The sequence below is a fragment of the Saccostrea cucullata genome, unplaced genomic scaffold, assembly GCF_032062105.1.
Source record: "Saccostrea cucullata isolate Sc308-1 unplaced genomic scaffold, CSIRO_AGI_Scuc_v1 ctg220, whole genome shotgun sequence".
Lineage (NCBI taxonomy): Eukaryota > Metazoa > Mollusca > Bivalvia > Ostreida > Ostreidae > Saccostrea > Saccostrea cuccullata.
The window spans coordinates 229,563-301,651 of NW_026931323.1; the positions used below are offsets into that span (position 1 = coordinate 229,563).

Sequence of the window (72,089 nt, forward strand, 5' to 3'; positions counted from 1 at the left end):
TGTAAGGGAAGTTGAAGATGGAAAAGTTGAAGTAATCTTAGTTGTTTATTTGTATGTTGATTAACGTCTCCTCTCCTCTCGAGAATTTTTTTCCCACTCAGATGGAAGTGCCAAAACTTGTTGATGGTGACCTTGAAATTTTCTCATATTACTCGGCAGTCAAGTCCATTCAGCAGTGAGGGATCATTTTCGTGCCAGCACCTACTGCGACTTGGAACCTCGGTTTATACGGTATCATCCAAAGGATTAGTCTATACGTCCAGCAGTGGGTTTCGAATGAAGAATCAGCTCCCTGGTCCGCGACTTCAGAGCAGACGCTCTAACCATTGACCCACGCTGGACACCAACTCGTTTGTCATACAATGTAGTTGTACATGTAAGCAGGCCTTTTTTGTCTATAGTCAATAACACATCCAATTATAATAAAAAGATGGTATCTACAAAACAAATGATATGAAATTACTACAAAAAGTTTTATGGTCAAGCGAAAAAAATCACAATAACCTCATAAATGGTACATAGATCTGAAAGAACATTTACTCTTCAATCAAAAACTGCAATGATAACAAGCTCAATTCAAACTCAGATCAGCTCAGGAAATGATGCTCTGTAACATCAAATCAGACATGAACATACGTGTAATTTCGTGTATGCAGAGAAAAACCTCAATTCGTAAATATAGAGTTCTCGGCACTTTTTACCTACTGCAGGAAGTGGGAATGTGATTTCCACTTTAAGGATTATTTTGTGATGAAATTTATAAATTTGAAACCATAGACTAACGTCTGATAACAGCTTTACATGAAAAGCAATATACCTAGCTTTATTAGGAAATAATATGTTGACGGTGCGACCGTTAGGGCGAGCGCAGATACTAATCCAGTTTTCATTTAGATCGGGCTCGTCAAACCGCACGTGATATTCGGCGTGTCTAAGACTCTGACGTCGCATGACGTCATATGCATGTTGCATTACCAAACTAAAGGCTGAACAGGGCTGATTTCAATCAGTTTATGACTACTTTTCTGCAATAAATAGATAAATTCATTAAATCAAGGCAAGTTTATTTTTCTTTTAACTTTTGTCGTTATTCTCGCGAGAACGTGGCTTTAGCATTTGTGTACGAAGCGATGCATTGTGGGTCAAAATTACTGCGGAAAAAATTCTATGGAATGAATGTGCAGTAGTCCGAATTTTCTCTTCACCCAGGCGTTGTCGTTAGAGCTCGCTATTACTTAAAGGGAGACATTTTACTAAACCTCTGGTATATGTCAACCTGACATATTGTAAAATATCACGTTTTTACGGCCTTTTTTTTCTTATTGATGTAGTGTATTATGTCTTTTCTATCGTGTCAGCATAGATTGAGTGTGAGTTTATTTTTGTTTATAGTACTTATATATAACATTTGATTATTCACAACAAGTGATTTATTTTACATTTTAATGGGCTTAATTGTGTAAGGACTTGTAATCAAAAAGTAGGTTTTTATCAAAGAGACAGAAACAGGTATTGGGTACATTTCCTTAAGTGACCATGATAAAGGTCTATTCAACAAAGTATGGATTGCTTGTGCAGGTTTCCACATCAATGATGCAGAAGCAAATTAAACTAATAAGTACCGAACAATTTTTTCGTCGAAGTATTTCTATCAATTGATTTTACAAGATGATCTGATAATTCACTGGACTCAAAGTTAAAAGAATGTTTGGGATAAATCTATCTTTTGACTAATAAAACTAATTAATCTGATGTTGATGTCCTCAGTATGAACTCACATATAGATGTATTTATTTCCATGTCATATGTACAACTTCCGCAATAAGCTCATTGTCAGTACAATAATGTCGTGGTTCTTCTGTGATCTTTGTGGAAGACATTATTTTAGATGACTCAAATTTTAAGGTCTGTAGTGAACTTGATACTACTTCTGCGTACAATATAAACGTTCATAACCACGACTTACAGGACGTTTTCTTCTTTTGAAGACCCCAAAAATGATACCTATTACTAATTGAATTTGGCAAGATCTTCGAACTGCTTTTGTTTGCCAGTGGACCAACAGCACTTATTTATATAGAGCGTAAATGTCCATGTCAATAACTCTTTATCTGGAAAACATCATAATGATTTAACTTTTCTATTGATGAAGGACATAGAATGCTGCTTAAGAAAAAAAAAATTCTTTTGCATGGTTAATGATTGAATATTTTTAATGAATAACATGTACGGGCAATTAGAATATTAGTTACACAGTCAGTTAGTGACCTAATACGGATTCATACAGGGTGTGAAATGGAAATCCGTATTGGACTCGGCGAAGCCTCGCCCAATACGGATTTCCATTTCACACCCTGTATGAATCCGAATTAGGTCACTAACTGACTGTGTTACACGTACGAATTTATCCCGCTGAAGACCTTTTTCAGCGCAAAAAAAAAATTGTGCATATTATGAAAATATTAGTTTTAATTCAATAACAATCAACATAAAATATCGTTACGGTAACAAGAAATTTAACTAAACTACCTACGTAAACCGTTTCTTAGCCGCCATTTTTATTTACAATAACAACGCTTCGAACGGAATCGCGTGCCCGATTTTCATATTACGCCTCGACGGAGACGTAATATGGAAACGGAGACGTAATACGGAAAATTTCAGGGCGTCATGTGATTAGCTTTTATCCAATCAGTAATCGACAAATTTGTCTGAAGCGGGATAATAATTCTTCCAGCTCTTAATAATCAACAACTTCTAATATAGTCATGCAAATGAAACGTACAATCTGATATATATTGATTCCCGAGTACGTTTTTTTATGTTAAAAAGTAGCTTGACCTTTGGTGGAAAATTGAATCCAAAGATAGATTTAGTTTTGAAAGTGGATAAAAAAACGTCTTTTCTTGGGGTCGAAAATAGCCCCTGGTCGTTGGGAATGTGTGTTTCACATGAAATTGAAGTCGCCCTCATAACTCCAACTATGAAATCTATGCACCGTGGACAAGGTGATGTTTTTAATTTTCCTCAATCTTTTCTCAGTGTGAACGTGACACATTGCATAAAAAGCAAGTTTTGTGTTCTAATTTTTAGACAAAACAAGGAAATTGTCCTAAAAAATATGCATTGTAATTCTGTCAAAACTGAATGATTAGTTTATTTAATTAAAAGCAAATGAATAAAAGGTCCAGACGACCTCTAGTTTTATGGTTGGGTAATATTGCCTGCAGTTGAAAGATGAAATTTCTAATCTTCTTCCTTTTCTTAGTCGTCAGTTGTGAAGGTAGGTTATTAAATTTTTCTCGTATTTTAACTTGTTTTATTAAGTAGTATACTCGGTTAAATAACTCTCTGGTCAGAAGAAGGTAAGTTGTACATTCACATGTCTTTCATGAGAGCCCTTCTGATCAAATATACCATGTGTGATCAAATGTATGGAGACACTTTTCAAGCTCAAAAATCCGTTTTATAATACAAAATTGGAGCAGAGAAAACAAGGAACTCCAAAGCATCAGAGGTGGGAGCAGGTGCCGAGGAGGAACGAGAATCCCCTGTCAACCGGTCTTACCCGCCTTTTGCTCCTCATGTATTTCTCATGATACCATTATTTTGAAAACCTTATATATATGATGTTCAATGGTAAGTCTATTCTTAAAGAACAATAATATAAAACTTTACAAGGAAGGTCTTACTTTTGCAAAATAAACCAGATGATGGTCATATGTAGAAGAGATCATATTTGACATATATTTTTTTTTATTGATGACATCATCGATCACAATATTCAACACAGAGGACATGTACAACAGTGAAAATCTTTTTCTTAAAATGCTTAATTTCTAGAAATATTTGTACGACTCTTCAGATTTTCAAATTCTTCATTTATACCTTCAAAAGCAATTATTCGCTCCTAAATTGACGTAACACATGTCTCTTACAGTTGAAGTAAATAAGCAATTTTGCTTGGTAAGAATTTCCTATGATTTATATATATCTAAACACTTCCATAATTTCAACGAGGTTATTTATACCGATGTTAATACAGATCTAATCAAACGACTTCTTATCTTATTTCATATCCTCGATTCAATATCTGTTCGGATGTTCGAGGGCTCGAACCTCGGATGCGACTTACTTAAGTCGATAAAAATAATTTGCAACTGTAACTTCGGAACTTTGAAGTGAAAAGCGCGGGTCTTTCGGAACCGACCTAAAAAAAATCGAGAAAAAACGAAAGACGTTGGCACAATAAAGAACCATTAAAGCTCAATGACTTTGAGTGCCTAGCAAAGGCTTGAGTATCAAGTCCTTCACCGGTCAATATCGTGAGGTCTATAAATGACTGAAAAAATCTCGTACATGTATGGGACATGGAACCCCAAGAAATCCATCAATAAATGTACACTGAACGTTAAAGCAGTATAAAGCTGCATTTTTGAAAATTTTATTTTGCTGTTAAAATGTGTTATTATGACAAATTTGTATGTAATTTAAACCTTTTTGATCAATTAGACTAAAATAAAGTATTAAATTTTTTCTGAAGAAAGACTTCTTTACAATTGGATATACAGTATTATATCAGAAATCATTATTGTACAGGGCGACAATAATGCAATTTTGATTCAACCACAGCTTATAAATACCTCTTACATCGCAAATATGAACAACGGAAGTTTATAATTATTCTTTTTTTCTGCCATTCAAAGGGGTATTTACAATTTTGCAAGAAAATCCGACATCAAAGTTGCAGCTCATACGAGGGCTGTTCAATAAATAATGTCCTGAACTATATAACATACATTACAGATGTCATATGACATTAAACTTGACTTTCTCTCATTATTGAATCTTTCATGAATTTATAACAGTTTATGTGACCACTTTTCATCACATAGTTTCATCGTGAGAAGCTGGGAAACAAGGGCTTTTCGAGACACTGCATTATAAATGAATGGTAAAGAATCAGTAAACTAGAGTGAAAATAAAAGCTTCATTATAGCTGCCGTAAAACTTGTTAAAAATCCCAAAGAAATATTCACTGAAATATATGACATTTACAGATACCAATGCCTGTTTTATAGACAGAAGAGCAGGTGGATTTCAATGATAAAAAATTATATAATGGGCATAAAAAATGGGTACCCTCGAGCTCCTTGCCAACAAAAATTATAAAAACTTATGTACTGGTTGCCAAATTTCAACAAATAATATTTGATGATGTATGATTGACTTTAAGACACATGGCAAATTTGATAGACATCATATCGGGAGTAGTTTACACTGTTTTTAAGAAATATTTGACGGTAAAAAAGCTTGGTACTCAGAGGTCACCCTATATTTTGAAAAATGAGTGAAAACGACAGCGTATACGAAATTCTTAACAATTATTTTAAAATATCAGTAATTTTAGTTATCCACGTTTGTTTTATTTTCAAACAGATATTGGAACATGAATCTATTGATTAAAACCCTCAAAACAAAATTTACCATAAGATGTACTTGATAAACACGACGAATGTCTGACAACAGCACAGGTATTCAAGAGCACAAAGACAGATTTATATGTAATTTTCTTAAAAATAAGTGGTATTGTTGTTCAAATTGGTATTCGGAGAGACAGTTTAATTTCTGGAGGAGTCTAAAAGCAATTTTTTTGCAAAAAAATCAAAAGGTTTATTAGAGGAAAGACCCTGAATCAGGAATCCACTACATTGAATTTCTTCAAGACAGCGTCCAAACCCGCATGCCCTAAAGAGTAAAGGGGTTTTCGGGATAAACAGAAAGTTAATGTTTTTTCGCATTAACAATATTCGCCAGATCTTTAACCTTTTGACTTGTTTATATTTCCAAACTTGACAAAAACAACTTTCAGAGGGAAGAAACAAGTCCGGGAAATCATTGGATCTGCCATTTTCCAGTATAATAAGGGTCATACCCAAAAATGAGTTCTAAAAACAAATAGAAATTAGATAAAAAATGTTACGGACATGTATTTTACTTGAAAGAGATTAATTAGTAAAATCATGAATACTAAATCGTTGAAAAGCGTCTCTTGCTTCTTTCTGAGCACCGAGGACATTATTTATTGAACAGCCCTCGTATTGCTTTAAACGTTTGAACTTTTATATTTCTATCCAATCGGTTAACCTTACAAAAAAGACATTAATTTTTAAATTTACTTTATAGGACAGAGAGGAGATTGTCCGTTTGGATATTTCCAAGTGAGCCGGACGGCGTGTTATCAGCATAGCGATTGCCCGCCTCGGTCTTTCTGCTGGTTCACTCCAACAAGAACATACGGAATATGCTGCCCATATTGTACGTTATAAATTATTTTATTAATTGTGTATTTATTTAGTAATTCTTTATATTCCTACGTAATATATATTTGTGTAATAAAACATTACATTTCTTTTCTTTACCAGGGTGGTAGTGACCTCGATAGACAAGAAGACTTTGATCCCTAAGGCTTGTGCTATGTAACGTACTGAGATTCAGAAAATAAAATTTTCAACTCTATTCTTCAGATGTCTTTTTATGATTGCATTAATTTATAAATTAGACTATAATTAAAAAAAAAACTTTGGCAAATATCAAATGAAACCTTTTTTAATTAAGGATTGACTTTTGCGAGAACTACTGATTTAAACAGTCGATGGCTTTCTTTGACATTTAAATCTGTGTTATGATAAAAGATAACAAAACATTATAGTGGCTAAAGAGATTCTCTTCAATGGGAATTTCCTGATTTAGTGATGAATATTCAACACAAAAGATGATTGGAAGTAGAATACACTTTAACAATATTTCAGATAGGTCTAACGGGTCCTTCATTTGTAGTGTATGTAATGTCTCCTTTATTTTCATATATATACGTTTGCTATATTTTTTTTTCTGAGCCTACGGTAAGATTTTCGTATCGTATATATTCATATTGCAAACAACGTAATTCAAATATACGTGGTCACAGAGTCGAATGAATCATATGGAGATAGCAAACATTATTCAAGACCAAAAGTCCATAAAACAATACAAAATAGAAGAAGAGCAAACACAGACCTTCAAAACATTAGAGGTGGTATGAGGTGCCATGGAGGAGTGAGCATCCCCTGCCGACCAGTCATAACTGCTGTGTGCTCCTTGTTCCTGATCGGGAAATAACAGAAAAAACCATCTTCAATTCAGTGTATAAATAATGGACTAACAATTAGCATGAAAAACGTCAGTCAGCATTTTACTCAATGATAAATTGTATTTGCTGACAAAGTCATTGTAGTGACGATAGAACTTACGAAATGATGACTGTAAACTAGACTGCTGAAATTCTTGTTTCATCAACTTGTTTGTGAATAATTTACCTCGTTTTAGAAATCTTTCATCCGTAGAGCATGCTCTTACATATCGAATTAACTGAGATATAGACGTACATGTAAGCCGACGACAGAAGCTTCTTGCAGAAGTTCAATAAGAGCCATGACTTAATTCTTGACAGTTTAGGTGGAAATGTTTGAGGGGTGGAAGGTGGTGTGTGTACTTTTTAAAACTATTTCATACATTTTCTAATTCTTTGACTAATACCTTAGTATAATATAATACACAAAATAAGGAAAGATACATTTAGATACGAAAACAAATTTGCATATCGATTAATGTATTTCAGATGAATCAATGCGGAAAACTTATTATTAGAAAAAAGGATGCAAATAAAATGTCAGTGAGATAAAATTCATGGAGATAACGAACAGTAATTTAGCCTTAAGGACAGATGACCCAAACCCTTGTCATAAAAAAGTAAAATGAACAAGTTTCATCGCATAGTTTTTAATATTTCATTTAAATATACATAATAATGCATTGGAAGTGAAAAAAAATCGTAAAGATTAATAAGGATGGTCGCAGAAAGGAAGAATTTTGAACATTACAGAAGGTAAACAATTACGTGATATTTTTGATTTTTTATTCGCATCATTTGCAACAAGAAGACTCAGAAATATATACCAATCCAGGCATCCTTGTTTATATTATCTGTCCTTAAGCCCATAAAAACGGTACAAATCAAGGACAGAAAGTTGAAATCCCAACATGTTTATTTTTCTCATTTTAGATATTTGAATAATCCTGCTTTATATGAAATACATGTACAGAAATCCCTCTTCGCATAAGTATGGCATCAAACAACATTTTAACAGATTGGTGGAAGATCTAATATCCGAAAATATGCAACATCTTTTAAATATCAACTTCAAAATTCAAACTTTGTCATTGAGACACCATATGGGGGCATCGTTGTTTATAACCATAGTTTTTGTTTTTTAAATTCATTTTAATGAGAATAATGATGAGTAATGACCAATTATTGAGCTGATTAATTATTTTACCATAATCAACAATAGCTGACTACACATATATTAGTTGACACTATAGTAAATCAGATTACATTGTAATTTTACTATATGAATTTCAGATTGTAACATTTGGGATAAGGTTCAATATTTTATATATGTAAAATACTTACATAACCTGGAATTAGTATTACTTGAATATAATTCATTTTTTTCAAAGTTCACATCATTGATGTTAAATCTATGAGAGATTTTCATCTTTAAAATCTCAAAAAAGTTTAAAATTTCATTACAAATCAAAGTATCAATTTTTTACTGTAATTAACTATAACATATCGCCTTAATACAAAGTACTGAACAAAACTATCAGAGAGCTATTTATAACATTAATGATCTCTAATCATGAAATTATATAACCGCTCAACTAATGGTCAGATGATGATCAAATTAATAAGTAAATTTACATTTAATACGTGTTTTGCTTATTAATTTCATTTGTGGAAAACTACGTATTCACCGCATCAAAATACGGATAAGGGGGTCAAAAGGTTAAAGTATAATTGGATTTGACAACACATATTTTAAATGCCGTGACAGTGCAACCTCATATGCGAAGAACAATGCTGACAGTTAAAGTAGCTGATGTTATTATTATTACATTTAATTTATCTTACCTAAAGTATGATACGAGGATTTTAAAATGAATTACATTTGAGGACTAGAGAGGGGGCTCTAAAATGTAGAAACATGTTGCATCTTTCAAAAATGTATAAGCAATGCATCTTTAAAAATAATACCTGAATATCTAATAATAAGTACAGTGTACATGTACCCTTTTATTTAGTTCTTATAATTTTGTTCTGTTTGTTTTATTGAAGATACCAAAAAATGAACATACTTTTACTTAAGGTATTGTGTAAATATCTTATTGGTATAATTTACATTTATATTTTAAACAAAACAAAACCCACCAATAACAATTGTGGAAAAAAATTAATTATATTGACCGATTGCATAGAATATCATTTCTAAAATAAACAATACGTGATCGCATGCACGAGGTTAACAGAGAGTGACTAATCAAAACAGAGACATTATTTTGTGTTTTTAGTTAAACGAAGATTTATTTATTGTCCATCAAAAGAAATGGTATATAAATGAAAAACTACACGACCAATTATGTGCATATTTCAAGATGCATAAGTACATAATCTTTTTGAGCTTTCTTGTTCTCCTAGCAGGTGTACATGTACATGGTACGTAAATTTCTTTTGTTTTTGGGATATTCATATTTGAAACAGCTTTTTTTAAAAAAAATTATCTTGACAAAGAAAATCACAATATACTGTAGGTCGAATGATCAATTTCACTATCAATATAGGACAAGAATTTGTTGAAAAAAATTAAACCTCAAGTCAGAAATTGTAGTTTACTAAACTACAAAACAGACAATTCATATATGTAAAGAAAGATTTAAGCATTTCTGGACTAGAAAGGTTTTATTTTATACGAATCTCGTACTTTTAAGCCAAAACCCTAAGTAATTCTAGATTTTGTTTTAAAAAGAATTGTATAATCCTTTTTTTTCTCAAAATTTCCAAAATATACAGGCCAGGGAGGGAAGTGTCCATTCGGACTTTATCCTTTGAGGTACACAGCTTGTCAACACACCTTCCATTGTCCAAGGGGAGCATTCTGCTGGATCACCCCAACAAGAATATATGGGATATGCTGTCCATATTGTAAGTAATACTATTCCATTTTCTTCTGAGATTTTTTTATTAGTCCTTCTTTGAACACCTATGTGATATTTGATTCAACACGATGCCTGAGAGTTCCGGTTAAAAAGGTATAGATGACTCGTTGAATGATTGAGGTGGCAGAGGATAGTTTTTCCAATCAAAACGTTTGACTGACGGTTTATTTAATATTGAGCTGCTTTTAAAATGTGCATTGAAAAATTTTTTGATTCCCTCTACATGTAATAATAGTATGATGTAGTCCTTTGAGGAATTTGAAGCTTTTAGTAATAAAACATGTACAACTTACACAATGAGCCCTAAAGATGGCACAGGGACAACCTCAAAATTTCATGTAAATCAAGCCTATTTTCACTATTTCGCCGCAGCCGCAACTGCTTCCAGGGAGGCCCATGCTCATGACTTAAGCTACCACACAAATTGCAGAATAACATTTGTACATACCAATGAACAGCAAGAGATAATGGCTCAACCACCTCGTTTTCAAGCTACAATTCATCCTATGAACCCACACCGCTTTTCTGGTGAAATACCGGTAGAGAGGGTTTTGAGCTTGGTTTCGTATTTCTAGTCCATATCCCATATACAGTAGTAGTGACACTAAAGTGTCATATTTCAATAAAACATACAAGGCCACCAATTCCCTCCAAATGCACACATAAAATATTCTAGCTATAAATTACCTGTAATATGCATTCAAACCTCAGGTTTCTCTATTTTTTTCTATTTTTTGACCGGTACTTTATTCGAAACTATCCTCTGCCACCTGAGACTGTAACACGAATGGTGGTTAACTTGTACCATAAAAATTCGTAAAAGGATAACCCTTAGTCAGCTTAAATTAATTTTGCACTATTTGATATTCATCAAATTATTTTGGTTATTGTAATAAGGATCTTTTTCATTACTAGGGTGGCAGTGAAAATGATGGGTTAGAAGATCCGGCTGTCTTGTGTTGCATAACATGCTGGGATACAGAAAATAAATTTTTACCTTCAGTTTAAAAAAGTTGTTTTGTTAATTACTGCATTTATTTTTGTATAGAATTTTTATTCAAAGGCCTTTAGTAAAAATAACAAGAAACTTATTTTGGCTAAATAAGAACCATGCTTTTGGTACTGTAAACCAGCTTTTATTCGTGTGTGAAAAATATCCTAGAGTTCCGAATCCTATTCTAATTAGCGAATATTAATTGCAGCAGACCATTTATTTTGGATTGTCCTTGAAGTGGATATTTCGTCAGTCAAAAATACCCAAAACAAAACATGAGATATGTTGCCCATATTATAAGTTATACTTAATTTTTTTTTTCTTCCGGGTTTTTATTTTAGTTCTTCCTATGTGATATTTCACTCAACACGTAGTTAGTTAGACAGACTCTCTTACTTACAGGATGAAGTCTTAACGGGAATTCTCCATTTTTTATTTCTGTTCAAAAAATGCATAGTTCCGAAAATCTTTATATCTTTCCTTACATATAAAATTCAAATTAAATTAAGTCTAACACTAAGGAATAATCAATGTAAAATGTAGGAGCAAATGATCGTGTATCTCGTGGGTCACTCTTTTCGACGAATATACATCCTAATAAAAAAAATTATCGTTCATTTATTTATACATTAAATCTTCTCTTTATATGAATTTTCCCCATTCATACCCCACGCCAATCAAGAAAAGTTTATCTGACCACTAGGAATGACCCCGCACAAATTACAATTAAAAGAATTACACAATAATGCAGACATGATAAATTTTATCATGAACAAAGTTAAATACTAATATAGGTATATAATACATATGACTGCATTCATGAGATTTGTGTTCAGAAAAGGGTAGGATATGATAGTTGTCAATGAATTTTTCCGTGGGGTTTTCCCGAACATGACACGGAGCACACAGCGGGCGGGTCTGACCGGTCGGTAGGGGATGCTCACACCCCCATGACACCTGATCCCACCTCTGATGTTTTGGAGGTCCGTGTTTATTACGCTCCTACTTTGTATTGTTTATTGGACTTTTGAGCCCGAATACTATATGTTATCTCCTCGTGTCTCATTTAATCTGCCAAGTTCAAAAGATTTTTTTTTTTTTGATAGTCATTTCAGAAAAAAATCAGATACTAATGTTTCGAATATTTCTAATGTATAGTAATTACCAGAAAAGCTTATTTAGCGAAATATGATAAAAATAAATCGATAGTATAGCCCTCTTATCTTAATGGTTCTAATCAATGTACTTTATAGGTTACTTATCAAACATCAGAATAACAGCGTTTTTATGAATTAAACAAGGAAAAAAAGCAAATAAATTCAAGTGATTTAGAATAATTTATCTGCCCTCTACATGCAAGAAAAATATGTAAACATGCAATATTACTAAGTCAACGTTCAAGACACCATTTTAAACATGCAAATCACTATTCTTGTTAGATAATGTTTAATTTTAGTTTGGGTAAGGACATTTAATGACACCAGCATATGACATAAACCATGCAAGATGCAACATGACTAAGTTGACATGTGCCTTCTTTATGTTAACATGATATCCGTACGTTAGCGATTCGGGTGTTATAGGATTTACGCATGTACTTTGAGGCTAGGCAAGGCCAAATTCATGCAATTAGAGAGTAAAATAGAGGCCAGACCAACTAAGCGGCAAAGCAACAAGTCAGGTTTGATAGTATGTCGTACTAGTATCTCCTTTTAATCCCATTTGCTGAAAGAATCAACAAAAGAAGAAAAATTGTTCCGAAAGAAAAATTTTACATGAGTTGGTCAAGATGGCATGGTAGTGAGTTGAGAATAGACTGGTTACAGTTCTTTGACAAAATTACAATAAAATTGAATTAATGTTTCAACATTAAAAGAAACATATTTTAGGGCGGGTTTGGGGTGGGTTGGTTGTTGTTATGTGTACTTTTTTAATACTTATTTTGTGAAACCCAAACTTACACCTAAGAATGTAAAATACATATTATGATAAGGAAAGATTCGTCTTTCTTCGTACAAACTATGATATGATTAATATATTCCAGATGTACCCTATTAGTTAAACAAGATTGCTTTAAAAATGCTAGCGAGATAAAATGTATGGATATAACGAACAACATTTGAGCCTTAAAGTTCATTAACCATTTCGAATCAAGAGCAGAGAAAAACACGGACTTGCAAAACATTAGAGGTGGGACTATGTACCAAGGAGGAGTAAGCATTCGACCGGTCAAAACAGACTTGTAATCCTTGTCATGATCAGGAAATACAAAAAAGAAGAAAATTAAATGTGTTGATTAGTGATAGACTATAAAATCTGAACAAAAATCGTCAGTTGGTATTTGACCCAATGATAGTTTTTGTTTGATATATAAATTTTTGTATTAACGTAGGATCTTCCTAAAAGACGTTTTCAAACCAAACTGTTAATATCTTTGTCTTATCAACTTTTTGTCAATAATTCATCTCTTTTCATAAAGTGTTTATACATAGATCATGCTCTTGCGAATCGAGTCATTTGAGATTCATACACCCGATATGACGTGATAACTGACATTCACAGTATTTTGTTTCGTTTCTAAGGGATTTATTGTACAGAGAGGCATAGGCGTCGAGATTGGCAGCGACGAGACGGACACTCCTCTCTTCGCAAAATCTTTGCATATTCCTTAAACAGTAAAGTGAATAGCATATAAATTGTACTTGTAACTATGCAAAATTTGTGTTTCTATGTGTTCTTTTAAGTACCGATCTGCATGCGACATGACGTCATACATGTAAGTCCATCCAAAATGAACCGTCATCAAACTGCGCCAACAGTTAAACAAAGATGAACCTAGAATAACTTTTTTCACAAATTGATTTGGACGACAAAACTCACAGATACACAGATACATAACAGAAACGTGAAAGTTATTGGAAACAAGAACATTGCATGAGAAGGGATCAACAAAATAAGATTCAGGGATATAGATTTCAGATTTCTTTTTGGAGAAAAAGAAGAAAATGTGAAAACGGAACAACTTCCAGAAAAGATAAACAAACAACAGGGGGTGGGTTGCTGAACCCAAACCAATAAAGAATAAAAGCTTCCCACCTAGGATCAACAGTGTGAATATACCAAGGCGAACATTTCGTGTTTGGAGGAAAATGGTGGAAGGAGAGGAAAAATTTTCCGTCGAATACTAGTGCATTGAGATTATTCCTGAATTTACTGTAAATTTTAAACGTCGTGACAGTGCAACGTCAAATGGGAAAATCAAACTAGATCTTCACACTTAAAGTACATGTAGCTGAAGTACATGCAATCACTCTTCAATTAAATATATATCTTATATGAAGGATGATAAAGGGAATTCAAAATTAAAAAAAAAATAACATTGCAGACAAGAAATTTCTAAAATGTAAATACCTGTACACGTATAAGCATTATACATTTCAAAATTGTATAAGAAATGCATCTTTCAAGTATTATAAATTATTGCTGAATTATAAGTACCTTTTATTTAAGTTCTTATATTTCTAATGCCTCTGTAAACGAAGTTTCGAGGGTATATCCTTTTCGCCCTTTCTGTCCATTTGTCTGTCTGCCTGTTCGTCTGATTGTCTGTTTGTCTGCAAAAACTTTAACCTTGCCCATAACATTTGACTGGGCGAGACTATGGCTTTCATGTTTCACAGGTGTATTCCTTATGACTAGAACTTTCTTTGACTTCTTGACCTTGGAGTTTGACACAGTTTTACATCATAATTCCAAATTTTTACTTTGGCCATAACTTTTGAAATGTTGATGCTAGGACTTTCATACTTCATAGGTATATTCTTTATGTGAAGACCTTTCATTGGATACTGACAACTTTGACCATTTGACTTTAATCTTGGAATTTGTCCTACTTTTTAAACTGTAACCTTGGCAATAACGTTTTGAAAGGTTAGGACTGGTGCTTTTTTACTTCCCATATGTAATTTGTTTGACAAGACCTTTCTTTAGAAACCAACAACCCTGACCCATTGACCTTTACCTTGGAGTTTGACCTAACTTTACGAAAAGTTAACTTTGGCCATAATTTTTGAACAGGTCGTACTAGGGTTTTAAATTTCACATTTGTATTTCTTTTGAGAAGGCCATACCTTGGGTATCAATATGTTTGATTTGCAATTGAGAAAATTTAGCCTTCTTATGTTGCCATACGGGGGCATTAGTGTTTCTCAAACACAGCTTGTTTTATGTATGTTTTATTTAATATAACAAAAACATGATCGTACTTTTATTTAAGTTTTTCTATAAATATCTCATTTTCATTATTTATGATTTAACAATAAACTTCATAAAAGTCATTTGTCTATTATGGAAAAACATTTTAAACTAATTACGTTGACCGACTGCAGAAAATATTAATTCTGAAGTAAACAATACGTGATCGCATGCAGCGGGTTATGAGGAGTGACTCAGCAGATTGTTAAAACAAGGAAATCAATTTATGTTTTGATTTAAACGAAGATTTATTTATTGTCCATCAAAAGAAATGGTATAAAATGGAACATTGCATATCCAGTAAGGTGCATATTTCAAGATGCATAAGTATATCATCCTTTTGAGCTTTCTTGTTCTCCTGGCAGGAGTAAATGTACATGGTAAGTGATTTTATATTATTTTTGCGAGATTCTATTTACATTCATCTTTACAAAAATAACAATGGCTCGAATGATTAATTTCACTATCAATAAAGGACAGAAGTTCGTTGAAAAAACGAATCCTCATGAACTTGTAGTTTAACATTAAAAAGAAAAAAACCTAAATGTTATGCAAAGAAAGATAGTTAATTGTTTCTGAACTGAGCAGTTTTTAATCATAACATGAAAACTCGTTTTTATTTTTTATGCGAATTTTCCTATTATTTCATATTGTGTTGTATAAAGAATTAATTCTTAAACATATATCATAATCTTTTTTACTCAAACTTTCCCACTCATACAGGTCAGGGAGGAGAATGTCCCTTCGGACTTTATCCTGTTAGTTACACAGCTTGTCAACACACCTTCCATTGTCCAAGGGGAGCATTTTGCTTTTTCAGTCGCCCTTGGAGGCAGCACGGTGTGTGTTGTCCCTACTGTAAGTAATACACTAGTATGCAGACATAAACGTATTTATTTAATGAAATCGGTATTTAAGTTTGAAGTATTATTTTTATAAGGTTTTGATTATTTTTTATTCTGTATATTATTGGCATTGATTTAAAATTTTAAAGATCCCAGCTTCTTAGTCTCGAGAAGACTCTAGATATTTCCTGAAATATGTTTTTGTTTTTTTCAATTTTTAGTTTGGAACAGAATGTGATTTGCATATGCCGATCATCAGGAATGACTAAACAACGAATTGTTTCATTAACTAGGAAATAAAGGTAGTCACAAGACTTCATTAGAGTGTTTATTATCTAAATTCATAATTCCTTAATTATGTCATGGTTTTGTTTGTGTAGTCTTTCCTCCCTTGCAAGAATATTTAGCTTATACGAGAAGTCACAGGTTGCCAGAAAAGGACTTGTAAAAGTTACCGTATGTTTTCTAATGGTTTGCAATAGATACCCGATGCCCCTCATGACTGTTTCAAAATGTCATCGGGTATCTATAGCGAACCAATAGAAAAACATAACGGTAACTCACTTGTACCATAGCTATAACCTGTATAGGTGGATTCTAAAGTTAGATCTAGAGTTAGTCTGCTTAATCAAGCGTGCAAAACATCGACTGAGAAATGTATAGTTAAGGTATGTCACTCGTCAGCTTTTTAGAAAAGTTTACGCAGAAGCTTTGACTTCAAAACTACTTATTAAAATTCGATTTTTATAACATATTTAAATTCAACAATGTACATTTTTTAACATTCAACGAAAAAACTGCTCAAAAATCTACAAAGAAGCAAGATTTATGAGGGACTATTTCTTTTGGTGGAAGGATATTTAGCAGAAAATTCTGCAAATCTGCACATTTATAAAATTTAATGTAATGGAAATTTAACCTCACATAATTTTACTCGGAGAATATTTTCCGTTTTGATATTGCTAAAAATATTTAATATAGGTCTTAATTTATATTTTTAAACTAAGTTTTACACCTTCTCTCAACAAACTTTTCCAAAAAAATGAAAAAATATTAAAGAAGTCAAGATCAAATTTTCACCATTTTTTGCCTGAAAATCACATATTTTGACAAATATTTCAAAATTAACATCACTGACCCCACCTTTTTCTTTCATTATTTTAAACTACTCGATACTTGTGACTGATCAACACTTAAGTCGTAAAAAGTTTGATATAAGAAAATTTTTTATTGCCTATTAAGTTTTTTAATACCCCAAATATGTTAGTTTTTAGTGCAAAAAGGTCACACAATAATTAACGCGCATTAATTTGCAAGATTTGTTTAATGATAAATATTATTCAAACTCTTTTACGTAAAATAAGATTATATTTATTGCCATGCTTACATCTGATAAAATCTAATAAGGTTTAAAGTAATTAACCAAAGAGATGAAATTTAAGTGCAAAAAGGTCAACTTAAATGTACCGTAGATCAGTAGGATGCACACTGACCCCCTATTTTCTTTGCGATTTTGAGTTACACTTTATGAGTACTTATCCAAAATATACTTCTCAAAAAATCCTTGATTTAACAAATTTCAGGAGTGACTTACCTTAAGATAAATAGTGTCAAAATATTAATGTGATTAAAATTATATCCTTATATATATAATATGTTGTCAATAAATAAACTGCACTGTATTGAAATAAAAAATAAAAGTAATAAAGATTATAGCCATTGATTTTTTGATAAATGAATTGCTCTGAGTAAATTTAGGGGATTATACTTTTATGCACGCTTGACCAAACAAGATAAACCGGTATCTCACGAAGAGACTCGCGCTTGAATGTCAGTCCGGGTATCAGCATGGAGGAAGACGGCATGGATTTTGCGCTTTCTCAAGCCCTTGATATTATTGAGGCCGAAGAATCCCTAAACGAATTGTCGCTGACCCAAACAATTGAATTGTATGAAGTCGAACCTGCTGATTTTGGTGAGTTTTCTATGCTGCGAGAATTTGAGGAATGGAGAAAAAACAGAATGCAAATTACTGGAGCGTTCATGTCTGAATTGACTCTAATAACTAACGAAACCGAAATGAATGACATAATGACAAGCTTTGTCCTTGAGGCGAGGCGTAAAGATGGTGCGCAGTACCCACCAAGATCTCTGTATCAGTTGTGCGTGGGCGTCCTGAGGTATCTTCGAGAAAATGGAAACGATCTAAACTTTTTGGATGAAAAAAAATCTCAAGTTTCAAGGATTTCGACGAGCGCTGAGTGCGAAAATGTCTGAGCTTACTGCTCAGGGAGTAGGAATTGTAAAACGACAAGCTGAACCCCTGTCCGAAAAAGACGAAAAGATTATGTGGGAAAAGAACATTTTGGGAAATTCGTCTTCAAAATCATTACTAAATTCAGTCTTTTTTTTACAACTGCAAGCTCTTTGGTTTAAGAGGCGTCGATGAACATAGGAAACTATCGATTGATCAGTTTGAGCTTCATGATGTAAGTGATGGAAATGAAAGACCGTTCATTGTTTTTAAAGGGCGCACCAGTAAAACTTACAAAGGTAAGATTATAATTTCTGCAAAAATATTTAACAAAAAGGTCTATCAGAATTATACATTTTTGTTAAGTGTGAATTAAGAGTTATGTGCATCGTTTATTTTTTAAAAAATGTTTTAAACAGGAATAGCACTAACAGACTTAGTGTCTTTTTTCTGGAAATGGGGGGGGGGGTTCTAGAATGAATATGTTATACTAGTATTTCGACAGACCATATTTATTTAATGTTTACTTGATGATTATATTTCAGGTGGTCTGAACCAGCGGAATATTTCGCCAAAAATCATCAAGCATATGTTCTGTGATGATGAGTTGTACAACGTGTATAAGGAGTATATTTGCCTCATCCTTAGTCTTGACAGTGATCCGACCGCACCCTTCTATAGACGAGCGTTAGACGGCAGGAAATTTAGCAAGCAGTGCATCGGTGTCAACCATGATGAAATCCATGTGTCAAGAAGGCGGGTTGGAAGGTAATTATACTAATCACTCCGGGAAGCGTACTTATATCAGGCGGGAATAGAGGAACAAGAAATTATGGCCCGAACGGGCCATCATTTGACAGAATCCGTTCGACAGTATAAAAGAGCATCAGATGAAATGGTAATGGAGGTATCCAACGTCTTAGATCCAAAACGCATGAATATAAAATCAGAGGAAGCAACTTCTACTATTTCTACATCTGCCTCCCCAGATCCGCCACCCTCCATGGATACAGACGCTCCTTGTCCAATTTTCACCCACTGAACCTTTAATTTCGGCGGATTTTAACTGGGGTATTACTATGAACCAGGTGTATACTAATTAATCATTTCAGTGAAAATGAAAAGCAACGTTACTGGGAGACATTTTTTGTTACTTTGAGAGAAAAACTCTCTTTTTTGTATCTGTTCTTTTTAAATAACTATTTAAAAAAACCGATTAATTTCAGAGAGAGAGAGAGAGAGAGAGAGAGAGAGAGAGAGAGAGAGAGAACTTACTTTTGTACTTGTTTTATGTGAATTGGTATCTCATTAAAGATATCTTATTTTGAGAGAACAGATGTGTGCGCAATGGTGTGTGTGTTTATTTTTGTAATTTTGTTTTGAGTTGTATTCCATAAATACAATAAACGATGAATATTCATTTTAAAAATGTTAACTTTACTAGACCGCAAGAAGGCGGAGTTAGAAATTAGTGGGATATATATTGATCACAGAAAAGTGTTGGTTTGCTCAAAATACACCATAGTTTCGAACAAATAAAATGTGGTGTATAGATGTTCAGCTATGGTACAATAAATTTAAACCTTTCCCTTTAGTCTGTTAATGCAAACTGGATAAATTTCATCTTGACTTTTGACGAACAAATCTTAAGTAATAGTTTGAACCAATGAATACTAAGAACCACTTTCATTAAATACACAGTGTATGTGGTAGCATATTTTTCAAGAAGTGCTAGTTCTGTAATATCTAACGGTCTTAAATCATCCTTATCACCGTATACAACGGGTAACGCGGGGGAGTCGCTAAAAAGTATGGGGGAGTCGTTTTCAACGTATGGGGGAGTCGATTTTCACCGCTTCGGAGTCAGAAGTGATGTGGGTCACGTCTTTTTTCGGTATATGTAAGTTCTATTTACAAAAAACAACTAGCCCACGGAAGGTAGCAATAGTTAAGCTTTCTGTTGGTCATTTGTCCGGCTAGCATATACGTCTAGTTTTCACAAACACTTCGAAACTATTCGACAGATTTCATATTTACGTTGATCGAGTGGTTAAAACATGCATAGTGTGCACAATCTACGACTTGTGTAGGGATTATAACAGATAAAACAGAAAAAGCAAACGTTAATCTTTCAAATGCAACAATTGAAATTTGGCTAGACTTAATGAAAATTAATAATTAAGACATTTTCTCTTCAGACAGTAATGGTTACGTAGGGGGGAGTCGTTTCTGGAAAAACACAACGCATAGGGGAGTCGCAAAATTGAATTGTACTTTTATTTTAAATGTCTTTTCTTTTGCTAAATGCTTCCGTACATAACTATTTTGATAACTTTATAATTTTATTAAAATGCAATATGAATAAAGATCAATATAAGCAATATGTACATGTAAAAATAAAAACATGAAGTGCATGAGTATATACCAGTACTTCATATACATAGCTACATGTCATTTGATATGGTTTCTGCACAGATGAGAAGTGGCATATTTCAAAATTATCAGCATTTTAAATTAAAAAGCGTTAGGCAGTTTTAAAATGTCTGTACGTCCGTCCGTCTGTCTGTTACGCTTTGGGCTACCCATCTCTTATCCGCAACTCCTCTTATACCACTGAGTGAAATTTAATGAAACTTTCACAGAAACTTTACTACATATTGCCATTGTGCACTGGGGGCGGCCCTAAAATTGCCAAAGTTAGCGTAAATCATAGTTTAGGCTAGAAAATGTAAAAATTGTCTACTCGGTAGACCTCATTTTTACCCTTCGAAATCTCTAGAATCCAGGAGCTTCCGGGAACTTTGCCCCTGGGTCCCCAGCCCCCTCCCCCTCCCCCCCGCCTACTTTATTCCCCCCAACTTCAATTCCTGTATCCGCCCCTGGTGACCTCCTATTTTACTTTTTGATCCGACACATATTTTGGGTTTCCCGGCCACAGCAAAACTTGAACTTTGCCATTATGGCACGGGAAGGGGGGGATATCATTAATGAGCTCATTGCTCACAGTACCTCTAGTTTTCTTGGTGAATTTTTATAGCCTAGCTCTTATTAAAATTAGAACTTCAGACCCTGCCCTTACCCATAATAACAATTCTGAAATACATTGCACGAAACAGGCACGTTTGAAAGGTCTTCCATCGTTTTCGTGCAGAATAGTTAAATCATAGTTATATTAGCAAATGTGTTAATAAAATTTGGTTGAGAAATCCTGTTGTAACATGATTCTTCTTCCAACCTTTTTTTTTTTTGCTTGTCAAAATTTTTCAGATAAGTTGTTTATAATTCATTTTTTCGTACCTATGAAAAATTGTTTTTGTAAGAAAAACTATACCTAAAAAAATTTAAAGCCTTTCTACTGTTTTCCTGAGCAGTCAAATAAATCGCTGTTGGACAGTGGAATGAGATGTTGGACCTGTCGATGAGCTATGGCGCCGCTTACTTCACAGTGTCATGAGTCATAACTTTACGGAATTGACCAAGTTTAAACTGCAGAGCGCGTGAAAAAAATTTCATCATGATAATATCATAATTACGAAAGCCCATTGCGCTCATTTTGGTACGTTAGAAAAATAGATTTTTCGCGTTATAACACGAAACTTTCGCGAATAAACGCGTAACTTTCGCGATATAACGCGAAACAGCGAATTAACGCTTAACTTTCGCGAAATAACTCGAAATTTTCGCGAATAAACGCGTAACATTTGCGATATAACGCGAAACATTTGCGTTATTTCGCGAAATAATATGCATATATAATAATGTTACTCAGGAACCTTGATCTTGACTGACAGAAAAGAACATGAATCCAACGGAGACAAATGAAAATCTACTATCCAATTTTCATAATCTCTGAGATCTTGTTCTTTATAAAATAAAATTATTTCAAATTCTCTAGAGAGTGCGTAAAAAAGACGCGGAAAGGGGTGATTTTCCCCGAAATTCATTATCTTATTTATAATAATAGGGATTGAAGTTTAACTTTTGGAAAACTCGCATAATCTTTGAATTGTTTGAACAGTGCTGAGAAAGACCATCTATGACGGTAAAGATGGATTCAATAGGAAGAAAACTTAAAATTGTAGCTTGTGATAGTCCAAGTTTAAAATAACCTTTTCCTTATCATTGATAAATAAACTTGATCACAAAATCAAAAGAAAGTTAAGACTTAAGCAAATGTCTTGGTTAAACAGCAAAAGTTCCGCGTTATATCGCAAAAGTTACGCGTTATATCGCGAAAGTTTCGCGTTATAACGCGAAAGTTACGCGTTTATTTGCGAAAGTTTCGCGTTATTTCGCGAAAGTTTCGCGTTATAACGCGAAAGTTACGCGTTATATTGCAAAAGTTACGCGTTATAACGCGAAAAATTTATTTTTTTAACCTACCAAAATGAGCTCAATGGGCTTTCGTAGCATCGTTTTTGAAAGTGGCCAACATTTTTAAAGCCAAATTACTTTCACTTCTAAATTTTTTCCTACAATTCCTTGATACCACTATACTATGGTAAAAAGTGGGGGGGCCAACCATCCTTTCAATGAACATTTTGTATAGTAAAGGTAATGTTGGGGAAAAAAGTGGGGGGGGGCAGGCCCCCTGCCCCCCTCCCCCCCCCCCCTTTGCTACGTGCCTGTAATAAACAATATAACGATTCATTAATTGATTGTTCTCGGACAAAAATGCTTTTTATCGACCCCTCAAACAAAACTTTTTGCCTTCGGCCGAACAACCTCAGGCAAACAGTTTGGTTCTTCTGTCCGAAAAAAAGCATGTTGCCCTCGAACCCTGTCTATGAATATATACATATAGCACTGACAGTGTAAACCCCAGATAATCCCAGATATTCTCATTTAAGATACATCGTTTGTACCTGAAGATTTGTTTATATGATAAATGAAAAATAAATTATTTATATGTCGACCAAATTGAAAGCATATACCAGTTTAAAATTTTTACCACCCCCCCCCCCCCCGAAAAAAGAAGTCAAGGGGCGGGAATGACGAGCCAGAGATTTCCACTTTTCTAATAAAAAAAAATGGTTGATACTATTATGAAGAAATTTTCCATATTATAAATCTTGTTGTTCTTTTATATGGAGAGGCTGTCATTGTTGAAAGTGAGAGTTCGTGATCTTTTTGAATTTTTGTGATGTGTAAGAAAATTACATACTTAGCTAGGGAAGGGTCTTGTCCCAAAGCACATGTGCTCCGAAGATATATAATCCAATTGTACATGTATTCTTAAACTAAAAACATCACCAGATTAGGTCATGCATTTAACTATATTTTTTTCATATTTTGCGACTCCCTTATGCGTTGTGTTTTTCCAGAAACGACTCCCCCCTACGTAACCATTACTTTCTGAAGAGAAAATGTCTTAATTATTAATTTTCATAAAGTCTAGCCAACTTTCAATTGTTGCATTTGAAAGATTAACGTTTGCTTTTACTGTTTTAACTGTTATAATCCCTACACAAGTCGTAGATTGTGCAAAATATGCATGTCTTAACCACTCGATCAACGTAAATATGAAATCTGTCGAATAGTTTCGAAGTGTTTGAGAAAACTAGACGTATATGCTAGCCGGACAAATGACCAACAGAAAGCTTAACTATTGCTACCTTCCGTGGGCTAGTTGTTTTTTGTACATACATCTTACATATACCGAAAAAAGACGTGACCCACATCGCTTCTGACTCCGAAGCGGTGAAAATCGACTCCCCCATACGTTGAAAACGACTCCCCCATACTTTTTAGCGACTCCCCCGCGTTACCCGTTGGATACGGTGCTTATGCCAAACGCGTCAACACTGTGAATTTTCTCTGTATAAAGTCGAGTCCTTCGCGAGGCAAGAATTGTTTCTTAATAAGTACAGCTGTATTTTATAGATATTGATATGTAATAATGAGAAACAGTATTGTAAATTAACATCTATAGGTTAGAATTGTGAAATAACATGGCATGAAACCAATAGAATATAACACTTCTTTGGTAAACATAGTATCACAGAAAATTATTTCACACAGAAGGTGTGATTTCCATGAAAATAAAAATTTCATTATGGTGAATTCATCTGATCAAGGAATCAAATTATGTACAGAAAACGTTACCTGTACATATAAGTAGAATAAACTATGGATAAAAAAGAATGAGTATGACAAAGCTGAAATGATAAAGGGAAAGGGATAAGAATATTTGTGTCTTTCAGTCGTAAGAATATTATTATCTTTATTTTATTAAAATTATGACATTAAAAAAATCAAAATGACGTTTTGCCAGTTTTAAACTTGAAAAATAAGAGATAGTGACCCGACATAATGTACATGTTTAGTGTAATCATATGCAATATTGTATCAAAGTTTTCTTGTTAACCTCGAAAATAAATATAGGGTCAAAATATTTTATTTTTATATAATTTTTTCTTCATCTCAAAATAAATTCACATTACATGTTTTAAGCTAAAAACCACAAAAGCACCCTTTATTTTGTTAGCCTAAATCGACTGATGTCCTCTGTTGTTTACCCCCACTATATAGTAGATTGTATACTTTTTAAATATTAGCTCAAAAGAGATAGGTTAACGAGTCTTGATCCACAGCATACACAATTATTAACTATAACCAATCACAAGTCTTTTTGCTTTTTAATAAGTGCAGAAATAAAAATTTCTCTTGCATTCTGTTTGCTTGTTGGTAACAACTTAAACTTAAATCCTTTAAAATGCGCTTCCGATGGAGAGTCTCTGTGAACAGAGCTCCAACCATCCCTTCTCTTTGCCCAAGAGATTAATTATCAATCGATTTCGAGGATTATTACATAATATAGGGATATATCTAAACAATTCCATCACTGTTGAAGAATCAACGGTATAAGACTTACATGTAATTGGTTTTAGAATTTGCTTACGTAATCAATTAAACACAAGGGTATCTTCTATCTTTTACATCAGCAATCAGAAGAAAATTTCAGGGGTTTTTTTTGTCACTGTAGGTATAAACAAGTGTGGTCGTTAATTTTGCAAGGGTATTGGTTTTTCAGATGTGAACAGAATACTGTTCAAGGAGTTTATTTTTTAAACTATGTCAGATCTTTACATAACTCGGTTTCTTCATAAAATTTAAAACGCTAACGTATTTTCATAGGATCACGTGCATAGAAATATGAAGCATCCCCTGTAGACCACTCATCTTCGCCGTAAGCATGTTGTAATGATCAAGTTGAGCCAAATTGAGTCACTTTGTAGTCAAATTTAGTATGAAACAAACAATTGGTATGAAACCGATCAGCCAAAATACGACCCAATGATGGAATATATTTACTAACTAGCTAGGTCATTCTAACGAATTTACAAAATGCAGATAGTAAAAAAGGCTGCTTAAATCCCTTAAGATTTAAATCATTTGCCAATAGCCTGACTAGGGTTATGGTATACAGAGCATGTTCTTCAGTATAAAATAAGTTGGAAGACTTTAAAAAATACACAGAAGATAAAGTGACCGCATTCAGAAACCTTGTACGAATAATGGTGATTTTTAGCTTAGTGATTTTCCTGATGACTATTCAACTGATATTAATTAAATTTCAACTTATCGATACATCTAAATGTCGTGTTGAATGCCAAAGAAAAAATGTTTTCTCTTCATTTAGAAATCTTTGGAATATTCTTTTTCATTGGATATCAAAACAGGTTGGTAAATAAAAGTACACAGTTATACAATCATACAATGTTATTGATGATAACAGGAACCAATTATGACAGATTGTTTTTGCAAAATGAAAGATTGTTTCATTACTATGGAATAGCAGAGTAAAAATCTTGATTAAAAAAAGAACAAGTCGAGCTATCATGCAATAAATAGAACAAGACATTTTTTCTAAGCATAACAAAATGATTTTTTCTTTCACTTTCCGATTAACGAGATGTAACTACAAATGATCCGCAAGTTGCCATAATAGATTATTTTGTAACAGATAACTGTACATTGAAAAACATTTCCATATAATTGAATGTCCTGATTCGAATTTATAGTAAGTTATTTATCACATTTGTTTACAGTTTTCTCAGGACTAAATGTTGATGAATAGCTGATTAAGATTTCCAGACAAACGCAAATGTTTCTTTCCCAAGAAACCAGCCCCGAGACAAAACAAGCGGACCCAGAGTTTCTAAGACTCCAAAAGCATGAGGTAGCTTTTCAAGAGACAATAGCATTCTTACATGCATAAAAAGAGACATTTTACAACATTTACAAATTGTAAATAAAGATTCTAACAATTGTGCAAGAATTAAGAAAAGAAGAAGATTTGTGTCAGATTAAAGAATATGTTCCTGATTCTTATATCTAACCTGTTTACAACTTGTTGTATTGCTCTAAAATTAAAATGTTTTTCGGGAGTTAAGCCTTTCTCTTTTTTTAAATTAAAACTTTCATATCTCTTACCTGTGTGTAAATATCACAGTTTTTATATAATATCAACAATTACCTTTTTTATTTTCAATCTATGAGTCAAAACAACATGATTATTACGTAAGGATTCTAGTCTTTAATCTATTGTTATTTTATACTGCTTCTTTTGTAAGATCTCAATTTTATATTACGTTTTACAAACAATATATTTACATTTGATTTTTACCCTTTATTTAACATATCAACACGTTGTATTTGTGTACACACAGGTTCTCACCTTAGCATAATATTTAATAATAAAAGTAATTTCACAGTGACATAATATATTCCTTACATATTGACTTCTGTTCGTTATCTCCATATCCTTCATAACACGATTAAGCAAAATTTAGCAGTATTGAGGCAAACGAGAAACGTAACTCCTTCCAACTCTAAATCAAAAACTTAATTATGTTTCTGTATTGCTTCGTATATAGTAACCCGACCAATTATTCATTGCTTAATTGACAAGAGTTTTGATTTATATTTGACATAAAGTTTGAGATATGCTGTTTTTTCCCCTATTTTCATAGATAAATAGTGAATGGATGGCCACCATAAACTTCTGAATTGCTTAACTAGATACGGTTTTATTCACTTGCACTTGGTAATTGGTCTAGCATTGTTACAAGGAGATTTGTAAAATTTACAATCTCTGGATCTAGGAAGGAGTTATGATGCTATATTTTATTTGCTTTAAGATTCATGATTTATAGCTAACTAGCATAAATTTTCGTTTTTTTCTGCGTTTAAGTTTGAAATTTTTTTTTAATTTATCATGTATTTCTTCCTAAATCATGGTATTTAAGATCTAATACTAACAATGCATACTGTATAAGTTTTTTTTTTCATTAAAAGGTAGGTAAATTAACTCTGCTATTATCATTAGACAAAGAAGCACAATAATGCACTTGGGTGCCGTTCAGTGTATGTCAATGATGTCAAATTTTATTTTTACTGTGCTTTAAGCATTTTGTAGTTTAAGGTTATTTTATCTTATTTGGGGAACCAAATAACAAATTGTTTAAAATGTTCAAGTGACGGACTTGTTGGTAGACATCGCATCTTCAGGGTTTATCCCTCATGCACGACTGAAGTAATACAAAATTACATATAAACCTTGAAATATTAAGATGGTTATATTGTTTGCATATGTCGGACTCAAAAATAAAGATTACAGGTGCCATTTGTGAAAACAATTTCACATAAACTCCCGTACTGTGAAAAAACTACGAACAGCCATATACTTTAATGAACATGATAGATTGTTTAAATGTTGTAGGTCCTTTTTAGGAAATTTTCACTCATAAAGAGATGTCACCGTACTCCGGTGGAGATCTTCATATTTAAACCTTTACTTGGCACGAGAGGACAATGAAGTTTTGAGACTTCTTTATGGTGAAAAGGGAGTTAGCACTGATGAACAAAGTCACTTAGAACTATAAAATATATAAAGTATATCAAAAATAGTAGAATTTTTAAGTAGATAAAAAATATTAGTTACACTTTCAGCTGGTCTTTCGGCAAAGTCAAATTTATAAAAATTTGAATTGTTTTATTCTGCTAATTATATAATAAGATTGCCGTCATAAGATCTATCAAAGCAACACTGTTCATCTCTGGTACTACACAGAACAGGCAAAAAACAGTAAAGATTAAGCACAAAGCATCTGAACAATCCAGCAAAATCACAATAAATTGAAAACAGTATCTCATGACGACCATCGTCATGACAGAATAAAACAATTCAAATTTTTATATGAATTGATTTTGTCGAAAACCCAGCTGAAAGTGTAATTAATATTTTTCACCTACTTAAATGTTAATTTTAGCAATTTGCCGCTTGTATATATGTTGAATGAATTATGAAGATTAAAAAAATGATTATTGTTATGTAAACATTTTTAATTCAAGATTTATTATGGATAGAAATTGAATTTGAACACGTGTCAAAATTTTGTTTTTCTCCAACTGTAATTTTGTCAGAATAGACAACTTTACTTCCATGTGGAAAAATCCTTATTTTATTAATGGATGAGGATTTTGTGACTTCATTGACTGGATATCCGGACTGAGTATTTTCCTGTTTAAATTTGGATTCATTCTTACACAAGGCACATGGTAAACTTCTGCACATTTCACATTGTTCCGTATTGTAACAAGATGTCAATTCTGATCCGTGAACACATTCACGTTTCAATTCGTTAGAACTCACGGGTATCGTTGAGTTTTGTGGGAGGGAGAGATAAGTATTTGGAACAACTGGCGAAGCATTTGTCTCCCCTTGTACATTCATGGCAAAATATGATGAAGATCTACTTCCAGTGCTGTCCGAAACACTGTCTGGCAAGGAAAGCGGCGATGTGTCCCTTTATGCATGAAAATACAAAACAATAATTAAAGTTAGGCATATCATAATTACTGGAGGTCCTCCTTATCATCAAGTATTCGAATTAACCGATGTATTAAATAAGATAGACATTTTTATTGCTTGACACATAATTATGATTGTTGTTAAACGTATAATGTAAGACATTTTTTTTTTAATTGACATTCTATTTTAAAAGTATTTTTCATTTCACCAAAATCAAATTTAACATAAACCTTTTTTTCATTACAAGCAGAGATTTTTTTATATCGTTATATTATTACTTTCACCATATCTTCAACTTGATGTCAGTTTGCAGGCAAATTCCTTTCATAATAAAAAAAAATCTATAGATTCATTAATAAAATTATAAAGAGGACATTGAAAAAGTCTGGTTAATCATATTCTTCAAAGGACATGTATAATAGACTTCGAATGAGTTGATGATCGGTCAAAGCGATGAAGGAGAAGACATTCTGGGAAAATGAAATGTAATCATTCGAGAAAAATGATACATCGTTTCCTCATTTAAAAAAGCAGACAACGTTTATATTATATAGGCTTATTTTTCAAAGAGACTGAATGAAATATTCCTACACAGCTTTCAACTTCATTTTTAAAAGTTAATAATTATTTTCGCATTTATGTATGTGAAATATAAGATGATAACGAACGGTATTCAAACTTTAAAGTCCACTAAACAATACAAAACTGGAGCAGAGCAAATACGGAACACAAAAACCATGCAGATACCATGGAGATATAAACATCTCCTGCACTGTAAGCGAAAGGGCTTCAAAATTATCATATTCTGATCCAGGACCATTAAACAGTGAGGGTGTAATTGATATTGCCTTCTGTGGCATGCGACCTCCGTTATAAATATCTTTGATGAAATACCTAATGTCTTCTTACAGATTATTTGAATTCTGCTTTATTATTTACCATTTGTTTATCTTGAGGAACTCTCGTTAGTTTAGTTATCCTGTGACACACTGACTGTCGATTTGTTTATTTTGAGGAATTGAGGAATTCTCGTGTTTAGCTATCCTGTGACACACTGACTGTCGATTTGTTTATTTTGAGGAACTCTCGTTTGTTGAGTTATCCTGTGACACACTGACTGTCGATTTGTTTATTTTGAGGAATTGAGGAACTCTCGTTTGTTAAGTTATCCTGTGACACACTGACTGTCGATTTGTTTATTTTGAGGAACTCTCGTTTGTTAAGTTATCCTGTGACACATTGACTGACGGTTTATTTACCTTAATTAAGGAACCCTCGTTTGTTTAGTTATCCAATGACTTACTGACGGTCTGTTTACCTTGAGGAACTCTCGTTTGTATAGTAATCCTGTGATACACTGACAGAGAGGTTAATATAAGACTGTGTTGCCTCTAACATCGACTCTAGCTTTGTGCGGAGGTTGGTAAAAGTCGGGCGGCAGTCAGGATTTGGATGCCATGCTGACAGCATCATTTGGTATCTGTAAACAAATTACTCTAAAATAAGTTTCTTTAAAAACAAAGAAAAATTGTAACTGAAAAATCAAATTCAAAAATAAAGATAAAAGAAAATCACATGCTTGACACCTTCTAGCTCTTCTAAAACCATGCTGACAGATTACAAATTGGTTCTAGATCATAATTGGTTAATGTTTTGACGAAACTATTTTTGGAAGGATTGGTGGTAAGTAAAAGTAAGATTTGTAATAATAAAATAATTCTATGATATTTATAATAACCTTTTTTCTATTATTTCTAAACATTTTAATCTTTAATTACATGTCAGTGGAACAATTTTCTGGCCTGTCCATGCGGTAACCATCTTTTAGAAGGCGGAATAAATCTTCATTGGGAATTCCCGGATACGGACTACCACCCAGTGTTACGATTTCCCACAAAACGATCCCAAACGACCAGCTAAATTAAAGAGGAGGTAATTTAAGTTATAATAAAATATATAAATTATGTCTAACTATAATTTGCATTCATTTCACGAATACATGCACAGCTATATGTAAAAAAAATGATTTTCAGTACAAGTAAAAACCGTTTTAAGAATTGATAAATTTAAATCTACACAATATATTATTTTATATTCCAAATAATGCATTACAATTGATATTATCATATCATCTTTGAGCTTTAAAATGCATTTGTCTTTCTTTAAGTTGCTTACAACTCAGACAACATTTATAAAAAGGGCTCTGGACTAGTTTTACACTTGTCTGACAAGCTTGTTACGTTAATCAATCATATCATGGCATAGAATTCTTAAGGTCTTACATGTCGGATTTTATTGTAAAGACTTGATCGAAAATGGATTCAATGGCCATCCATTTGTAGGGGAGTTTACGGGATGAAGTAGGCTGATACATGTTAGTTTCATATATGTCACGTGTCAGTCCGAAATCCGAGATTTTCAGTCTACGGTTGTCCACCATTAGAATGTTTCTGGCAGCTAAATCTCTGTGGATAAACTTCTTCTGGGATAGGTATTCCTATAACAAATAATGATGATCTAGCGATATGTTTTCTTTTGGAAACAATAATATGATGTCTTATATATATGACATGTTTACTAAACCAAAATAAAGATTCTTTGCGAATTAGTATTTTAGACAAACTCCATAATCGTCTTGGTTTTAAGGAAAAGAAATTTTATCACGATTTCCACTATCATTTCATTGAATTAATTTCATCTATACTTGATGAGAGATTGATTCCAGAAAACAATAATGGATTTGTTCTCCGATAACATATAAAATCAAATTTTCGAAATTATTTAGGAAAGTGTGTGAAAAGTGAGTTTGTTTTATTCTCAGCTTTCAAGTACTTACCATCCCTATGGCGATCTGCCGAGCATAGGACAGAAGTGTCGCCTCTTGAATACAGCATTCCGATTCTGTTGATACTTTGAAATGTAAAAAGGTAAATTCAATATACTCTTCTTGAATTTAGCTGGTAGATGTATGAATCCATTGACAGTTACATGTAATGACTGATTTATAAACACAAAAAACCATGAGATAGTTAATTCTGCTCAATATAATATATAACTATGATTTTGCTGCTAATAATTAATCTTTTCTCTTAATAAAGTGAAAGCATTTACGACATTAAATACAGCTTAGAAAATTTCTATTCTCCCCATATTTTACAGATATTTGGAAATAAGGATATCAAACAAAACTTTTTTTTCTGATACAGATGCCATAATGATTAAATATTTATGTCACAAGCCATCTTTGCATCAAAATTTATGTGTAAAATGTTTACCGTTACTTTCAGAATTTGAAGAAAGCACCTCCAATCCTCCAGGATCAGCAGAAACTTGAACATAAACAATGATAAAATGAAAGGATTTAACGCTGATAGATATCTAATAAGATCTATAAAATATTGAAATGAAACGCTAAGACTTATCTAAACAGATCTGTGTCGGTTTCATCCGATAGTTGGTTTACATATCTTTATAAAAAAATCAGATTTACAACGGTTTTGTAAAATTTCAGTCATCAAACAAAATTAACAAGAGTACACGTGTCACCATTAACATGATTATATCAGTTTTATATTACACCCACATTCATGAAAAATGGTCTAGTTTGAAATAAATTTCTATCTTTTGATATGACGAATGTGCATTGCATTGTTTATACATTATGTATTATCTACTACACATCTAGATCATTTTCTGAAGGAAATATTTAAACAAAATAATCTAGAAAAAAGAGAGAAAAACATTCTTTTTAGGTTGTAGTAAATGTAACTGATGTCCCTCAAATGTTCAGAAAAATAGTAGAACACTGATGGCAATGAAAGATTGTTGTAAAAAGTCATGGCAATGCTGCGGAAACTAGCACATAGAATACATTGCCACTTTAATACCGTAATAGGTCCAACAACTCTTGTTTTTGCTAATGTGATTTTTTTTTGTCATATGAAAGAGTTGTTCAACATTACCTTGGTGTATTTTGCTAAACTTTCTATATATTGCTGACAATATCCAGAAGTACTGTTATTCATTGTACTGTTACATCGACTCCTATTGTGTCGAATTGCTAAAAGGTTTAATTTAATACATGCACATGCATTTTATTTTCTATGCTTTTAAAAGCTGAAATTTACATGTACATGCACTCCTAGTGTGCAGCACTTACGTGTACGTGCAATTTGCACCAAGAATTCTTTTGTGTGCATTTGTCAATAGGATTAAAATTACCCATGGGAAAATCTTATTTTATCTATTTCTTAATTGAATATCTTCAAAATCAATAAAACATACCCCTCTGCAAAATTGGAGAACATAAAAACAATTTTTTGATGTGTGCACATGTGCATTTGATTGGAATGGAGCTAGAAAATTCTATTTACAATAATCCTTCTTAAAACGGGAACCTTTAAAATATAGGAGATGGAATCGGGTGCCATTTAGTTGTTAACATCTCCTTTAGCAGGTTAAAACTCTTTCAGCTTTTTGAACTGACCAGTTGATTTAGTAACTCTTAAATATTTTAGCAAAGACATGTTTACTAGACCGTTCTTCAATGATACTATAAAATTGTTGCTGTTTTTGAGGTCAATACAATGATTTAGCCATCTGAGAAGTACAATACTCACCGAGCCTGAAGGGCGAGGTGAATTTTGTCCTTTGAAGATGGCTAAATCATTGTATTGACCGAAAAAACAGCAATAATTGTTTTATTTTATGATTCACTGATAAAATGACACAGCTTATTACTTGTTTGCATTTAATTAAGTCCCAGCCAAATACAAGAGAGAAGCAGACTTAAAATGTAAATAAACCTTAACAGTCATATCAATTTGAAATGTTTTTATCAATTTTAGTTACCATGAAAAAAATATATAATGTCAGTCTTTTTCATAGGATAGATTTTGAAAGGAAGGAGTATTATCAGGGAAAACTGACTGCCAAAAAGTAAAAATTGTTGTTCAGTAAAAGTGTTGGAGGGGGGGGGGGGTCCCTGCATCCCGTCTTACCACCCTCACCCGAAAATATATATTCGTTATGTTTTTTTCACATGAAAAAAAAGTCATAGTCGTTTAAATAGCTTTCCAAAATAATTTGTATCAATTTGGAATTTCCCGATCTATTTTTAGATCAATGTAGAGGAAATAAATCCTTGTATTCACCTGGAACGTCACGTGCAGGTCAATACAATGTAGTATTTTTCTAAAATAGTTTGATCTCAGCCAATCAGGGAGATGGAAATTATTCAATCATATAATAATGATAATTAAATCACATATTTTGTCCACCTTGCACACCATATTTCCACTAAATGAGAATAAAGACTCAAGCCATTTTGTTCAACATATATAATTATGAATGTAGAAATACATCAGGAATATCTGCAGAGATCTAGTCATGTTTCGTCCCACTAAAGTACCAATCTAGTGAATATAAAGCCTCACAAAACATTGTGATATATTGTGATCTATGATATATAAGTTTAGAACCTTACAAAAATCGGCGCTTTTTGATCTATCACAGCCCGGGCTGATACCACTGTCTGATCTCCTTCTCATTGTTTGACCCATTTTCATCATCTGAAATCAACAAATAACTTGCCATTCATACAAATGTTATAAAAAAAATAACATAAGTTAATAAACATTTTTTCTTCGTAGTTAGGTATTGTTTTCCATCAGATATTGGTGATATAATTTGCACAAAATTTATGGAAATAACGAACAGTATTTAAGCCGGAGAGTCCATTTTACAATACAAAGTTGGAGCATAGGAATCACGGACTTCCAAAACATCAGAGGTGGGATCAGGTGGCATTAAGGAGTAAGCATCACCCTCCGGCCCGCCACACCCGCCGTGTGGTCCTTGTCGGGAAGTAACGGAAAAAGTCCCTTGACAATTCAGTGTTTATAAAAATGGTATGAAAATTGTCAGTCAGCACTTGACTTGATGATAAATTGTATTTGCCTACAAGATCATTGTATCGACCATAGAACTTAGATGACTTTAAACGAGACTGCTGATATTCGTGTTTGAGCAACTTGTTTGTCAATAATTTACATCGTTTAACATAATAATATAAGGATCAACTTCCGGGCTCGAAAAAGAAATACATGTACTAATAAATAATGTGATATATTTTACTTTACAAAAGTTTCTTATTCTAAATCATTTAGAAATAAGTTGGTTTATTGAACAATACAGACAGGAAAAGCTCAATAAGACAAGTTACTGACCTGATGCCTGCAGTTAAGGAGATATTGTCGTAGATCACCCAGGGGACAGAAGTCCATCAACAGACAGAGGGAGGACGGCTTTGTACAGAAGCCCAGCATCCCCACTATGTTAGGATGGTTTCCCAGCTGTTTCATGGCTTCAATCTCCGTCATTAGGCTCTTCTCTTCTGTTTTATCTGCAAACTCTGTTGAACAAGGAGGTTAATTTAAAAAAGGGCTTCTTCAATCACCAATAATGATATCGATGATATTTTTTTTTTGCACTCAAAGGGCAGGAAATAGCTTTTATGATAAATCTACTGAGTCTCAAATACTTAGTATATAAAAGAAAAGCGATTTGAGTTTTTCTTTCGACATTTTTCAAACAACTTATTAAAATAAGACATCGACCTTTTCTAATCTCTGAAAATTCAAAGAAAGAGAAAGCCCGATTAAAATGTTTCAAGTTTGTGAACAATAAATAAGAATGTAATCAAAAGTTTCTGGGAAAAAATCAGTGTAGGTATTTGCCCTTACCAAAACAATTTTGTGATAACAGTCTTACAGCAATCGAAATGAAAAGTTTTATAAATGCAGTCAAAAATGTTATATTATATTTATTTATTCACAAATCAAGGGCCCTCTGGGGGCATATACAATTAAGAAACAAACAATATAATCATGATTATAACAATGCAAAATTGACTTGACCTCACTTGTAAAAGTTTTCAGATTTGAAATACTGGTATAGTTCACAGTGTACATGTAAGCATTACATATAATATAATAATAATAATAATGCAATATGATAAAAGAAAAAAATACCAAGCTCCTTTATTATACTTCAATGACCAGGATAATAGCAAACAAGTACATGTAATCATATCATTACAAAAATTATATATATTTTGTTGGCCTGGTAGCATAAGGTACCAAGGGACGATTGCTATTGAGCAGTCTGGAAAAAATGAAAAACCAGGTTGCTTGGTCTTGTACCCCAAGCAACCAAGACAGCTTGTAAAATAAAAGTTGCTAATATTTGCTGTAAATGACCTACCTTTCAGCATTTTCACAGCCACGGTGCATCTTTTTCCGTCCTCCTGTATATATTCCCCTTTATGGACCTTACCAAACGCTCCCTCACCAATGATTTCCAAAAGATGGAGGTTTTCGAAGCATATCTCCATGTGATCTGACAGGAGGGGATCTTCACAGGAGGACTGCGATGTGGCCACGTATAGAGGATTGTAGGCCTGCAATAAAAGATTGAGAGAAGTGACAAGCATTGATGTTTTTAAGAACTCAATAAAACTTCATAAACTTCATGACAAGGAGCCCACGGCGGGTGTGAACAGTCGACAGAGGAGCCTCTCTCCTCCATAACTCTTGATCCTAGCTATGCTGTTTGAAGGTCCGTGTTTTCTCTGCTCTTATTTCGTATTGTTTAATGGATATCTGAGCTAGAATACAGTTTGTTATCTCAATATATTTCAGGTATGTTTGGACAAAAAATGGATGTTTAATCCCACAATTAAACTACATAAGAGACCCGTGGGATTCCGGGTTAGATTAGGTCCTCAGTACCCCTTGCTTGTCGTAAAAGGCGACTAAATGGGGCGGTCTTTCGGATGAGACCGTATAAACCGAGGCCCCGTGTCACAGCAGTTGTGGCACGATAAAGATCCCTCCCTGCTCAAAGGCCGTAAGTGCCGAGCATAGGCCAAAATTTGCAGCTCTTCACCGGCAATGGTGACATCTCCATATCGGTGAAATATTCTGGAGAGGGACGTTAAACAGTAAACAATCAATCAATCAATAAACTACATAAGATGTTAATATTGTCTACAATAGATGTATTCTGATGTCAATAGACGACAGTTTGGGGTACATGATTAGACTGCTAGTGCCAAGAATTCGTTTTGGTTTTCAAGGGATATCAAAATCCATGCTTAAAAATCATAAAGTCATCTACAGAGGAAAAAATGACCAAATAGTTTTTAAGAATTTTTTTTAGTCCCTCAATTAATTCCCTTGTTGACTGTTTGGCCTGCCTTTAGTCTTTGTACTCATAATCTTATTTCATGTACTATTTTCTGAGATAGGCTTACATCTTCTTGTACAAATAGCTTGCCTTAGGAGACATTGTTTGATGGGCTCCTACTTTATGTAATTTTTATCATATGAAAGGACTTTTGAGCTTAAAAACTCCTCGTTTTTTCCATACTTTAGCTTTACTTAATTGGATAAAATTTTGACTCAATGAAATTTCACTGGTGTTCCTTAATTTGAGAAAATGAACATGTCGAGCAAGTAAGTAGTTTAAGATTTTTTTGCAGTCCTTAGCTCTCTTGAATACAAAGAAAGGCATTTTTTTCATTTTGGATTTTGTTATTGATTTTTATTGAGGGCTATAAATTGTGTAGCTAAGTAGCGTCATTATTGCTAAATTTTATCAAATCATCTCTGTTATGATGCTTTTTGCATGTTATTAGTCTTTTGATTTAGGTAAAGCTTTGGGGGAAATATAGCCATCATGTCAAAATATTTTTCATGCATTTCGTCAAATCTCAGAGTTTATGTTGTTATGAAATGTTGAGCAATGTTTTTATTGTCAGACTTGCTTTTTGCAGATGTTGTGTAACTCAAAGCATCGATGTATTTTGTTTGATCTTTTGAATCAACTTGCAATTCCGATTTATGAAATAATATAAACACTATATTTCGTCAATTTCTATTTTATTCAAGACAAGAAAACCATATCTCCCTTTTGACTCTTCAGTAATAAAATATATTTTCTTACATTCTCGTATTTTAAACTACTTGGTAGAGACATTTTAAAAAGTTTTCAGCTTGGTGGAGGAGTATGCTTTCCTGAAAAAGTAACGTTTGCGGAGAAAGCGAAAAAAAGGCTGTTTTGGTAATGTTTTTTTAAACTGTTAAAAATAAAATTAGCTGATTCTATAATTACTTTTAATACGCGGCATTTCTCATTGTGCGATACGTATAAGCTGAATTTGCCTACACAAAATTACTTAAAATGTGTGTTGTCATATCCGTAGGGTTAAAGGCCTGGAATTTCATTCCTTCATATCAATATTTTACAAGTTCATTGATCATGTTGATTTCAATCTTGATATTGTTTTGTTTTTTAACTTCTGTGCAATGGTCTCTTTGTTGATCGATGTCAGTATTTCGGGCATGCACACATTGACTTGCTCGTAGGGACAAAATGCCGTGCGTAACTCCTTTTTTATATGAGATTCAATAAATCGGACAGTATGTGGACAGCACAGTTTCTCTTGGGAATGTAAATTCGTTATATGCGCAAATATTGCTTCCCAATGAGATATCCCTATAAAACTGTTAAGTAAGTATACAGCAATAATTGACGCAAGTATGCATAACATGCAAGATTCAAATGTCGTTTTTCTACAGGTTCAATTTCCGTAATTTTATACACAGATTTGATATGTTTATTCTTATCCAGTACTTTCATCACATACTAATGGTAATTTGGATGAAAGATATGGAGATATCGAATAGTATTCAATCTCAAATTCCATATAACAATGCAAAATAGGAGCAGAGCAAACACGAACCTCCGAAACATCAGAGGTGGGATCAGGTGCAATGGAGGAGTGAGCATCCCCTGCTGACCGGTCACACCCGCCTTGTGCTCCTTGTTATGATCGGGAATTAACAGAAAAATCCGTCGTCAATTCAGTGAATAAATAATGGATAAAAAAATTAGTATGAAAAATGTCAGCATTTGTCTCAATGATAAATTGTATTTGCTGACAAGGTCATTGTATCGACCATAGAATTTACGAAATTATGATTTTAAACGAGACTGTTGATATTCTTGTTTCATTAACTTGCTTGTCAATAACTTACCTCGTTTTAGGATCAAACTAAATAATGAAATTAGTGCTTTACATGAGAGAAAGTATTCTATATTTTAAGGGGGTGTTCTGTATTCCATCACTTTTTATTAAACGTGAGATTGAATATTTCAAGGGAGTGAATTCTACCTCATCATTGTTTTTTTTTACCTGAGAGTGAGTATATTCAAGGCTTGTACTTTTCATAATGTACATCGTCGCTAATTTTTTTAATAAGCCTAAGGGAATTTTACATGGGTTTTCTGTACCTCACCATTTTTTATTCACGTGTGAGTAAATGTTAAGTTACTGTTCTGCACCTCGTCGCTGGTTTTCCTTTCCGTTTCCTGTTCCTCTCTGGACCTTTTCCTTTTGATAATACAGACAAGTATAAAGGCCAGCAGGACTCCCACAACCACCACCACCACAGCTATCACAGACTCGTTCTTCTCCTCTGGAATTTTTAAAAGACAGCCACTTAATGTCAATTTATTTTTAATGAGGATGTTTATAAGACAGTAATTGTTAAAGATATTTGAAGTCATTTTTTTAAAATTACTTTGCCTTTACCTGTTTTTTATAATTTTTTCATGTCCTTAAGAAAGAATTTTTTTCAGATACAAAGCATAATTTTTTAATACGGAGAATATTTCGATGTTAGCGATTACATTTGAAATATATTTCATTTCTGTTTCTTCACACTTGGAAGATTAATTTACCCTGTTGATAGATGGCTTGAAAATGACAAGTAATATAACATATATAGCTAACTGGTTAATATACATACTATATACAATCTGATAAACATAAAATTAACATTATATATGAAAATCACAAATGCAAATTATCAATATTTCTATGCCCCCGTAAGCGAAGTTTCGGGGGTATATAGTTTTGTCGGATCCGTCCGTCTAGCTGTCTGTCTGTCTGTATCTCTGGCTGTCTGTCTAGCTGTCTCTCTGTCTCTTTTCTGTTTGTCCGCAAAAACTTTAACCTTGCCCATAACTTTTGATTTAGTTGAGCTATGACATTCATACTTCACATGTGTATTCCCTGTGAAAAAACCTTTCTTTAATACTACTAATTATGACCTTTTGATGTTAACCTTGGAGTTTGACCCACTTTTACCCAAAATTTTTGAACTTTTATTTTGGCCATATCTTTTGAACAGTAGATACCAGGATATTTATACTTAATATATATATTTTTTGTGGAAAGACCTTTCACTGGATACCAACAACTTTGACCTTTTTACTTTGACCTTGAAGATTTTTGTACTTATGAAAAACTTTAACCTTGGCTATTACTATTGAATGGTAAAAGCTAGAGTTTTCATACTTCACATATCTAATCCATCGAGAGGACACTTTATTGGATACTAACAACCTTGACCCTTTGACCGTGACATTGGAGTTTGACCTACTTTAAAAAAACAACCTTGACCATAATTTTTGAAGGGTCAGGACTAGGGCTTTATTATTTTTAAACGGTAAATACTAGGAATTTCATATTTCAAATATCTATTCTTTTTGGCAAGACCTTTCATTTGAATCAACAATTTTGACCTTTAGACCTTGACCTTGGAGATTTCCGTACTTACGAAAAAACTTTAACCCTGGTCATAACTTTGAATAGTAAGCGATAGGGCTTCCATGCTTCAAATATGTAATCCTTGTGAGAAGACTTTTCATTGAATATCAACAACTTTGAACCTTGGACCTTGACCTTGGAGTTTGACCTACTTTTACAAACTTTAACCTTGGCCATAACTTTTGAATTGTAAGGGGCAGCGCTTTCATACTTCCCATATGTAATCTTTGAGACAAGGCCTTTCTTTAGAAACCAACAACCTTGACCCTTTGACCTTGACCCCAGAGTTTGTCATACCTTTAAAAATGTTAACCTTGGTCATAACCCTTGAACAGGTGGTGCTAGGGTTTTATATTTCACATCTGTATTTCTTGTGAAAAGGGCTTACTTTATGTACGCGTACCAACATATTTGATCTGCATTTGAGAAAGCTTAACCTTCGCTATGTTGCCATACGGGGGCATTAGTGTTTCACAAACACATCTTGTTTACGTTATTGAATGGAAATATTTTTTAAAAACATTTGAAATCTAAAAAAATTAAACAAAGTCCTTTTAACCTTGCTCCGTGTCTTCTTTCTTGGCCGTCAATTTTGCAAATTCACCTAGATAAAGAAATAATGCCATAAACAATTATTTAATTGTCAAATATTTCAAGACACATGCGTTCAGAAAAAAATGTTCCTTTCACATTCCGTCTCATAATCCTTCATAAAAGAGGCAAAGATATGTAAACCATCAAAACATAAAACGACATCTCTCTCTCTCTCTCTCTCTCTCTCTCTCTCTCTCTCTCTCTCTCAACTATGCAACTATTTCCTTCACCTATCAAATTAGGTTTTAGAATTGTATACATCTTTCACTCCGAAAGCAGATTTAATGAGTCTGAAGAATCTTACCAAGTTTAAAGGTCTTTGAACATTCTTTACTCTCTCCGCCTTCAGATATTCCAACAATAGTAAACCGATAGTCGTTAAACCAGTGGAGTTTCCTTATTACAACCCAAGTTTGATTCTAAAAACCCAAACTAGCATGTATATTAAAGGTAAATTAAGATACGTAATCAGTAAAGTTAGTTAAAGATTTTTTTTAAACATAACGGTATTAATTATTACAGCATTATTAGATAGTAATACATTGCTGTTGGAAAAGCACTTTGTCTTGAATGATTTTTAGGTCACCTAAGTAAATTCCGTTTTGTCCGTCGTCGTGCGTCGTGCGTTGTGCGTTAACATTTGAACATTTTCAGCTTCTTCTCTGCAACCGCTCAACCAATTTCAAACAAATTTCTTTTACAGCATCTATGGGCGAAGGGGAACAAAAATTGTGAATTTCATGGTCCCTGCCCCCCTGGGGCCTGAGGGGTAGGGCCAAAACCACTAAAATTAATGCAATCTTTAAAAATCTTCTTTACTCCTGGACATCAACCAGTCAAACTGTTTGCATGATTGTAATCAGCATTGAGTCCTCTACCAAAATTGTGTCATTCATGGCCCTGGTATCATGGGTTCTAGTGCTAGGGCGGTGCTAAATAGATAATATCGTGAAAATGCATTATTTCTTTGAAAATCTTCTTCTCTGCTCCTGGGCATTTCATAAACAAACCAAGTACATAGTTATGTTGAATAAGGCTCTCTCTTCCAAAATTGTGAATTTCATGGCCCCGGGGTCAGGGGTTCTGTGTAAGGGCGGGGCTCTATTAATTATATAGTGAAAATGCATAAATTCTTTGAAAATCTTCTTCTCTGCTCCTGAGTACGAAACAAACTAACCATGTACATAGTTATGATGAGCAACAATGTCTCTTCTTAAATTGTGAATTTCATGGCCCCTGGTTTGGGTGTTCTGGGGTTATGGCGGGACTCTATTGATTATACGGTGAAAATACATTAATTCTTTGAAAATCTTCTTCTCTGCGCCTGGGGTATTAAATAACTAAACAAGTACATAGTTATGTTGAATAAGAGTGCCTCTTCCAAAATTGTGAATTTCAAGGCCTCAGGGTCAGAGTTCTGGTGTTAGAATGGGACTCTATTGATTATATAGTGAAAATACATTTATTCTCTTTATTTATTTAAATTTTTAATTCTTAAATCTTCTCCTCTGCTCCTGAGTATTAAACCAATGAACTATGTACATAGTTATAACGAGGAAGGATGTCTCTTCCAGAATTGTGAATCTCAGGGCCCCAGGGTCAGGGGTTTTGGTGTTAGGGTGGGGCTCTAATAATTATAAAGTGACAATGCATGAATTCTTCGAAAACTTTTTCCTTTTCTCCTGGGTATTATGCCAATGTTCTAAGTACATATTAATGATGATGAAAAGCGCCTCTTCAAAAATGGTCAATTTCAGGACCCCTGGGTCAGGGTACTTCGGGTGGGTTTGGGGTTTACATAGTCTGAAAAAAAAATTAATGCTTTGAATTCTGCTTTTTGGTATTAATCAATCATTTATGATGCATTAAAATTTATGATAAAATTTCCAGAATTTTGAAATATGTGCCCCAATGGTCAGTGGTTCTTGTGGGGTGGGATGCACAACTGCTAATAATGTGGAAATGCATTTTCTCTTTGTTACTCTGATCTAACTCTGAGTATTAAATAACCAAAGTAAGCAAGCGAAGGATATAGTTATGATAAGCAATGGTGCCTCTTTCAAAATTGCGAATTTCATGGCCTTTGATTTAAAACAAGAACCAATTCCATTGTTGGAAAGTTGTTACATGATACTCAGGTGACCTATAAGGCCCATGGGCCTCTTGTTAATGAATCGTGTTTCTAAATATAAAACTTTCTTCAATTACCATTTACTGTATACAGGGAAATGTTCACCCCGTTTTATTTTCGCCCCTTTCGCCCGTGGCACAAGTGGGAGAATTTTAAACGGGGCAAATTAAAAGTCTTTAACGGAAGTGTGATCGGGCGAATTTAAAATATGGCATAATTGTTAATGGCCAAAATAACACGGGGCAAAATAACCCCGTATACAGTATCAGAAATCAATTACCTTCCATTGATCACAACATGGTTACATGTAAAAATCATGGTAAATAAAATAAGGAAAAGAACTGAGTTTCCTTCTTACCCCTAACACATGCGTGACATTACTGTGGGGTACGAGGTACTGAAGTCTGTGGAGGCGGGCTACTTTACTGAAGTCTATTCTGTACACGGAGATGTTGTTATCCTCGCTGGCGTGCGGGGGAGGACTCCAAGATAGTACAATGTCCCCGGCTGTCATTTTATTGACCTCATCTACATACGTTTTCACAGTTTTTATTGTGATTTCTGATGGCTGTTCTGGGGCTTAAGGTAAAAGAAACAAGCATAAATCATCAACAAATAAAAAGTTTTACATGAATTTTTAGGTATTTTTCTTTCTGTTTTCATTAACATACATGAAACCCTTTGAAGTTGTTAAAACATTACAAAACAAATAAAATCAATCTAGACTGAAGTCTAGACAATTGTTAAGATGAAAGTAGAGCGAGATTTTAATGATATGATATATGAGAAGATACGGTAATTTTTCATAATATGTTTGCATTTCATTCCTTTTTTTAATGTAAAGTGACAATAATGACAAGGAATCAACCCACGTCTAAACATAGATACGAATCTTGAATGCCCAGAGTATAGTCAGGTAGACTGCACAACTCAACAAAGGAAATGCATTAATAAATTGTATCTTTTAACCTTTTTAGCTAATCGATTTCTTTACAGCATGTAATAATTATTATACGTTTAATGTTTTAAGTGGTATTTGATATTTGTAATAGTAGAAATTCTTCTAAAATGTCAGCGTATAGTTGTTTGAAATTTGACCAAAATTTATACCACAGAGAGAATAGTTAAATGACGTCGCTGGCAAACAGTCAATCGTGCGGTATGACGTCACAGTAAAATTGCTGACTCTGCTGAAAATGGGATCTACAGAACTCTGGATATCAAACTTATAATCACATCCAAAGCCCAAATTCGACAACCATAAACTTGGTCTAGATAATGACTGAAATAAAAGTAAAATACAAGTTACAGGACAAACAGATATTGCCTGAAACGAAATGTATTCTACGAATATCCATACTTAAGCATACCATATGAAAAAAAAGAATTCTAGCTAAAAAAAATTTTCATGATAAAGAAAAGGATAGGCTCATAGTTATACAATATATAGTGTTGTTATTGATATCAGTGGAAAGTTAGATTAAAATATATGTATGTTACAATTCGTCTTCGAAAAGAAAACTAACCAATAACAATTTCAGAGGAAATATCTCTTCCCTTTGATATTAAAGGTAAATTTGTCTTCTTTTTTATCAGTATGAAGACTTAGAAAACGCTTAGCACTTACTGACATGTCGATGGTACGACTTTTATAGGATTCACAGTTTGCAGACATCCAAAATAGCTTGAAGAAGCAAGGATTATCTGAAAAAAGCAATAATACTAAAAAGCTTGTGCACTAAATCATTATTCAAGATAAGAGACTTAATGGTGGACTTGACCTTTAAGGACAGCTGGAGTGTACTATTGGGATTAGCAAAAATCCACGAACATTTTTACATGCATCTAAAATAGAGAATTGATAGACATATTGGAAGCCAGCTTTGACAATGATTTTAATAAATGTTATTGAATGAAGCCTTGAAAAAATTATTGCAGGTTTTCAATGAAACATATAGAGATAACGAACAGTATTCAAGATCAAAAGTCCATTAAAAAAAATAAGAGCAGAACAAACACGGGCCTCCAAAATAACAGAGGTGGGATCAGGTGCCATGGAGGAGGTGAAAATGAAAATAGGTGATCATGAAATCTATAAACAATACAATTATGTGAACAGGGCATAAACACTGAGCGAATCCTTTGTCGATCGATCAGGTAATTTTTTCTGTATCAAAGAAACATTTAGGATAATCATAATGAAACTTTTTAAAGTGAGCTGAGGGATAAAGAATCTAAATGTAATTATGACGTAAGGTATGATTGTAATTGTGACGTAATCTTTGATTGTAATTTTGATAAGCTACATGTATGATTAACGTCTTACCAGGGGGTGGTTCCCAGGACAACTTTACTTTGACCGATTTCTCGTCCACAGATTCATTCGATACAGAGAGTGAGAGTGGGCTCTGTAAATTGGTATCTGCTGTGAAATAAGAAAAAATATAACAACTTTAAGAGGCCATTATGTAATTTTCTGTATTTTACTCTTTTTAACAAAAAGGATAAAAGAGTAAACATGGTATTCAATAAAAGAAGAAAAAAAAGCTGATTTAAGAGGAACTTTCCAAAGTCATGTGACATTAATGAGGAATGGGGATATCGAACAGTATTGAAGCTAATAGTCCATTCAAGCAATACAAGTAGAAGGAGTAAAGCAAACATAGACCTCCATTTATAGATGCCTTTAACTTTTGTAACTTTTTAAGGTTTAACTTAACATGCCCTGGTGTGCTGAATCAATATAAAACGTATTTATTTTAATTCATTAGAATACAAAATTTCAGTTGAAAAAAGGACATTCAAACAGATTGACGTTGTCTACTTCAAAGTAATTACCGATAAGAAATAATACTTTTCATTTCGATTATATAAATTGTTTTTTAACAAAAAACACATCTGTACTAGACCAATCAATAGTTGTTTATAGAATCTCAGTACATACTTTAGTAACGTACATGTAGCTGCTAGGTCAAGAAGATTTACTGTTTGTTTTATTGTTAGTCTTGGGTGAAATTAATTTGATGGTGAAATTAATTTAATAGTTCTAAAAAACATATTGAAGTTTTCCATTTAATTATCATTACATTCAAATGATTTAGTACAATCCATATGATTTTTTTTAACATTTTGTATATACTAGAATCTGCTTTTCGCTAAACTTTTTAAGGATTCTGAATTAGTTTCGAAGTTTCAAATAATTGATAATTGAAACGATTTTAATCATAGAGATGATTTGAAGAAGTTTGTATTTTTTACATTTTAATAATTACTGTATGTAAGTGAACTGAATATGGACCATTATCTAACAAAACATGGAATTATCATAGCCCTTTAAATAAGTCAATGACAACAGTTTTGACAGCTTCGAAATACAAGGCATGCTGTTTATCGTTTAAATTACTTTAAAGATTTCCAGACTACTGAAAGAGCAAAAATATTATAAATTACTAATTATTTGATTAAAATGAAGGATTAACTGTGGTGCATTTGGGTATAGGTGGATTTAATGCCCTATACAAACCTTGCCTCCAACCATAAAATTGTAGTACGAAACATCAGACAGTTACTATTTATCTTGTTTGTAAATCATGTATTAACTCAAATCAGGTTATATTGAATGAGCTGAATATTAAACTTATTCATGAAAATGTTTTCTTGCTTATCAAGTGCTTGGCCTGCAAATTCAAATATAGCTATTCCCATTTCCAAAATCATTTTTTTTACTTTTTCGCAATGCAATATCCAATTCAGAGTTTCAATCGGTGTTATTTACGAAAAATTTCTTCAGGTATCTTTGTCTGGAGATCAATGCTAGGAGCTTGATGGACTGTGAAGCGGTTATTTATGCTTTGAACTTGGTTTACCTTTGAATGATTGGATCCATTCGGTTTCAGTAGATTGTATCATGTTAATGCCATCATGAAACACTGGAATAACTTTAAATTTGTAAAGCAAATCAGGGTTAAGATCTTCGATTTTCCATGATGTTGCATTTGTCTGAAAACCAGTGTAATAAAAATGTACCTGATGCTGGGACATTAAGCAGTGCACAGCATTACATTGCAGTGATAATTGATAATTTATAAATAGTTGACTTATATAGCCGTCAATTTCTTATTATTCTCAAAATACATTTTAGAAAACATCCAAACTCTCTCTGTCTCTGTCTCTCTCTCTCTCTCTCTCTCTCTCTCTCTCTCTCTCTCTCTCTCTCTCTCTCCTGTTATTTTAGACATGAGTATTAATTTATCAAATAAAATATTATGTTTTATGATATGCTTACAACAGAAATAAGCTGCCAATATTCTTCCTCTTGCTGCTTTACTTTTTTCCAAACTGTGTATTCTATAAAATCTCCACTGGCATTTTCTAAAGACCATCTGAGAGAGATGTTAAACGTTCCAGATTGGTTTCCATAAGCAGGAATATTAACTCGACATGTCTGCAAAGCAACATGTTTCAGCGTACCTAAAAGTTCATTGAAGAATTTTTTACATTTTTTCACTTTTTATGTTCTTTTACTGAGAAAAAAAAACAGTTCAAGTAGTCCTAATTTGTTTATGAGCTTTCATTAAAGTCAAAATATAGACAACATTTATTTTCCAAAACAATTTTTCTTTTCGATTTCAAAGTATTATACTTCTTTATGTATATGCATGGGATGGGATGAAGACAAAATCTTTTAAACACAAGGGCGACACCTTTTTGGCCTAGATTAAGGAAACTGGAAATGTTTACTTTACCATCTAAAATTTATTGCTTGTATGATACAAACCTGGTTTAGGAAAACTTTTATTATCTGATGCAGTTTCCATGAAGAGGCAGATTAAAATACAGTCTCTATGTTCATTTTTCTAAAAAAAATATAGAGATATCGATCGAACAGTAATTCAACTCAAAAGTTCATGTAAAGAACAAAACATCAAGAGCAAAGCACACAACTACATCTAATATCATCGGAAGTTGGGGCAAGTTAAAAAATGGAAAAATAACGCTGAGAGAAAATGGAAATGATTGGACTTTAATACCACTGTTTGCCAATTCTTCGAATAATTGATTATAGTTACTTTAGAATCCGGAATGTGGTCCTTATTACTTACACATTCCATTTGACAACGCTCTTTTTCCTTTTCTGTGAAGAAGCATGGTTTTAGACACTAAAACAAAAGCAAACTATAACAGCAAAAGAAAGTCATGGCGTTGGAGGACATTTAAATCTTCAATGTTTTTGTAGTATTGTCAAACTGAAGATAATGTGAATATTCCGTTCATTTATTTTATTTCATGTTAAGAAATATTTAAGTTTGGGAAAATTGCAATTTGCCTGGGGAAAAAATCGGAAATTTTCAGTCATTACGTCAAAGTTTTTTATTTACCTTTTGAAACAGCCCTGATAAAGATATATTTTAATTTCCTACCTGTTTACAATTCATTGAATTACAGTTGTAATCTCCAGTTTCTTTGATATTCTAAAACAAATAATTACAATTTCGTGATTGTGAAAGAAAACCATAAATTAAAAAAATATATGAAAGTAAAACTACAATGACAAAAGAAATTCGTTCTCTTAAAGGCTTTGAGCTTTGATATGTAGTCTTTGCATAGCAAAATGCAGGTAAAAGTGATATATTGTATATAACAAGCTTTTTCCCTTGTTCCATATGCTTTACATATGAATTCATGCAAGATTGATGTCAATTATTGTTTAGATGATCTTTATCATCATGATGTTAGAACAAGGCAAGTTTATCATCCTCTGGTCATACACTGAATAGGGAGATGTCGAATAGATTATGAAAATTAATATTCCTCTTCCTTAGAATCAAAGTGTAAAAAGCAATTAAAAAAAACATATCGTTTAAAAAATTTCATTTTTAGCTAAAGATGATTTAAGTCTAATCTAAACAAATTGTCCTTATGCAAAGAATATTTAAAAGACGCAACAAGTATGCTACGCATAACTATTCTAGCATTCATGATCATAAAAGACCAGAAAAAGTTTTGAAGTATAGCAAAATGTATTTTAAATCTGATTTTACAAATTATACTTACACAAAGAACATTTGAAGGACAAAGCAATATTGTTATGTACTTAAAGAGCACAAGGGATACTAGATTGCGTGATAAAAACAAACTATAAAAAGGTTTTCAAGAAAAAAAAAAGGGGTCATCAATTAAATTTTAAGAATTTATGACAAAGAATTCAGTTTTGTTAGTTTCATCTATTTTCACTAAAATAACATAAGCGAAATTTTTAAGCATGATATTCTTGATTAACTTATCATCATATATAGTAGCTTCTATACAAAATTAAATTTGATATAAATAGCCATGGTTTTTATCCAATTTAAAAGTCATATTAATTTTACAAAATTATAAATGGACGTCTAAATTTGACCTTGTCGAGGAAATCTATGGTTTGAGGTTGACGGACCTACTGGTGAGATTTGTTGTACAATTCTGCTAATAAATTATAAAACAGGTTACGACTGTCAACATATAAATTTTCCTTTTCTTTTACGTAACAGAATGTGAGCATTTCTGGGTGTTCAGTTTTCTGGCAGAACAATGTAGATCTGTCGGTTGAACTTATCCTCCTTTTTCGGAAAGTTGTGCGTTTAATAAAAAAATATATTTATGATACATTGGTACCTGTTCAATTTTCAAGCGCTTGGCATTTTAGAATATTTTTTTTATCTTCCGGATGAGACCTCAAAATCTTTTTCCACGTTTCTGATTTCAATGAACAAGATACTTTGATCTTTAAAGTTTAATTTCTTTAATAAGAGTGCAAAAACCTTTAGAGGGACGAAAAATAACAAACAAACCTAATTTAATTTCCTCCTCATACATATTGTTCAAACATTAAAAGTAAAAGTAAATTAAAAAAAAAAATGAAGAGGTGGAATGGTTGAAGTACTCGTTGTAGATTACTATAGAAAACGTAATCTGTCAAAGTTATTCTTTCGTAAAATTAATCATAAAAAAAATAGAAACAAATTTCTATTGTTGTGTCTTTGCAATTTGTGTTGTCGGTCATTCACCTTTAAAACACAAGGAACATTTCACAAAAATGTAGACAATCCACTTCTGGAAAATGTGTGCCATTTAAAAAGAATTTCTATTTTTTTTTTTTTCATAAAAACATGCCCTAAATAACACGTGAAGATACACACATTTTCTCGAAAAAAAAGAGTTATGTTCAGAGGTCGTTATGCTTCAAAAGATTAATTAAAAAGAGGCCTATTTCTGTCTTTTTTTTTACATTTGCTTGGAATAAGAAATGAGTTTCTCATGCAGTTGCTGACTTAAATAAATACGGTATTCTAATAGATTTCTATAGTGTAAAAAATACAAGAATGATATGTTTTTTTATATAAATGTTATGAGATTTTAAACATTGGATGTATGTGAAAATGTGTGCTTACACATACATCGTTCCTTTTTCAGCCCCAGTTAAAGAGATTAAAGTATGAAAGATTTTCGTGGAAAGGTTTGGAATTATTACACAGCAAAAAGAAGTATACAGTCATCATTTTAATACATACATCAATTAGACTGTCAGATCTATAAATTTCAAATCGACTCTAACTGGGATAGTCGATTTTCTTTTGAAATGCTGAAATAAAATTAGCTGTTTTAAATTTAGAAGGTCATTATAGGTGTGCACAAATTCTTTAAGAATTAACCTCTCTTATATTCTTCTAGACCAAGACAAAACAAAGCTAATTTTATTTTAATTTGAAAGGGATACTAATTTGAAGCAGTAATTAACTTGATTACATGTAGACCATGCACCAAAGTCTATTGTAACAATACAAATGGGGAGCAGACTAGACTAAACGTTTACCAATAAAACATCAGAGGTGGAACTGAGTGCAATACAGGATTGAGCAATTCTTGGGGTATGAAATTTATGGAGATAACGAACAGTATTCAAGCACAAAAATCCATAAAACAATTCTTAAATAGGAGCAGAGCAAACACGGACCTTCATAACATCACCGGTGGGATCAGGTGTCATGGAGGAGTGAGCACCCCCTGGCGATAGGTCACACACTTCATGTGCTCCTTGTCATGATCGGGAGATAGCGGAAAAATCCGTCGGTAATTCAGTGTGTAAATATTGGACTAAAAGTTAGTTACTCCATGAAAAACTGTATTATTGTATCGACCATAGAAATTAAAAATTGGTGACTTTAAACGAGACTGCTGATATTCGTGCATGGTGAACAATCTTTCTGCTAATAAGCTACTTTGTTTTAGAAATTGTTCACACGTAGAGCATGCTCTTGCGTATCGAATCAACAGAGAGATATAAACCTTATGCAATTTCTGTTAATTACATAGCGTTATGCCATATACATGTAAGGTCATTGGTAAATATATGTATTAAGTAATTCAATTTATATATAAGTGTCGTTCTGTTTCAACAATTAAAATACATTGACATCATTTAATATAAGAAATGATTTATATATTATAAAGTAACCTTGACATATACGAGTCATAATATTTATACAAACAGGTCATTTTGACATAACATAAATAATACTATTAGTTGATATATATTCAAGTTATACTGACATAATATAAGAAACATTTTTTACGTTATTAAGTTACCTTGACATAATATAAGTAATAATTTATACATTATCAAGTTAACTTCAGTTGACATAATATAAGTAATGACTGATATATAATCAAGTTCCCTTTACATAATATAAGTAATTTGTAAGTAATCAAGTTACCTTGCATTATATAAGTAAAAATTTATACATTATCAAGTGACTTTGACATTATATAAGTACTGATTAATATATAATCAGTTACCTTGAGATGACACCTGGCTTGACATTGATCGATCACGCTCTGCCCCAGCTCTGTATAATTCTGTTCATTCATATCCCCCACTTTGAACCACAAAACCATAAACGTAACAAAAATTAAAGGTGACATTCCGGAAGTTAATCAAACTTCACTCCACTGCTACAAAGAAAAAAACAAGAAGTTATCCAATTACATTTCAACAGCTACAATGAAATAACTTGAAGGTATGGAATTGGACGCATAGGACAATAAAAGATGGAACATTGACTAGACGTTATCCATTACTATGCTTGCATAGGTACACTGAAACTTACTATTATTCCCACACATAAAGTTATAGAATAGGAAATCAAATGTTTTGCATATTTTAAGTCACTTAAAATTCATAAATCTCTAAACACTTGATTTAAATGCAATCACGTATGTATGGCAAAAACAATGAAGAAAATGTATTATTCATTATATCCGCGCTGTGTTATATATTGTACTTTTATGTTAAGGATTGATTATAACGCCCTCAACGCGAATATAGCAATAAAGAACGGAAAATCATCCATTAATATTTGTTTTGTAATGCTAATTTGCTTCTAAACAACAAGTACAACTCCTTATTTTATTACTGTTAGGAGCCGACTGGTGGTTGTTTTTTTTTGGGGGGGGGGGGGCTACAATAGAAAAATTGTTTAGTTTTATCGCATATATAACTTACATGTACATTGACTTTAGTGTACCTGCAAATTCAAGGTAGAACATACCGTCTACTTAATCTAGGGGACAGTCTCAAAACACAAGTAAATTAATTATAAAATTATATGGATAGATTGATACATTGATTGATTGAATGATTGATTGATTGTATTTTGTTTAACCTACCTCTCGACAATTTTTTACTTATATGGAGACGCCACCACTTGCCGGTGGAGAGCTGCAAATTTTGTCCTAATCTCGGCACTCAGGGCCATTGAGCAGGGAGGGATCTTTTTCATGCCAGCACCTACTGCGACACGGGACCTCGGTATATACGGTCTCATCCGAAGAACCAGTCTCTACGTCCCACAATAGGAAAATCATGTGGAGAAATGCCAATTGTTTGCATTCAAACCAAACTATACAAAACACTTCAATAGACTTTATGCACAAATTATGTCATTAAAATTCCGGTAAAATATTGAACATTGTATGTAAGAAAAACGGTTTATATTATACTTTCCGGAGGGGGCATATCAAAATGTTATTCATTAATGATTTTTTCCCTTTTCCTGATGGAAAAAGGATTTTTTTTTTTCAAATTTCAACGTTTTAAATTTCAAGAGCTTCTATTGTATACGTTCGCTTGTATAACACATTTTATGAACCTCTGCGAAAGAACTGCACTTTATTTTAACGTCGCAATCATACTTATGCGACGTCTACCGATCGGTTGAAATCAGTTTTATAAAATGGTAAGTTGTTTTAAAAAAATGAATTCTTGAATTTCTGAAATTTTACTAGTCGAGAAATAAGGAGTTGATACACTGTGTGACGTGGAGACCGTATAAACCGAGGTCACGTGTCGCAATAAGTGCTGGCACGAAAAAGGTCCTTCCATGCTCAATGGCCTTAAGTGCCGAGTAGAAGCTTTATCTGACAATGGTGCGACTACAAATTTTATGAAAATTTGCAGTCAAAATTCGACTTAAAAACAGATTGTTTTTGTTCATAAGGTCGTGATATCGACCATATCATTTGTTAAATGATGACTTAAGGCAAAATTATTTTTCTTGTTTGTAAATAAATTATTATCTTGCCTATCGAATCAACTAAGAACCAAGCATTCCCTATCAACCCCATACGTTGGCGATAATGACATATTTTACGTAAATAAGGGATGTTATCGACAGGATAGTTGACGTCATATCATGTTATATAGGTTGTCGCTTTGAAGGCATTTTGTCTGTTCTTAATCCAAATAAAAAACGGACTTGTCAGACTCTTTGATAAATTTATGTCGAGATCAAATATTTCACAAGGCACTATTTGGTAATATCTGCTTTAAAATATCCCTTAAAATATGTATAGATTGCCTTTTCTGGAGATTTTAGGGTTGTATAGAAAATTATTTTTCATAATTTAACAAATATATGAAAATTTAGCAATCTACGTTGACAAAAAGATGCATGTTTCACAGAATTTTAATTTCATGCCTTTTCCTGTCATTATGTCACTTTATTTTACAAAATATGAGAAATTTTGGAAAATTCTGATAGTAATATTTTGAATTAATCTCTGGGTATTTTGCATTAAATTTATTATTACACATTTCTAGCACAAATTTGAAAAGCTTCAATTTCATATACTTATGCTAAAGAAAAGTATACATGTAGGCGCATACACGAAGTTCTAATTCATTTGAAGCAATTTGATGTTCTTGGTATTAAATTTTTAACGATCATGTCTTCTGCCCTACTAACAAATGACTTTTGATTTCTCATTTACCATTAAAACAAATTATTTGCGTATCGGCTTGCATCTTCGTAAGAGCCTATATTAAATCTTTTATACCTTGATCTATCTTTTTAATCTTGGAAATAATGCTTCGTCTCATGGCAATTAGAAACTGTTACTTTCTGATTGTTTTTCTAGTCCACGGTGCTTCTTCGATAGAATATGCAGGAGCATTATCTATAAATTATTCATCGCATTATATTACTATTTTTGTTGTTGTTGTTTAATATAATTTTATTCTTTTCTTCCTCAGGACCTTTTTAGAAGACCTATGAAGAAATATTTTTATAATACTTTTTATAATATGGTTTGAACAAAGATTGACATTTGATGTTTGCTGCTCCTTATCTTGGTTTATCTTATCGGACCTCTTATGTTGTTATTGGTCTTTCAATGTTTTTTTTTTTGTTGTTTTTTTTTTTTTTTTTTTTTTTTTTTTTGATTAAATTTTATTGATCATTAATTTTTTAGTTGATACCCTCGTTATCTTCATCTTTCAATAACAATGAAACAAATAGAGATTACAAACAGTATTTAAGACCAAAAGTCTATAAAGCAATACAAAAAAGGAGCCGAGCAAACACGGACCTCCAAAACATCAGAGGTAGGATCAGGTGGGTGCCATGGAGGAGTGAGCATCCCCTGCCGACCGATCACAGCCGCCGTTTGCTTTTTGTCATGATCGAGAAATAACGGAAAAATCCGTTGTCTTTTCAGTGTATAAATAATAGACTGACACTTATTATGAGAAACGTCAGTCAGCTTTTGACTTAATGATAAATTGTATTTGTTGACAAGGTCATTGGATCGACCAAAGAACTTACAAAATGATGACTTTAAACGAGACACCTGAAATTCTTGTTTCATCAATGTTTATCAATAATTTACCTCGTTTTAGAAACTTTTCCTAAGTAGAGCTTGTTCTTGCCATCGAATCAACTGAGATATATAAACAACGTATGCAGATGATGAAGGTCTATTGCTGCATAAGTAGGGGAACTTGACGATAGAAAAGTCATTACGTTTATCATAGAGCTTGGTTGTTAGATTACCATTAACGTCTTCTTTTTCAAGTAAAATATCCAAATATGAAACAGATGTGTCAGACTCCGTGGTATCTTTCATCTCAAGCTGACCAGGATATGTCGTATCGACTTATGATTTGTTATGTATTACCATTATTAATTGACAATACGTCGTCGAGTTATCTTAATGTCGAGTTGAAGGTCACAGCGAGCGTTTTTCAAAACATGTGCTTCATATGAATACAAAAATAGGTCTGCTCATAACGGGGCGTAATTGGTACCCTATGGAAATTCTAATAGATTCTGGAAGACCTGGTCTCCAAAAACGACATAGATATTGTCAATCAGAAACTCAAGTATCTTTTTATGTCAACTTCAGAGTACTTGTGTGTTCAATCAGAACGTTTTTATACCAAAATAAGTTTGCAATGACTAGGTAAGTAGATTAACGAGTTCCATTTTTATTGAAAAAGCAGATGTCAATGATATCAAAAAGCCTGGACTTTAATTTATCGTGGGGAATGTTTGTGTATAAAGTTGAAAAGTCTTAAGTTTTTAAGCTGTTGATTTTGGTGAAATCTCATGATTTCAAATGGTCCAAAAGTTCCTTGGAATTTTTGAGTATCCACATCTGATTCACACAACTTCTTGTATATATTGTTGCGCAATACTCTTGAAGTTTCTCCTTCACAGCTTTTAATATCTTAGTGTGTAGTAAAGAAAGAGGCTTGGTTGAACATTTACTGGAACCCGTGTTTGTAAGGATTCTTATGAAGTTTCGGAATCCAATATATACATGGCAGGGATGGGGTAATGGTAATGTGCAATGGTAATTGACTGTAATTAATTACAAATTTCGATGTAATGGAAAGTAATGTGTAATTGGCTAAATGTTCAATTACAAGTAATTGTAATTTAATTAATTACTTTCCAATAAGGCATGTAATTCACAATTACTTTTCAATTACATTCAATTACACTAATTTTAAATAAATGAAAAATTAGTCCCCTCTCCCTTAATCTCATAAACATTATTTAAGGTTAACTAATCTTCTTGACCAAATATATTGATAGTAAAATAACTTAAAAAGAATTTTAACATAGTCATATTTCCCTTTTTAAGTAAATTGCTGTTTAAATATAATGCCCTTTTTCATTTTCTTAAAAGACTTTCAAATCAAATTAATCTTTGTAAAGTGTACAAATAAAATTCATATTTTGATTTTTAGTTATTAATCCCTATAAAAATAAGTAGTCCAATGGCTTCTAATCCTTTGTTTGCCATATCTTCAGCTTGTGTTAGAAGTTATTAACAGGTGCTAATTAGTGCCATGCGATCATGTAATAATTCCTAAATAGACATTTTTCACACATTTTGATTTTGTCTGTTGGTATTTTCATACACACACTTTGACTATAAATTGTAGTTGGGCACAGAATATTAAGTCAAATACCCACAATTTGAAATATAGCTTATAATGCTGAAATAAGGAAATATTAAGGCAAAAAGCATCTTTAAATTTATGGGAAAGTTTAAAAATGATTCCAAATTTTTAACACACAGTTAAAACATGAGTAAACTCTCTACTAGTCATTATCTACATCACATGTATGTATTCCTCTCACAAATTCCTCAGTGGAAAGAATCTTCAGCGTGACAGGAAAATCTTCAAATCTAATAGATATAGTTAGGGGACACAGTAATCGAAAGTTGTAAATGAAGATTTTAATAATATTAATTTTAAAGAAATGTTGTAAAATAATCTGATATAAATAACGGAATGTACATATATATGTACATGACTATTTACTTTAATACATGTTTTCTAGTGCAGAACTGTAGCTCTCCGAAAAAAATTCGGAGAGCAACAGTTCTGCAGCTACAAGTTTTCTTGAATGTAATTTATAATTTAATTGATTACACTTGTAAAGTAATTGTAATTTGATCAATTACATTTCAAAATCCATGTAATGGTAATGGTAATTTAATTGAAGGTTTTGGGAAAGTAACTGTAATTTCATTAATTACTTTACTATGTAATTTACCCCATCCCTTATACATGGTAGTTCAAATTCATTTTTGTTCTTTGGGATATCAAAAATATTCAAAAATTACGTAAGAGAGAGAGAATTTCTTCCATTGAAAGGGAACTATGATTATAAGTTGAATTACTACTTGTAGAATGAAATCCAAGTTCTTCTAGAATATATTTAGATCATGAGCCTTTCAAACGAAGACAATGTTATTACCTGCTTTGTCAGCAGGGATCAGTACGAACTGATCATATAAACTATCTAATTCTTTTTTCACTTCTTGATTATTGAATACACAAGGATAGATGGTATACATATTGCCCCTCAATCTTTTAATACGTGAATTAAACTTAGAACTGATACATTTAATCCATGCTGACAAAGTGTCAACGTCTATCTTTTCATATCTGGTCCATCCTCTGGAGTGATCTTCAAAGAATCCATAATATTTATGAAATTCCGACGCCAGGTGAAGGGTTCGTGATATTATTGTGTTTTACAAGCACATATTTTACATGAATAAGAGTTTATTATTAACAAACATCATAAAAATTTGATTTTAAATCCCGTCAAATAGAGTTTAAGACCAACTTTTCACATATGATACATCCCTACATTTTTAACTGATTTCGAAACGCTGACTTCTTTTAAGCGACAAAACTCTCTTAACTGTTTTTTATTTCATTTGCATACTTTTTATACGTGAAATCTAGAGGTGCTTTGAGCAATTAGCTCATTAATGATATCCCCCCGTATGAATATAAAAGCAGTGTCCATGTTTTACAATGAGAAACCCAAAATATGTGTCGGATCAAATAGAAAAAATAGGATGTGCACAATGGCAATGTAATATTTAACAAAGATTCTGTGAGTCTTATCAAATTTCAATCAGTGGTTTGAGAGGAGTTGCGGATAGGAGATGTATACCGCAGAGCGTAACAGAAGGACGGACGAACGTAAGAACAGACAGGCATTCCGATTAATATATACCCTCCAGCTTTTCAAGCATTCAATGAAAACAAATCTTATTAATAGCAATAATCCCCCATAAGAAATAATGACCCTATTATTTGCTATCTCTATACCACAGAATATCTATGAATAATTAGTTTCTTTCATATATGCCAGAATATCTGATATATCTATTCTTGTAACTTTCTCTAATATAATATTTTTTAAATATTCAACAAAATAACAAAAGAAGCGAAATGATTTTGTTGAATTTCATTTGCTTGATTAACCCGTTATTTGTGTACTACAATGTATAGAAAAAAATAATAAATATAAACCTGTCACAAACATTAATGAATTAACGAAATAATTTTGATATATATTTTTATACCCCCCCTCCCCCTTGAAAAGTAGGAGAGTATATAGTAATCGGGATGTCCGTCCGTCCGTTGCGCTTTGGGATAACCATCTCTTATCCGCAACTCCTCCCATACCATTGATTGAAATTTGATGAGACTTTCATAGAATCTTAATTACATATTGCCTTTGTGCACCTACTATTTTAATTTTTGATCCGACACATATTTGGGGTTTCTTATGGCAAAACATGGACACTGCTTTTATATTTCTATGGGTGGCAGGGGGTATCATTTGGTGAGCAGTTCCTCCAGTTTTGTATGCTTTAAAGATAGAATGTATGACACGGCTTTTTTAAAACAATCGCAAAATAATTTCTAGACCTTGGTTCATGAATAGTTCACCAAAAAAGTACACGAACAACAATTTGCGTAGTAAAAATGACCTTGAAATCTCACAAGAATGATTCTTCACAAATGCATTTCTATATCAGACGTTATAACGACATCCACTAATCAATCGTTCCTCTATAAAAATTAACCTCAGCTAATAGATATCTTAAATGTCCATGAATAAAACTTTGGAAACAAAATATATCAATCTATTTTTTGTAATTTGTAAGGATCATTAAGAGTTAGCAAACAGGAGAACTTTGATATATATAATATATGTAATATTTCTACACAGCAATTTTCATGATTTTAAAGGGAAAAATTATTTTAAAACACAAATAAATATGAATAAACACTCACCTTAACCAACAAGTTTTCGTACAAATTAAATCCATTTTCAGTAAACCATTCTGTTGATTAGCTGTGTCAAAAACAAATAAACATTTTTACTCCATGTTCTCTGTTTTGTTGTCAAGGTCATTTCCTTGTAATGAAAAAAAATTGTGAAATTTGAGAAGTTACAAAACTGACAAAGATTTATGTCAACTTATTCTAAATAAAACAAAACTAGTTATGTCAGATTTATTTTATAGCGGCATTAATCATCTTGGACTAGTCCTCCACTGAAGCACATTTCACAGACAACGTCTAATTAGGTTCCACCTAAAGACTCAACTAATTAATCTTTAGCGCGACCAAACTTCCAATTTTGAATTTTCAGTCTAATTATTTTGTATATGTGTTTTCTTTTATTTATCCTTTTTAAATTCCAAATCTCACTGGGAATGATGCAAAGACAGACAATGTATTCCCTCGCACGTTTGAAATTAGCTTTAATCCGAATTTTTTTTATCATTAAAAGATTTTAAAATAGATTAATCGTTTTGTCTTTGTGTATTTTATTTCTTATTTGTATGATTTGTGTTTAAAAAACCATTTGTATTCATGACCTATGATTCAAGCCTTTGGAAAGAATGTATTACCATAAAATTGAATTCTCTCCATTGCACTTAACAGATGTTAAATATAAATTCAGTTTTAGAAAATTTTGATATATTGTCCCTGTATATGTAACGTAATTGAAAATGTAGGCGAAAGGTTATTGCAATCTACAATTGTCTGGTGAATACTTCTTTTATTAGCTTATATATAGTGTATATTGAAACTAGTTTAATCATGGACGTCTGGAATTATGGGACCAGGTGCCTTAATACATAGAGATGAATTTGTGGGCCTGTCTCAGCAGCCATAAAACCGATATAAAATACATTCAGTGTACAGATAAATTGGAACGACAGACATTTACAGTAAAGACCAAGCACACCGGCAAGGGACATCGATTGATTTAAGCACAAATCAATCAATTTAAAAATAATTACAAAACACTTAAAAATACAAGGCAATCAAAATTTCGTACAAGACAAAATACATTTAAGTCATGTAGAGATATAAAGAATTTCATGAGTATAAAACTACTCAATGTATTTCAGTCACAAAACGTTGTTTTATGAGTTGTGTATATGCATCTACATGAATTTCTTCGTTTCTAATTTACCATAGACTAGACAATAAAATTAAGAATAATAGAATTTGGTGACATAATGTCTGTCTGGATAACAGTTTAAGTTAATTCATTACACAATCTTTTACAGAGTAGTCATTACTTGTGAGGCAATTAAGCATAGTTGTATAAGTTATATGGAATCATCAATGGTATGTGCAAATAACCTTTATAATAGACACGGGAATTAATTCCTTAAATAAAGGCGTGGTGTAGCGCTTAGAGCGTCTGCTATAGAGTCGCGAAGTAAGAGTTCATCATTACGTTGCAGGTTTGAATCTCACTGTGGGACGTGGTGACTGGTCCTTCATATGAACCCGTATAAACCGAGGCCCTGTGTCCCAGTAGGTGCTGGCACGAAAAAGACCCCTCCCTGCTCAGTGGCCCTGAGTGCCGTGTATAGGACAAAATTTGCAGTTCTTCACCAGCAAGTGGTGGCGTCTCCATATCAGTGAAAAATTCTAGAGAGGGACGTTAAACAACATACAATCATTCGATCATTAAATAGAGGAGAAATGCAATAAATGTGTGTAATAGAGAAACAATATATGTCTATGAAAAATTGACGCCACCGTTTTGTAGCTACTTTGCAAAGGTTAAAGTTTACCATATGCAGGTCAAACTCAACTCCAATGTCAAGAGATCAGAAGTAATAGTACTAAAAAAAAAAGCCTATTAGGAATTAACAAGAACAAAAAGGTGTATTTTGAAAGCCCTCGAACCAATTTTATCAAAAGTTATGGCGAGTTTTTTTTCCCAAATCAGGGCATACTTTAACAAGGTCAAGTTCCAAAGGTCAGAATTGTTGGTACCAGGACGAAGAATCCGTCACAAAAATGCATCTGTACTATTAAAGTAAAAACTAAACATTCCAGAGCAAAAACTATCCCCCATCAAATGTATGATTATAGAGGCTTACAATAAACATTTGAGGAATGACTCTAATTCTTGGCCAAATTATACGAGGAAAACCTGGTTTGGGTCAGTTTACGCTTTATAATCCTCAATATTAAATTATATATTAAACCCAAATACATTACACATTTTACAAACTGGTTCATTGAGCTGTCAATCAGAGATGTACTTGTTAAACATTAAAAGTACATCAGTCACGACTTCAAGAACAAACTCTAAGTGCTGTAGTCATTTAATACATTATTACATATTAGTTTTTTTTTTCAAAGCAGAGATTTAGAATAGCTTACATTTATATACAGTCATATATATCATAGAACCCCTATCCGAAAATCTGAAGCAAAAAATATAGACATTTTGTACAATAAATAAAACTCATGGTTTAGTACCCCAAGAGACTTCAATACAAAAATCGAAGCAGACCTCCAAAATTACAAGACTTTACTAAACAGTTTTATTAGGTCCTTTTGCTTCTCGTGATAAGAATCAGAGCTTAGTCTGTGATTGATGGTTCCTTAGCTCAGCTGTGACGGTCTTAATACCAGCGGATTGCTACGATTCCTGCTGGTATAAAAATGTCGCCATCTTAATGGCGGCGGGTTTCAAGTTCCGCGGCGGGAATTAGTAAGGAACTATTAGAAGCTAAACGATATATCTTGAGGTTGTTATACAATCGATCTCCCAATAACACAATAAGGATATTTTATTCCTGAATGTGTGATCTACTAGCACTACACGGACAGAAAAAAATGATAAAGAGTAAGGAAAATTCAATTTATAAGGTATATCTTAAGGCTGTAATTATTATTCTCGTCATCTCAGTTTAAAAATGGTCTGCGTCTTTTTAATTCTCCGTAGATAATTTTCATTTTAATGATCTTGATGTTTTTGGAAAACACGTGCACGTTAACGGATAACAGAAGCTTAAATGTTATCCCGTTAGAATATTTTAGATGTCTGAGGATATAGTTTTCGCAAATTTACAGAAAATACGTGATATATATAAATTTTAAATGACATAAAATGAAGAGTAAAATAAAGTAAATCGTAAACAATTATCTGCTAATAATCTTATCCTTAAGGTATAGATTAAGAAAATGATGAACAGCGTTATATAGAAATGTGTTTAATCAAATGCAGAAAATTTATGGTATTACATTATTTTAACCTCACGGGGCTACAACAAAGGTTTAAATGTCTTCTTTTTTTTGTTTACAAAATTTATACAATTGAAACCATTTGATAATGTTTAAGGTTCTAATGCTGAATGCATATCTGGTATACTCTCTTTTAAGTACATTAATGCACAAAGGGGAATATTCTCTCAAACTATAAGCTCCAGAATGCCTTACATTTAAAAAATCAGGGACCATATTTGTAATGAACAACCATAAAAACAATGACAAAATTAGTACAGAAAATATATTTTCTTCAATAGAAATAAAAATAAGATTTTTTTTTAACTAGACAAATACGAGGGTTAATCCAAAAGTTATATCACGGCCGATTAAAAGATTTTAGTGATCAATTAATATGTCAAAGCTGACAAAAAACACAATTTTTTTCTTTCTTTTTTTTTGTGGCTTATTATAATTGTATTTTAGAGGAAGTCGTTCTTTTCCATATACCCATAGATCCCTTTCTAAGGAGTTTTTTTTCAGATTTAATTGTCAGTATTGAATATTTGTTTATATTGTAAACACTCAAAATGAATTTTGAGGTTGAAATTCACCATATTTTAATTGTATTTCAATATCAAACATATTACAATATTAGTAACATAATAACTTATGACTTAATATTTATCTCCATATACAATCATTCCCAACGATGAATTAAAAGCCAAGATTTTTGACATCATTGATTTCTGCTTCATTAACAAAATGGTCAATTGTTTGACATGAGTTTTTAATTGACAATATATCTATATGGCTTTGGAGATCAGGTCTTCCAACAAGCTATTGGAATTCTCAAGGGTACCCATTGCTCCATGTAATAAACAGACTTTTTTGTATTTCTAGAAAAGAAAAAATGTTTAAATCTTATAGATGAGAAGAAATGACTTGATGTAGCCTTCAACTTGACAGTTTGATTTACCGAGGATGTATTATTAATTACCAATAGCTAATTTCATTCATATGTCGACACAATATATACCGATGAGTTCGAGATTAAAGATACCACAGATTCTGGCACCCCTGCTTCAGATCTAGGTATCTTGTACTAGAAAAAGACTTTAATGGTAACATTTCAGCAAAGCTTTCTGATAAGCTATATTACTTTTACTTTTAAATCGTCAACATCCTTTATTTATAAGGTAAACGGAACCCTTATCGCCTGATTGCAGCGTTTATTTATCAAAGACTATTCGATGCGCAGGGGCATGTTCTTCGCAGTCTACGCTACATACAAACATTTTCTAAACTGAGTTCAGTAAATTGCAAACAATTGATGTAACAATAATTTCAGCAGTCTCGTTTAAAGTCATCATTTTGAAAGTTCTAATGGTCGATAAAATGATTATTTAGAGGGCTAAGCCTCTATCTTAGTGTACTATTTTTTATCAGTGGACCATCAGTGAAGATTATTAATAATTAGATTAACATGTAGTGGTTGACTTGAAACAGATACATTTTTAAATGAGAGTCTTATCTCCAATCGACTGTTCAGCAGATGGAATAGTCCAATATTTTTTTGAGGTTATGAATAAAAATATACAATTCAAATATTGGTTACCCTCATATATATCTTCTCTTTTATAACAGCTCCTCCATAGCACTTTATACAACCTCTGATGTTTTGGAGGACCGTGTTTGTATTTTGTACTGTTTTATGGACTTTTGATCTTGAATACTATTCATTAACTCCATATGTTTCATTTTATCTAATATTTTATTAGCTGATTTTATCAAGAGATATGATCAAGTTCTGTTGAAACTGGTCTTGCTTCTTGAGAAGCAGATATAAAAAAAGAGAAAAAAAATTACTTCGTTGACTATCACGTCTAACAATGTGCTTCTTAAGATAAAAAAGCTCAATCAATCTTTCGCTCAAAGAGATAAAACGGTCCAATAATGATGTCATAAAACATTTTAATAACATCATTATATACCAAATTCGTTCTGTATTTCCGAGAATCCTTTCCTCAGACACAGGAATGTTCTCATTAATAACAGACAAGTATTTCAGCTACCATGTTCATGCTAATTAATCTTAATTAACGTGAATTTTATTACCTTGAGTGTCCCAATGACACTGCTTACCCTTGCTCGACTTGTTCAATGAAGTACAATTTGTCAATTACTTACGATTCTATGAAATGTATACTTACCAAAGCTCTGAAGATTCCTCAGCATCAATCGTTTGAAATCTTGTAAATGTCATTGTAATTTGGTCTTCTCCACAATGTCAAGTTAACCGTATACAGAGCTTAAATTTTCTTCACAGTCCAATGCTGACCAAAGTAATTAAAAAAAATTCTCCCAAGAATATTTTAAAACATTGTTAGCATTCTCATCTCGAGAAAAAGAAAATGTCCTCAAAGTCTAAGATTTACTTTTTATGAACACTGCAATGTCATCCGTTTGACATACAGCAGAAAACATTCTTAAATGGTCTTCTCCTATATAATAGATTTTTTCCTCAATAAAAATCTTGACTGAGTTGTCTAATTTATTTTGTCCCTATCTTGATGGCTGGCCTCATTATTGATTACCCGTCACGTCAGTGAGAGAATAATTCTCTCTCTCTCTCTCTCTCTCTCTCTCTCTCTCTCTCTCTCTCTCTCTCTTGCTTTCGGCATAAGTATAATTTTATCAAATAGAATATGTTTTATAATATGCTTATAACAGAAATAAGCTGCCAATACACAGACCATTCGTTTTATAAAACGAATTAAAAATTTCCTGGATCCATATCTTCGAAATATTTACTAACATATAGAGAAATATCCGGAAAATATTAACGAAATATTATATACTCAAATTATGCTTTAAAAACATGTCAACATTAAACAATTAACATAAATTATTTATTTTATTTTTTTGAATCTCTTTAGCCTTAAAGGTGACAGTGACGAGCAAAAAATACATGTTTAACCTGGATTTGATCTTGTTTTGAATGCACTATATATATCTATATCTTTATATTAATATTGCAACCTATTTTTAAGAAGGAATAAATTTCTTTGCAGAAACAAGAATTTTTATATCTTCGGTTATTTCTGTCTCTGATTAAATGCATGTTTGACATAATTTTGACATAATGTATATATGTTTGCGAAATGTGGTGTGCAAACGGTAGAATGACCTTGAAAGGTGACGATAGCAAACATATGTATATTTTAACCCTTCGTGAAACATGGAGATAATGAACAGTACTCAAAAGTCCGGAAACCAATGCAAAATAGGAGCAGAGCAAACACGGACTTTCAAAACATCAAGGGTAGAATTAGGTGCCATGGAGGAGTGGGCATCCCTTGCATGTCCGTAGAACCCGCGGTTTGCTCCTTGTCATGATAGGGATATAACGAAAAATCCGTCGTCATTTCAGTGTGTAAATAATGGACTAACAATTGGTATGAAAAACGTCAATCAGCATTAGCCTCCATGATAAATTGTAGTTGCTGACAATGTCATTGTATCGACCATAGAAATAACGAAATGATTACTTTAAACCAGACTGCTGAATTCTTGTTTCATCAACTCGTTTGTCAATTATTAACCTCGTTTTAGAAATTGTTCATACGTAGAGCATGCTCTTGCATATCGAATCAACTGAGAGATATAAACTCCGTCTTCAGCTGATGAAGGTTTATTGGTTCATTAGGAACAAAAGTTAACGATTAAAAAGTTAAAGTTCACGTTTATAATAGAGCTTTGTTGTTTGATTGTTGACCATTAATGTCTTTTTCAAGTAAAATATCCAAATATGAAACAGATGTGTCAGAATGTGTAGTATCTTTTATCTGAAGCTCACCGGGATATATCATCTCGACATAACAATGGGAATAACTATTGTTAATTTACAATACGTCGTCGACATATCTAAATTTCGAATTAAAGGTCACAAAAAGTGGTTTCTTCTTTTCACCTATAAAATTTTGGACAAAGTCTCCTTCATATGAATACATGAATAGGTCTACTTATTACGGGGCGCAATCGGTACCCATGGTAATTTCAAAAAATTGTTGAAAGACCTGGTCGCCAAAATCCACATAGATATTGTCAGTAAGAAACTCAAGCATCACTTTAATGTTAACTTCAGAGTACTTGTGTTTACAGTAAGAATGTTTTAACAAAATTATTTTGCAAATGACCAATGAAAAGGTATTTCCTTCAATTAATGGAAATAGTTTGTTAACTCACCTTAGTATGCGACTTGTGTGTTGACTGATTGGTTGATTGTAGGTTGACTTAAGTCCCTTTCTAAAAAATAATCACTTATATCAAAACGTCTCCATATGCTGGTGAAGGGGTTTAAAATTTGACTTTTACTCGGCACTTTGATACATTGAGCAGTGTGGGATCTTTATGGTTCCAAGGCCTGACTTGACAACGGGCCTACGTTCTTAAGGTTTCGTTCAAAGGACCTGAAGTTCCACTTCTCAGTGCCAAATACATGGCAAAAGAACAGTCGCTAAATATTTTTATGGACTTAGTCGAGGTCAAGGTCCAGAGTGGAACTCATGATGGTCACGACCTCCCGTTCACGGAGCAGCCCTTGATTTTGTTCTTTAAATGAATCATTACTATGACTGAATTTAAAACAAGTTAACCAAATGCTCGGTTAGAACGATAACACTCAAATAAAATCAAATTTTACCCAACAAAACAATGATTTATTATGTAAAACTGACCGCAATTTTCTCAAAAAGTCAAAATAAATGTTGAATATTCAGCGATTTCGTATATCTATATAAACTGATGTGGAGGTAATTATGGCTCTCAATCGAGATTGTGGGGATAATTGGTCAGTTAGTGAAGTATTAAATCACTATGCCATAACCCCAGGCTGTTTTGTTATTAATCATATTGATAAGTTGAGCACTGTGGAAGGGCGTGCATTTCTTTATCAGTTATGTATCAAATTAATTATTAAATATTGTACAATAAGTAGTTCAGACTGTTTGCTTATGGCGACAATGAAGAATGAACTCATGTGATATGTATCTGATCTGGAAAAATGTCGCTGTTATGTCAGATGTGTGAAACAACGCGAAAGGTGATAACAACGCGAAATGCAGAAAACTAATATAATTATATTTTGCGTAATTACAGTCTGAGTTGATCTCGACGCAAAATGTAATAAAGTGAAATGTAAAAATAAAAAATGTACAATTACATTTTACGTTGTTACATTTTAAGTTGATTTTGACGCAAATGTAATAACGCAAAATGTAATAATCCCAGTTTCATACGCTTTGCGTCGTTATTACTTATCGCGTTTTTACAGATATGCTATTTTTGTCGCCTGAAACTGAGATGATTATTATATACATATAGTTTTCTTATCAACATTGAAGACAAATAGAAAGTGTAAAACAACTTACGTCTTTTACGTTTTCGTGTTAATATATAAATATTGCAAAATGTCCGTTTTGATACGACTACCTTGCGGTTGATGGTTTTACAATTCTCTATTTGATTCCTATCCTAAAAATAAATTTATTGTAAAAACTTCAATTTGAAGGGTATTAGAATTTATATTTCTGTACGACATAGGGACATAATTTACATTTATTTCGAATAATAAGACTTTAAAGTGCGCTTGATATTAATTATTTAACCTTGAAGAGGTTAAGAATTTTGCTTTCAAAAAAACATGAAAGTTTTCAATAATTTTTATATCTATGGTTAAAACGATAACAGTTTAAGCTTTAAAATGATCGTAAAAGCTTCATCGTTTTTAATGCCGGTAAAGGATTGCAACTTCCTCTATTAATTTTCATAATGGTCGTAACGTAAGACAACGTAACATCAGATCCCTAATGGAAAAAAAACTATAACAATGAAAAATGTACATGTAGATAGTCCGTAGATTACAAAAAAAATTTCAAGCTTAAATTCCATACATATTATACAGATCTGGCACAGAGCAAGGGCAGACTTCAACAAACACCAGAAAAAGGTTCAGGTGCAATAGAGGATTAAACATCCTCTGTCAAAAGCTCACATAAGCCGTGTTTTCCTTGTCATAACAGATTAAAGGGGAAAAACTTTAAATATGTTTAATTTCAATGTTTTCTAGACAAAGAATCTCTGCGAAAAACGTCATTCAGCATTTGACCTATTGAAAGAAATGGATTTTCTGATAATTTTATTTCATGCATACCTGAAACTTGGCTGTTGATATCTTTGTTTCATCTGTTTGTCAGTTAATAGCATGTCCCGTCTTATAACAATGATCAACAGTATCGAATAAGCAGGGATACATCAACTGCATATGCAGATGATAAGGGTCTATTATGTAAGGAAAGTTGAAGTCATCACGTTTATCATGAAGCTTTGCTGTAAAGGTTACCATTGACGTCTTTTTTCTAAAAAAAAATATCCAAATATAAAACAGATGAATTGTCTTTTTATTTTACTTTTACTGGGACATATCGAATCAACATATGAATGAAAAAATACTTTTGTTAATGATTAAAACGTCATCGATATACGTAAAGGTGGATGTCATGTTGAAGGACACATCAAGTGTTATCTTTTCTTTTCATTTCAACATTCCTAGTAATTTGTTTTAATATATTTTTTAATGGCAAAAACCTGGATAGAAGTTTTCAACCAGAACGTCAATGTTTTTTTTAAGTTTAACAATTTTGAAAGAAGCAGCTGCATTTGATGTCAAAAAGTTCTGACTTTAATTATGTGTTGGAGATCACCGTTTCATAAGGATAGTAAATAAATTACAAATGTTGATCCAAAATTACGTGGAATTTGTATTGATTTTATTCATCTTTTAAAAGAAGGAATTGAAAATCACAGGTAGAAATGAATACACTTGTTTAATTTTTTAAAATAAAAAAAATTATAAATTCACGATACTAACACTTAAAACGTTGCCATAGAAAAGGACGTTTTAAAAATAAAGGGTGAAACATTTACTTTTCTTTATCATTTAAATTCTTGATAATCACCGTAAAAAATGGGCTATTTTAACTTAAATTAAAATGTATTTGATTTTTTAAACCTCTGAGTTCAATGGTTTTATTAATGTTACTGGATATTTTAGTTTTTACTGATGATTACTTGGTGATCATGAGATCGTAAGACAACGTCGAAATTCGATCAGATAATACTTTTAGTGAAAATCTTACTAATACGCATACATTATTGATACAGATGGAACAAAAGTGCGGTAAGGAACTGGTTTTCAAGTGGCGTAGGAAATGTGGGGAAAATAAAACTTCAAATGATGATGAAAGTTCTATCTACTCATTGCAAGGTTGTTGTTTGAGAACGTTAATGGGCGTGGACCGCCAAAGCACTGTGCTTGACATTGACATTGCTACTCGAATCGAAAAAATATGGAAAGAGATGGCGTATTTTTTTAAGTGATCGTAATATGAGGAAAGTAAGAACTAGGTGATTACCAAGACTTTTCTCGAGGTCGAAATTGAAATTGTCCTATAGAAATTTTACATTTATGTAGAGTTGAACGTGTTTCTCAGTGAGATGTTCTAAGAACGTGACGTTCGATACCTAACTTGCGTCACTTCATTGTCTTCCACGGAAATTACAGCATTCCTGGGTACTAACGGATGAGTGATTTAATTGGAATAGGGATAATTTTTCCAGTTTTTTTTCTTTCTTTTTTTTTGCATAATGGCCTTATTTTATAGATACATGTATGTCCTTCGTCTTAATCATGTCACAATACAATTTTTAAAGAATGGTACAATAATGAATATATTATGGACTAGTGAAAAATATTGGAATATAACTGATTTTTAGGGACTTTGAAATGAATACTTTACACTTTTTATGGAAAGCTTGAAGTCTTGTCTGAAAAATTCAGATTTTTTATTTTAAAATTGCAAAACGGATTCTTTACAGGGTGGAAACTATCCCCGATATTATTTGCACCGTATGGATTCTGAAAGGGAGTTTTTAACAAAGCTAAATAATCCTTTATTAATATAAGATTGTAATCTTAATGTACTTTTGTATTCTGACAATGTGGTAATTTTTCGGGAAGTGTAAATGAATAACAATCCATGTCAGATACACTGATATTCAAACTACAAAATGGGATTTAACGATCAATGTAGAAATAACTATAATTGTTATCTTTAGAAATGGTGAAAAAAAAATTATTCTGATGAAGCAAAGCATTTGAATTGGGAACGAACTGAAATTGTTGACAAAGTTATTACTTTGTAAGGCTTATAAATTATAGCGAAAAATTGAATAGCACAAAAAACTCTACAAAAGGTAGAGAAACCATGTTCTCTTTAAAAGCCAAAACATGTTAGATTTTACTCCTTAAATTAGGAATTGACGCTTTGGGCTTTCATAATGTAAAGATAAAGAAAGTTTGCATTAGCAAAAAAAAAAACAAGTTTCAAATATAAGAAGAAATACCACCTTTGTAATGATCTGTTGATCATTACTATATATTACTATAAATAATACCTTATAATTTAATTTCATCCCAATCTCTATAAAAACACCGTAAAAATATTTTTTTATATATCAATTGGTCCATCCGTCTGTCTCTCGTATAATTTTCATTAAACAGCGGTAGACAATTCGTCATTTGGTGCCCGCTTCATATTGGATGTCCTTTTTTTCCATATTAATGAAATTGGAATTGTTTTGGTAGTTCCCCCCCCCTTTACTAAAAATGTTGGTTGTGTCCCAGCACCTCCAACT

The 72,089-nt window shown here is 32.5% G+C and overlaps 1 protein-coding gene and 3 long non-coding RNA genes across 7 annotated transcripts; 3 read left to right on the forward strand and 1 right to left on the reverse strand.

Annotated features, from left to right (window-relative positions):
* The first annotated feature begins 3,162 nt into the window (after positions 1 to 3,162).
* LOC134232186 (uncharacterized) lies at positions 3,163 to 6,519 on the forward strand. The gene is made up of 3 exons (XR_009984727.1): positions 3,163 to 3,283; positions 6,187 to 6,318; positions 6,426 to 6,519. It is a non-coding gene; the product is annotated as an uncharacterized LOC134232186 (long non-coding RNA).
* Positions 6,520 to 9,458: 2,939 nt separating this feature from the next.
* LOC134232187 (uncharacterized) lies at positions 9,459 to 11,073 on the forward strand. The gene is made up of 3 exons (XR_009984728.1): positions 9,459 to 9,598; positions 9,953 to 10,084; positions 11,014 to 11,073. It is a non-coding gene; the product is annotated as an uncharacterized LOC134232187 (long non-coding RNA).
* A 4,507-nt stretch (positions 11,074 to 15,580) lies between these two features.
* Positions 15,581 to 31,061, forward strand: LOC134232185 (uncharacterized). Its single transcript, XR_009984726.1, has 4 exons — positions 15,581 to 15,726; positions 16,070 to 16,204; positions 16,413 to 16,493; positions 31,047 to 31,061. It is a non-coding gene; the product is annotated as an uncharacterized LOC134232185 (long non-coding RNA).
* LOC134232184 (tyrosine-protein kinase receptor torso-like) lies at positions 28,794 to 60,220 on the reverse strand. 4 transcript variants are annotated; one of them, XM_062714130.1, is made up of 23 exons: positions 60,099 to 60,220; positions 52,499 to 52,651; positions 49,084 to 49,134; positions 48,733 to 48,822; positions 48,441 to 48,519; positions 47,949 to 48,133; positions 47,530 to 47,662; positions 45,990 to 46,088; positions 45,291 to 45,367; positions 44,774 to 44,945; positions 44,022 to 44,242; positions 41,837 to 41,951; positions 41,498 to 41,542; positions 39,669 to 39,802; positions 36,525 to 36,720; positions 35,489 to 35,673; positions 34,747 to 34,831; positions 32,537 to 32,590; positions 32,098 to 32,171; positions 31,544 to 31,758; positions 31,040 to 31,177; positions 30,580 to 30,741; positions 28,794 to 29,256 (listed from the first exon to the last, which is right to left on the reverse strand). In XM_062714130.1, exons 2-23 carry the CDS (start codon positions 52,622 to 52,624, stop codon positions 28,797 to 28,799), a joined length of 3,096 nt encoding a protein of 1,031 aa, XP_062570114.1. In that variant the 5' UTR covers positions 52,625 to 52,651; positions 60,099 to 60,220; the 3' UTR covers positions 28,794 to 28,796. The 4 variants fall into 4 exon arrangements, with proteins under 4 accessions (XP_062570114.1, XP_062570116.1, XP_062570115.1 ...); XM_062714132.1 differs by having other exon boundaries at positions 48,766 to 48,822; positions 52,499 to 52,654; positions 60,099 to 60,144; XM_062714131.1 differs by having other exon boundaries at positions 45,990 to 46,085; positions 52,499 to 52,654; positions 60,099 to 60,144.
* Positions 60,221 to 72,089: the final 11,869 nt, after the last annotated feature.

Excerpts from the sequence above, each read along its gene's own strand:
- LOC134232184 (XM_062714130.1), bottom strand. The coding sequence starts at position 52,624 with ATGTCACCTTTAATTTTTGTTACGTTTATGGTTTTGTGGTTCAAAGTG. Across the intron at positions 35,674-36,524 it reads GGCTGTGAAAATGCTGAAAG|AGTTTGCAGATAAAACAGAA; the intron begins GTAGGTCATTTA and ends CTTGTTCAACAG. Across the intron at positions 34,832-35,488 it reads TCCTTAACTGCAGGCATCAG|ATGATGAAAATGGGTCAAAC; the intron begins GTCAGTAACTTG and ends TGTTGATTTCAG.